Source organism: Triturus cristatus, chromosome 9 (assembly GCF_964204655.1).
Source record: "Triturus cristatus chromosome 9, aTriCri1.1, whole genome shotgun sequence".
Classification (NCBI taxonomy): domain Eukaryota; kingdom Metazoa; phylum Chordata; class Amphibia; order Caudata; family Salamandridae; genus Triturus; species Triturus cristatus.
This window is the reverse complement of record NC_140592.1, coordinates 932,179,555-932,251,643: the sequence shown is the minus strand read 5'-3', so window position 1 is coordinate 932,251,643 and position 72,089 is coordinate 932,179,555.

The window sequence follows — 72,089 nt, the reverse complement described above, 5'->3', positions numbered from 1 at the left end:
CTATTCCAAAATGTACTTTTAATACCCACCACCATCTTGCTTGGTATGCAGGACTTATAGACAGAAAGAACGGGGGGCCTAATATTCGTAGCCATGGCTGCCTACAGTCTGTGCATTGCGTCCGCCTGGTTGGACCCTAATCCCCCATTGTTTACGCACTGGTTGGCCCGGTTTTACTCAAGGGCAGTCAAGCAAAAAAAAAGGGTTAGTCATTTGGGAGCCTCTTTCTCGTACTGTCAAATCCTGAAGGAAGCGAGGATAGCGCTTAAGTATCGCATTTTATTAAAATCAGGACATTTTCTTCACCTGAATCTGTGCTATATATTCTGCTGTGGTGCTTTTTTCTTAATTATGTACTGTCGCACTGGTCACTTTTCTTCATGTTTTAGCTATATTGATTAATATTTTTTGCCCAACTGTTCGCTGTAGTACTTTATATCTTATACGGATATCTTGGACTATGATGCTCGTGCTCTAACATGAAGCATTATTATAGGTTTTTAAAGAACTGGAACTCGCTGGATATTCTCAGCCCTGGGGGGAGGGGGGTTATGCTGTTATACTTTGTATTATTGACTCCTTTGTTATGTATTCCTTGTTCACTGCATAAAAAATAAAAATATAAAAAAAATAAAAAATAGAAATTGCTCCAACTTTACAGATTTATACTATAACCCTCATGTCCCTTGCAAGGATTGTCGGTCTAATTTCCTCATCAATCCAGGAAAGTTTTCGGGGCCCTCTATTCACAATTTAGCACTCCAGAGATAAAAAAATGTGTCACCTCCACAAAGGGCTAGCTTATTCTGACATCTTATATCACAAGTCACAATTTTAACTCCAGTGGTGGATAGACCATTTAGATGCCTGGAACAGCAGGACTAGCTTCGCTTCGGTGCTGGATCTTGTATTAGAATCCGATACAAACCTGGCAGGGTGGAGCGCTCTATGTGGTCAGATCTAAACCGGAGGTTTATGGTCATGACAGCAGTCAAAATTGCAGGCTCCTTTGCAATCAAAAGTTTTGAAAAAAGCAAAGTCCAAGGTTTCATTCGTCTCTGGATGGACAATCTCTCAGCAGTAAGATCCATCAACCATGTCGCCGGCACAAAATCCACACCACTTGCGGAGCAGACAAGAATCTTTTGGGAATACTGCCTGCTTCACAAGTTATCAGCTCAGTCGGTCTCAACACTCTTGGAAACTGGCACATTCTTGTTATCTTCAATGTGTTCTTTCACAAATGGGAACCTTTCCAAATAGACCTCTTTTTGTCCCAGCTCAACTCTCATCTACCTCAGTTTTTCAGTTGGCTTCCAGATCCGCTAGCCTTCGCAATGGAAACTTTTCTACAAAATTGGTCTCAGGCAACCAACTATGTCTTTACTCCCTTTCTCATGGTCAATAGAGTACTAGCCCATGTCCGACAGCAGAACATGATTTTATCAATCGTAGTCAATGTTTGGCAATTACAAGTGTGGCATCCTCCCCATCTAGAACTTGCAGCCGACTACCCCATTCTGTTACCATCCTTTCCCGATCTCCTACTAGATCTGGAGGATCATGGTCACAACCTAATTCTGGACAACATTCTTACCATCTCTGCCGGGAATCTATCAGGCCTTCCCAACGTTATTCAATGATATTGGGAGAAGCTTCTGACTATATCAAAAAATCCTGGGCCCAAGGCACTACCTAACCATACAAATCATCCTGGTCCATTTGGTCAAGCTGGTGTGTGGGAACATCTATTATTCCCTTTTCAGCTGACATCCACCTTATAGTACATTTCCTACCTTCTCAAGCTAGTGGAAAGGAAAACGTATTGTACAGTAAACATTTCTGCAATCTCCATGAACCATTCTCATATCAATGAGAAGCCCATCAGAGAACAACCTCTCATCTCTCGTCTATTGAAGGGAGTAAAATTTTGCAATCCTCCAGTTCCAAAATGGAGTCAATTATGGGATGTGAATGTGATTTTATAACTGTTTACTTCTTGGACAGAAAATGTTTCTCTTCCTCTTAAAATACTTTGGGCCCGATTCACAGAACTAACTTAGGACAAAATCCTAAACTTACTACCATTTTGGTATTCACAGAAGGCACTTACTCATTTTGGTATTCACAGAAGGCACTTACTCATTTCGGTATTCACAGAAATTAGAAGTCCTAACTTTAGGACTCCTAAGGCCTTCTGTGAATACCGAAAGTCTTAAAGTTAGGATTTTTCTCAGTTTAGGAGTAGTAAAGTTAGGACTCCTAACTTTAGGACTCCTAAATGCCTTCTGTGAATACCAAAAGTCTTAAAGTTAGGATTTTTCTAAGTTTAGGAGTAGAAAAGTTAGGACTCCTAACTTTAGGATTCCTAATCTGAGAGAAATCCTAACTTTAAGACTTTCGGTATTCACAGAAGGCATTTAGGAGTCCTAAAGTTAGGAGTCCTAACTTTACTACTCCTATACTGAGAAAAATCCTATCTTTAAGACTTTCGGTATTAACAGAAGGCATTTAGGAGTCCTAAAGTTAGGACTCCTAACTTCTGTGAATACCGAAATGAGTAAGTGCCTTCTGTGAATACCAAAATGAGTAAGTGCCTTCTGTGAATACCAAAATGGTAGTAAGTTTAGGATTTTGTCTTAAGTTAGTTCTGTGAATTGGGCCCTTTCTGCCAAGTTAACAATGTTATTGTGTTTAATTTCCATCAAAATCTGTCTTATGTAAAAGCATTAAATATTTCTTCTCATCATTTTACTCCCACGGGTATTCTCTTCAACATTCGATTTTTTCTTAACCAACCCAAGTTGTGTGTGGGAAATTGTCTCAAAACGTATGCACTAAAGAATATTTATCCAGAATGTCCTTTGAAACTCAACTCCTTATTTCCTTCAGAAAGCCACACAAACCAGTTTCTTCCCTGACTCTTTCCAATTGGGTTAAACAGGTCGGGCAGATTTACAAGACCCTTGCGCCAACTTTACGCCGCCGTTGCATCACTTCTGTGACACAGTGGCATCGTAAACAATGCGCTACGATGCAACATATTTACAGCGTGACGCATCTAGGGAGATGAGTAACGTTGTAAAGCCCTGCGCCAGGTATTATGTATGCAGGGTAGGCGTTCTGTCGCAAGGAAGCCTCGTAAAAGTGACGTAGTGAAATCTACAAGATTTCACAGTCACTTTTAGGACGCCACTGCGTCAAAACCTTGCGCCTGCTTGAAGCAGGCGTAAGGAGTGATGCAGCATGATACGAATAGGCATTCCTGACCATTGCTGGAGTTGCATCGTGCTTACGACACAACTCCATCAATGCGTTGCCTTTCAGACAAAAGATGCGTCACGCATCTGTCTATCCTTGCGCCTCGGTGCGCCACATTATAAATTATAAATGCGGCGCATCCATGGAGCTAATAAGCAGAGATGCGCCAGTTCTTGTAAATCTGCCCCGTCATGTCCCTTGCTGGGATTTATACCAACATTTTTGTGCTCACACTTCCTGGGCAGCCAGGGATTCTAAACCATTCTGAGTGGGGTCTCACTTGCAGGCCAATCTGAGATCCGCTGATTGGTCTAATGATAATACTTTTCACACTTTCTACTGTAAACCTGTTAATACTGCCTTTTCTGTAGTAAATAATATGCTTTCAACAAGCATAATATGAGCCTCCATCTTGCCATCAAATGTAGATTTTCCTAGTAAACTATGAAGGAAAGTCTTAATTTTATTAAAGACACGGAGGCAAGCATTATCCCTCCGCAACACTGTATTAATCATGTGTTCTTTCTCGGCCTGACAGTATCTACGCCTCCAACATCTGCATCCCCATAAAAGGTGTCCAGGCTCCCTCCACTCAATATCCTTGGATCCTACAGATGCAAAGTCCCCAACCCTACTCCACACTTCTTCCATGTTAATTTTTCTTCCTTTTGGACCCAGTTTTCTGGACTTTGTGCAAGATTTATTTACATTTGTTTTAGCATATGCATTGTGTTTCTTATTTTTCCTATGTTCAATACCTACTTATAAATCCTCACACAAGAAAAGAGGACTGTTTGCAATCAAGATAGATATTTTAGGGGGTCACTACTCCCTGATTGGTCAATTGTAATACTACTGAGCCTCCCTTTGGCTTATTGTTCGTAAGCCTGATGGGATTTGTAGTCTTTTTAATGTTCTTGACTGCTGCTGTTAAATAAAGCAAGATTAGAGACGTATAATTCTTGCATATGTGTCTTCACTAAAATTAAGACTTTCCTAAATAATTTACTAGGAAAATCTACATTACAGTTACACGTCATTACAGGCATTATGGTCCCATAAGGGAAAATCTATGCCTGCATATCTGAAAAGACACCCCAGAGGGGTCTCTGGAACTACAGCACAGACATGAAAGGGGATCTGGAGGCTATTTCCTGATTTTAATTTCTTTGTATCTTGGTTATAAGAAAAATGACATAATATCAAACTAACATGATAAAAAGAATAAACAATATAAATTCACCAGCAGGCACAGCAGACCCTCTCTTCTTCCCTTAAGCACCCTATACTTTGGGTCTCTCAAATCATGTTGTTAGCAAAGACCAATTATTGGAAAGAGTCATGGTGGGGTTTGTGAGCATGTCAGGGTTTTAACAGCTGAATCGCAATCACAAGCGGCATTGTGGGTTGCACCGATTATATGGTTTTACAGCTCGGAGGCAGCTGCTGTATTTTCAAAGAAAGTTATATCACATTTTTAATGATCTTTCCAAGAACGTATTAAAATACCAGCTATTCAGAAAATGGAGGACATTCAAAAAAACATGGCTATAGTTGAACTGGGTCAGCCAAGCCTAGATTCTTTGAAAACCTACCCGTCCACAAGGTAATTGAGCTACACGAAGAAAAGGTGATTTTCTCAACAGTGCACACTTTCATGAAGGGGGACGCTAGAATCCGAACAGTTGCCCACTAGTTTGAAAGACAACAATTTAACACGTAGATCAAACCAATGTATTCATTTTTAATACAGCATTTTAAAAGCATTAATTTCTGTAAATTTTTGATATGTTAAAATTTTTCATGTTTCGCGACAAATTTATATTAGGTGAGTTATAGAACATCAATCAATTATCACTTTTATCCATCTGTCTCATCCTCCAACTGAAATCCTTAGTAAGACATTACCCGGTAAAAGCTTCCTCATCTTTGGGCACATCAGTAAACTGAGGGGCATAGCACTGCATGATAGGGAAAGTTCAGGAATGCACCATACTTAACATTGTATGGCGCAGTCCTGCCTCTTCCCAGTAATGGCGCACAATGTGCTGCCTGGCGCCAACACAGGCACCCTTGTACCATCCTGCACAAAAACAATTCCCTGAGTCATTTTCCTCTTTCTATGTGTGCTGCAAAAAGCAGCACAGATAGAAAGAGAAAAAAACTAGTAGGAATAAACATAATTCTCCATGTTACACCTTATCCGGGGAGGTGTAGAAGTTTTGTTGCATTGCCAGGTCTAACACTTATGGTGAATCTGGGAAAGCATCAAAATCCACGGGTTTTGCATAGGAACACCCACATACCACCTATAGAATGCCTCGCTAGGGCAGAGTAATGCAAAGCAGCGATTTGCACGGCGTTGCATTACTCTGGATTTATCAAGCCACTCAGGGCCACACAAGGTAGCCCTTCGTGGCTTGCTTAATCGCATCTCAAGGTTTGCGTAGCTGTTTTACCCCCTTGCTTGGTACTCAAGCATCGCAACCATTGATAAATATGGCCCTTGTTCTGTAACAGAATTTGCTGATGATTACTCAGGGTGTCATAGCTCTGCGTTAAACTGCCAGGTAATTTGTCCCTTTCAGATCACTCTTACCTAACTTCAAAAACAAAGAAAAATAAAACCACATTGTTAGAAATAGGCATCTCTAGTTGGCCAAGGTAGGTACTTTTGTCCAAATAGGGACTCTTCTTTCTAGTCAGGGTAAGAGGTATACACTTTTAAAATAACCCCTGACTCACCCTGGAAAGGCAGGACACACCTAACCCCGCCAAGTGACGGTCTGAATAGAATGCACGTCCCCAGTCCCAAAGTCAGAAAGTCAATACACAAACCTAGCAGAGGCACACTGGATCGCTAAGCAAGAAAATAACTACTTTCTAAAACTGGAGTTTTCAAACACAGGATGTAAAAATCATCCTCACTAAAAGATACATCTTTATATTCTGAGTTCAGGCGTACTAAACTTCACCTTCCGATCTTGTAAAGTTATATTTAGAATATGTTATATATGAACTTCCATTCTATCCTATGGGACACATAGCCTTTCAATAGTGATAAATGAACTTGGCAGTATTTCACTATCAGGACATGCCACTGTTAGAAATGGGGGTGTCTAGTTGGCAGAGACAGGTACCTTTGTCCAAATAGGGACCCTTGCTTCTAGTCACAGGGTAAGGGGGATACACTCCTAAAATAACCCCGCTTACCCTCTTGGTAGCTTGGCACGAGCAGTCAGGCTTATCTTAGAGGCAGTGTATAAAGCATTTGCACATAACCAACGGTAATACAGTGAAGACACTACAAAAGGACACCACACCATATTTTTATATTTCCAAAAATGAAAAAAATCCACCATACATTTCTCAGAAATTCTCAGTAATCGAAATAGACTAGAAATACAGTTCCTTGAAGTCAATAGCTCCGTCTGGGGCTATCACGGTCTCGTGAACAACAAATCCAAACAGTTCTGGCTGACCGCGGCATCGCAGGCCAGCTACGTGTCGGGAAAACCCGCAAAACAGTACCTTTAGAAATTTTTGATGCGACTACTCGATGAGCCCAGAAGGGCTGGTGTCGGTTCCGAAGGTTGATGCAGGAGTCATCTTGCCCTTGAGTCACATGCGTTGCAGATCGAACTCCTCGCAGCTGAAGTCAGCAGCGCCGGTGTGGAAGGCGTGGGGACTGCGGTGCGAAGTGCAGCGGTGCGGCATGCGGTGCCCTCAGGTCACGGTGAATAAACGGGAATAAACCGCTGCTGTTGTGGGCCAGGTTCCATGTTCTATCGCCCCAAGCAGGGAAGCCCATCGAGGTATGGATTGGTCTAACCTTGCTTTAGGCTGGAAGGGGGTTGTGTTGGAAATGGCCATTTTTGGAGGGTTATCCCCAAACTTTTTGCTTCTTCCTCCTATTTTTTCCTGACTTGCTGTTGCTAAGGGGTGACTCACATGTAAGAAAAGGGAAGGTTAGGGCTTGGCAAGTGGGTGCACTTGCCAGGTCAACATAGAAGTACTAGACTGCACACAGACACTGCAATGGCAGGCCTGAGACTCTGTTGCCAAGCTGCTTGTGTCGGTGGCAGAATCAGTGTTGCAAGCCCACTAGCAGCATTTGGTTTACAGGCCCTGGGCACACAGAGTGCACTGTACTAGGGACTTAACAGTAAATGACATAAATCAATAATGGAAACACTAATCCATCATAACAATTTACAGAGGGAGCACTTGCACTTTGGCACTGAACAGCAGTGGCAAAGTACCCAAAGCATCTAGACCAGTAAAACGAAGTCCAACACACAGCAAAAACACAGGAGGAAAAGGCAAAAACAGAGGGGAAACCCGCGCTAAGGCTGCCAGGTCTAACATACATCATGAGCTTGATCCCCAAAGAGGCTATTTCCAACACTGTACCAAAATGCTCACCAATAAAATTGTAACACAAGCAACTATGCAGTTCCTTCATGACATACAGGAGCATCTCAAGACCTCCATTGTGAATCCATCAGGTATTTTTGTCCACCTCCGACAACCATTAGCACTAAGAGAACATGAAAAACTTAAGAACTCACTCAGATCACTCAAGCACACAGTGCGTAACAAACAGATGATTAAGAAAAAATGGCAAGACTAGAACATGATGCCATTTGTTATTGTGTGCATCTAATGTGTGAGCAGTCATCTAATACTGGCTATGCTTTGGAAGCTGTAGTTTATACATCACTCAAACACAAACACTGGGGGTAATAAATCAGTCTAGAGCCATACTAACTTCATCAAATCTAATCTTACCACAGTTAACCCCAAATAATACAAGTCATTCTCAAAATTACAGCAAAAAGACATTTCCTCTGCAAAGAAAATGAATTAATTTTGCAGGTAAACATTTTCATAAATTATTTTCTTTCTTTTTTTCTTTCTGACACCATGGTTATTTTCTTTTAATAGCTCCCTCTAATTTTTCGTGTGATTTCATTCAATTGTGTACTGTATGGTCTCCAAAACACTTTGTTAAGTGCCTAGATGAAAGTGCTATCGAAAGTCTGCCTAGATTGAACAGAGAATGAATATCTACAATTCACCAACAAACTTGTTCATCAACAAAACATAATAGCAAAGCTCCCTCCAAAACTTCTGATCACAGTGACTCAAAAACAACAAGCATTGGCAAACCCAATAGGTCTCGCAATGGCTTTTTAAAAAAAAATTCCTGATCCAAGAGGACTAACGTGGGGAGAAGCAACACTAAGGGTGCAGGTGGGGAATGAAGCATGACAGGGGGAAAGCAACAGAGAGGGCGGGAGCAGGAGGAACACAGAAGGCATAGGTAGGGGAAGCAATATCGGGGGTGGGCCTCTCTATAGGTCTCCACTACTTAATTTGTAATTTATGCACATTTTCCATTGCAATCAATCTTTGAAAAAGTCTTGCATGCCAAAAGGTTAGCATTCCCTGGGAGCAGGCAGAGTGTCTTGTTTCAGAAGGCACTGCTCTGACTGGTGATACCCTTTGAAGTCAATGGGATTGTGTGGATTACTGCATAGTGCAGATCCCCAGGCCCGTGCTGGCGCCCTAGTAGCTATCTCATCAACATACTCGGAAATAAATCCACCGGGAGCAGTGGAAGGTTTGCAATATATAATCTATTTTCAAACGTCCTCTCCTAAGTGCTGAAAAAGTTGGCAGTTTCCACTTTTAGGGCTGAAAAATAAAGCGATATCAGCAGGGATGGTGTACCACAATCCTTGCTAACTTCAGACTCAGCATGTTATGTACACAATGTCACATAATTGTACTATCTGTACTAAGACAAGGACACCAAAGATCATGTTCAAAACCTTTTGTATTGTGCATAAAGAAAAGGGTTGCTTCCAGTCACATTTATTGGCCCAAAAATAACATAGACCTTATTCGTATTTCGGAGGAGTGCCTTGCTTTGGTTGTACCCCAAATATGGCCCCTTGGCTGCCTTTCAATATTTCCTTCCACGTCTCCAATGAGGGTCTGCAAAGAAGACCCCAAAGACCAAGCTTCCCCTCACAATCTACAATGAGCGAGGTCCTTGGAAGGATAAATTAGACCAAATGGGCCCCGGTCAAATCGAAAAGAAACAGTGGGGTGGGGTTGGGTTGCTCAAGAAGCAAAAGGCACATAGACATATTTCAATTCACTATAGAGTACGAATAAGGCAATATATCCCTAAACTGTGGACTTTGAAACTGACAGGCAGAGTCCTGGCTGTCCCACTTGGCTAAACTGTGTGATTTTGAGACACACTCGTTAAAGCCCTGCTGCTCCGTTCCCTTGTGAGTAAAAAGTGGGAACATAAAAACAGACATGCTCAGATATTCATGATTAAACTGTGTGTAAGTCCTTTCACAGATGCTGATTTCAGTAATATGTACGTCAAACGTTCTGCCTACTACACCGCTCTCTTTGAGACAGAGAGCAAACCACAAGTACAAGAGATTTTGATCACCAGCTGCTAGCTTCATTTCAGCACGGGTATGCCCTGATTTATCTTAGGCAAGCTGTAAACCCGCACAAGAGCTCTTTCTGCTTGCAGCTATGGCTAGCTAGAGTGTTAAGTTTGTCACTAGGCCTTTTGCACATTTGGAAGGCAAATGTTTACCCTGGTTCAGATGTGACTAATGAAAATAGAAAAAAGGCCAAAGGCCAGCCACATGCCTGCCACTTGGACACTGAGAAGAGGGTGAAGGGTGGGGTGGGGCTAGGGGTTTTGTGGGGAGAAGAGCAATCGCCACAAAGCAGAGTGAGAAATCAGGCCGTAAATCAATCTCATTAAATACGCGTCTGTTAGTAGCTAGTTTATTTGAGTTTTTTTCTACCACATGTTTATGGTATCCACTCTCTCACTGGGCCTCTGCGACTAAACAAGCCAGTATTTATTTGATTTACTTCAGTCCAGAGCCTGGTAGGTTGCAAAAACAAAACCGTGGGCTCTTCAAGTTTAAAACATGTCACACAGACGCCTATGGCCAGCAAACTTTGTGGAGGATGTGGGGTAACATCCAGAACTACCAACTTGGAACTGGGGAACCGGGTTCAAGTCTCTGTGTTGGTTCTCCTCGGGCCTCCAAAAAAAATCTATTTAAATACATGACAATCGTTAACAAAATAAACAATGGCGAAAAGGAAACAAAATGACGAATGCCGATACAAGTACGTTTATTAGCAGTACGGCAAATAAACTCCTGTCATGTGAAAGCAAACAGGATAAAAAAAACGCCATTTCGAAAACATGCAGAGAAACCAAATAACAAAATAGTGTGCTTAAACAAACTTACATGCACAAAAAGGCAAGCCTACAAGTTATAGGGGCTGTAAGGGCTGTATATAGGGGTTATAGGGGCATGCTCCATGGGACGGGTTGATACACAAAAAGGAGGGACATATAACCCACACTGACCACAGAGGAGAAAGCCTCAAATTAAAAGCGATGAGTGGGCTGTAAGCCCACAGACTAGATACAGCATGTCTCAAAGAGACAGCGCATGCGCTGCCGAGGCGAGACCTAGAAAAAAAACTAGCCACTGATCTCCTCTCTCACTGTGATCCCTGTAACTACCACTAAGAAAGCAATGAAAAGGTAAAACCTGCTGCTCGACCAGCAATATGATACCCACCAAATCTATTGAAGCATGAGCAAACATCTTGGTCCCAAAGTGTTGCATCTATAAACCACTTCTGCACAGAAGTAACTACTCTTATCACTCTCAAACTACCAATTATCATACATTTACTTGGAATGCTATTCCCTACCTCACCATCACCAACCTACTCTGTTCTGCCACCATATGTTTGGAGTTTATCAAGGTTGTAATCACCATCCAATGCATGTTCTCAGGTATGCAGTGCTGTATTCACAAGCCATTGTCATGGTGGAGTACATATGAAGTTAATCATAGGAATTTCTACCTATTTGTATTCATTTACATTCTCAATATTTTGGTCCTCAAAATTTTGCCCATGAAATTTTGGTGGCACGATGTGCCCTAAACAAATTTGTCCCCAGGTTCTTAAAATGTATTAAACCCTTCAATGTGTTGGTAACTTCTAATAAAGTTGGCATTTGCAGACGCAGGGTGAGGAAAGTTGGCATATGTTTGGGACCTAAATGAATAACTGCTGTTTTGTCCGAATTCAGTTTAAGCCCAATATTTCCTAGCTAGTTGCCAATCTTACACAGACTATATGCAATGCCTTTAAATTTATCTTCTGGGCCACTGACATGAAAATAAATTTGCTTTTAATCGGTAAATGAAATTCATCCACTCAGATTAATACGTTCTAGCCTTGACCTGATTTAGGCATTAATTAGAAAATTCGACAGTGCCAGGCCATGAGGGACCCCACATTTAGTGGTTGATGTTGCTGAAGTAAAGTTACAAGCTTAAGTCCCAACGCTCCACATGCTAAAAAGAGGCAACCAATCCTAAGCATGATCTGAGGCCACATTACTGATCAGGGAGGGTGCAGTGGCCACTGTGTCGAAGGCCGACGAGAGATTTTGGGAACAAAAGACCACCTTGATCAAATCCCTTTTGAATGTAGACAATATATTCACAATAGCTGTCTCTGTTCCATGCTTCCAACCTATACACTGACTGGTGAGTATGTTGGATTTGGTGATGCTCCGTATGACCTTGTAACTGACTAACTGACTTCTGAAAGCTTTTTCATAATCTAACCTTTCACCAGCTGCTGCTGATGTTTATTTAATGTTTTATGCAATACTTTAATGGAACAGGTTCAATCTGTTCCTGCATTTAAATCCACTGTTTAAGCGTAATTTGAAATAATTTCACAAAAATCAATCAAAAAATTTCTATAGTCATGACAGAAGTTGCTTGCAGCTTGGAGGGCTGTAGAGAACTTTTCTGTCAGGCAGTGAGGTAAAGTAAAATGTCACTTGCATCCCTTCCATCATTTGGATATTGGCCCCCATAAAGTTAACTTGTCAGACAACCCACATATATACAAGTATTACGTTTACATGTCACCTCATTAACCACTTCAACCTGTCCTAAGTGCTGTGAATAACAGGTGTGCCTTCACTCATATGTTGTGGTACTGATTTTACCAACCGTGGAAGTATGGGAGGTTGACTTAACTTTGCCAGGATGCAGATCATGCCAGAGGTCTGCAGTCACTGTTTAACTACCTGACCCATCTTACCATAGACAAATGAGTTTCAGATAAAGGGTCTGTGGCCCCTGTACCACAGGGGTGTATGTGACAATCCTCTGTGTAGAAGCAGTTCCCTTCAAGCACACTGCCACAAATTCAGCTATTCAGATCCTTTGAAGATAATGCCGTCATTTCCATAAAAAAAAAGTTGTTAGCCCGGGGCGGTGGGGGGTGGGGGAGGTCCCATTGGTAAGGGGAAGGCTATCCCTACCCTGCCCCTCTATGTTTTTTCTCTGTTCTTGTACAGGCCAGGGGAGATCTTCTGCAGCATGAAATATACATAGATTTTGAAACTAAATTACCCTGAAACAACTGAATGGATTTACACCAAATCAAAAAAAGCATGTTCCTATGTAAACGTGGCCCTGGGTATAATTACTCAATGGCGACCGCCACTGGCTAATATATATATATGAACCAAAGGCCAGACCCAGAGAGGAAAATAATGGAAGAACAAGGACAAGAACTAACGGCAATGAACCTTTCTAATAGACATTTAACTGAAAGTGAGGAACAGGTTCTTAAACTTGGCTTGACATTTTGCCCAGACCCTCCCATTGACTATGTGCAAGACACGTATAGATATGTATTTGTTTGTGCGTAAGTTAAAACTGTTCAAAATCCATAAGAATAGGCAACTAGGGGGTAGAGTACAGGGAGACAATCTTACTAACATTACACCCTCCATCGGTGATATTGAAATCCTTCGAACACTTGATAGCCTTATGAATGAACAGCAAGCGCACACGACACAAACCATAGCTTTAACGGATCCCAATATTATCACTACGGTAGAAAATCTAGGATTTGATCCCATGACACCAGCTATCACACCCTTTAGAGCTAAATCCAAATATCGACCCCAGCTCCCTCGAGATAATATTGATGTCTTTTACGAGTTGGTGAATCAGGATATTCTACAACTCTTAAAAAAGCCCATTAGGAGATCGAATGTTACTAGAGCACAAAGAGAAGCCTTAAAGGACCTCCAAAATGATGATACCATTATTATTAAACCGTCTGATAAAGGCAGAAATATTGTGCTTTGGGAAAAGAAGCGCTATATCCAAGAGGCTATGAGGCAACTGACCAATACTACCTGCTACACCAAGGTAGACCAATCTTATATTTTGAAGCTGCAGACCAGACTCTTTGATCACCTCAAAGAATGGTCCGATGAAAACCTACTTAACTGGGATGAAGTTAAATTTCTCAGAAATGAAACACCGACTGTACCAACCTTCTATCTCCTCCCCAAGGTACACAAAGATCCAATATAGCCACCAGGAAGGCCGATAGTGTCCTCCAAGAATAGTCTGCTGGAGAATGTCTCACGTTATGTGGATTATTTTCTAGCAGACTATATTAAGGACCTCACATCATACATCAGAGACACCAAAGATATTCTCAAAAACAATTGAGAATATACACTGGGAAAAGCACTTCTGGTTGGTATGTTTAGACGTCGAAAGTCTATATACCAGCATCAGACACAATGATGGGTTAAAAGCATGCAAACATTTCCTAAAATCTAGAAGCATACACCTAGTAGCTCACACCAAAATGCTGCTACAGATGATTGAACTATGTCTCGTGGAGAACATCTTTATATTTAATGGAGTTCTCTATAAACAAATACAGGGAACTTCGATGGGCACCTGCTTTGCTCCCAGCTATGCCAATCTTTTGGTAGGGTGGTGGGAGAAACAGGTGCTCTGGAGTAAAACCCTAGAGTACTGGACCAATAAGGTCAACATTTGACTCCGGTATATAGACGATGTGTTTTTTGTCTGGGAAGGTACTGAAAAAGATCTCCTCAACTTTGTCAAAGAACTTAATAACGACTCAGTGAATCTCAAATTCTCTATGCAATACAGTCAAGAGAGTGTAGATTTCCTCGATATTAGAGTCACAATTAACAGGGACAAACTTGAAACTGACGTATTTAGGAAAAAACAGCTGGCAACTCAGTGTTACACGCTGCTAGTTGCCATCCACCGAACTTTAGGTGGAGTATGCCCTTTGGTGAATTTCTCCGTGCCAAGATAAATTGTAGCTCGGAAGTAACATATGAGAAAAACAAAACTGAAATGAGTAAAAGATTTCGAGCTAGGGGATATCCTAGTAAGATGCTGAGAATTGGAGAGGAAAGCTGACACAGTAAGGAGGGAGGAAGCACTCTATAAAGCACCCAAGACTAACTCAACTAAATCTGATTCTACCATCAGACTTATCACCACCTACAACGCACAATCCAATCAGTTCAGTCAAATAGTCAGGAAAAGATGGGACATACTATTTCAAGACAAAACACTTAAAGAAAAACTAGGCCCCCATCCTAACATATAGGAAAGGCAAATCTATAAATGATCAAATACTAAGGAGCTATATGGAAAACAAGCAACTGACCTGGCTGGCAAAGAGGGGAGGATTCCACAAATGTGGAAAATGTAAAGCCTGTAGTCACAGTGACAATATAAGGGAGGTGACATTACAAAGAACTAACAGAAAATGGTGCATACGCAAAAACATACAGTGCAATACAGAATTTGTGGTTTATGTTATCACTTGTCCATGTGACAAGTGGTACATAGGCTCAACTACCTTCCCTGTAAAGAAAAGGATACTCGAACATTGGCGAGCCATCACCAACAAAGACTTTACCTACAGTACTGCGAGACACTTCAACCAGCACCATGATGGTGACTGGACAAAGGCCAAATACTTTGGATTGGATACTATTCCAAAAAATCCTAGAGGTGGCAATAGAATTTATGGCCTTGCGCAGATCAGAATCCAAGTTCATTCTTCAAGCTGGTAGTGTCGCCCCTATTGGGATGAGTATTGATGAAGAAATGCATGTGCATCTCTGATTTTATCTATCTGTAAACCTCCTGATACCTGATGGGAACTTCTGTTCCGAAATGTTTTTTAATATTTTCACTTTTTCTTTTGGACTTACTCATGTTTCTGTGGTTAATTCTTTCTTTGATGTATTTTATTATGAAACAATTACGTTATAGGAGGGAATGTGTATGATCAACCTGCCTATACCATTGATCTACTATGTTTAGATTGTTAAGTGTGAAAATTTCAACTAATTATATTTCTATCTCTGTTTGCCCCTCTATAGATTGGACCTGATGGAGTGAGTGTGTCACCGACTACCGATAAAACTACGCGCACGGAGTTAGGTGTTTGCACTTACAAACACGCTCTCCTCTAATAGACAAACCTTTGGGGCATCAGATAGTGGGATTTGTTAGAAATTAAGTGTTCGATGTAGAACCAGATATGAATATCTTTTGTCAAATTGATGTTGTTATACTTTTTCACTTCTTTCACACTTTATAAACCCGAGATTCAGTTAGGGTACTAGACCCGAGATAATATTTTCAAGCTACATATATAGTTAGGCACAAAGAGTTAATTTGAGCTACGGCAGCTGCGTGTTGCACATTCTGTTTCCATATACATCTCGTATGTCAATACAATGCATCATGTTATAGATTAGGGTACTAAACCTAGATTCTGTGTCAATAATGTTTAAACATGATTATATGATGAAATCTGAGCAAGTCCATATTTGCTATTTGCGCAACTATTATAAATTCTAATAGTAAAGCACTATGATAATAACTCAGCCTCTGGATGGTGGTGAAATCCAGAGTCTTCTTTATTTTTGTCATTTTAAAAAAAGCATTTAATCCTCTGTACCGGAACTGTGGTCATGTAACCAAGAGCTGGCTATACGCTAAGTTTGGTGAATAAATATAATCATACCTCACATCCTGGAGTGCCCACTGTCTTTTTGTTCGTTTGACTGAGGCTTGGAGAATATATATTTCAAAACAATACCCTTTCAGGCTTAGAGTGCTGAATAAATAATGCAAAATAGGGAGCAGAGAACTCTGGGTAGTATCCAAATTTAGGTGGAGAGCCTTCTGCAACACCAGCGACTCTCTGAACATGCTCACCTCAAATGTCTTTTATAGCAACATTTTTAAGCATAGGATTAGAACAGTGCCATCCATGCCAAGCTAGAAAGGGACAGAGCCTTTTGCCTTTTATACAGAGCTCTAACGAGAGCGAAACACCTTTCCAGACAAACAGTACATCGTTGATAAACAAACTATAAGCATAAAAATATTTTCTATGAATTTCAAATAGTTACAAGGAAGAGTCAATTCAGTGCACTATATCTTAAATGTGGGATAGGTACCTGTTATAATATGATTAGGCAGTCTCAGCTAGACTGAGACTGCTGTGACATATTAAGCATTCCAGATGACATATGTAAAGTTCTAAGGGGGAGTTATGATTTGAGCCTGGCCGTGTCGGTTGGGTGACTGCAGCTTCTCAAGTATAAAGCTCTTCCAAGCTACAAAGAAGAAAGGGGCGTATTATCAAGACAGGCGATAAAATTATCGCCGCTTTGGCGGCAGAAAACTGCCGCTAAAATGCCGATAATGGGCTTGATAATATGCTCTATGGAATTCCAATTGAAGCCCATGTTAGATGTGAAGGACATCTAACCTGAGCTTCAATTGGAATTCCATAGAGCATATTATCAAACCCATTATCGCCGTTTTAGCAGCAGTTTTCTGCTGCTAAAGCGGCGATAATTTTATCGCCTGTCTTGATAATATGCTCTCTTATGTCTCTTCGTTTAATTTATCACATTTGTGGCGACTAGCTGAGCCAGGCAGCGGGAGAAGGCAGCAGATCACCCTGACAAACCTATGCAGTGCTGCGCAGTAGAGGGATAGGGGTCGCGGCAGCCCTAGACTGTAATGGCTGCACAATGTCCACAACGGTGCGAACGCAGCAGCGGCAGTGAAATTGGGAGGTACTTTTTATGGTAAACCACTCCCTGGAGGTATGTGACTTTGTGGGCCATAACACGAGAATTTGTCTTTTAAGGGATAGGTGCAGCAACTGCTAAGTTTCCCGCAAGTGTACTAATTGGGTGCCTGTTTGTGTCATATGCTTAGCGGAGTTTGCCAACATTATAGTCAGAATCGGCATTGCTTAAGTTCACACAGTGCTCATTCAGGCGTGTGCAAAGCTCTTACTGAAGGTGCGAGGCGAATGGGAATTTCTGTGAACCTAGGTCCTTCGTACATGAAGTGCACTTCATCGAGTGGGCGGTGAGGTGCTACCACGGAGGAAAGAGGGAGGAGCGAATTAGTTGGGGCCTATCTGCTGCGTGTTTGCTATAACAGTGAAGCCGCCCACCTTTAAATTTGCTCTTAAAGGGGATGTACAGTTTTCTACCACTGCGTATTGTTGTAACTATTGATGGTGACACACAAACCTCGTTGGAGCAGAAGGAGTTTGCGTGCAGCGTATAAATGGATACAGCGCTGACACGCACATCTTGAAATTACATTAGCATGGGAAGAGTTTGCACTGAATGCGTGAACTGATACAGCGGTGACACACACACCTTGAATTGCTTATATATTGTGAAAATGTTCTGGTGGTGCTGGGTTATTTTGATTATTTAATATACAGGCACCATTCAATGCGTGTATACTATTACAGCGGTGACACGCACACCTGGAAGATGTTTATGTAATTCAGGAAATGTTATGGTGTTGCAGGCTGATTGTATTATTTAATTTACAGGCACAATTCAATAGTGTATAATTCTCATAAGTAGTTTCAGCAAGTCTATCCTTCAGTAATTTGTATAATATCATACAACTATTGACGGGATACTTGGTGGGCTTGCTGTGGCAATTGGTTGTTTCCATAATGAATCTTGCTAACACCATCCCAGCCCCATCACTGTTTCTTATGTCAGCTGGGGAACCATCGATAGAATGGGAGGAGTGGATTGGTTGCTTTGAAAACTATTTGGTGGCATTAGATGGCATAAGATTCCCAACGTTAAGGAAAAAAGCTTTGTTGTTGGGTGCGCTGGGAAAAGAAGGGCGACATATTTTTAAATACCTGCCATGACCTGGTGAGTAAGTTGATGATGTGTATAAGGATGCCATTGTGAGGTTGCGCTCTTTTATTGGTACCTTCATGGGTTTGCAAGAGAATGAAAAGTTTGCAGCTGTTTTGGTGGACGCTGGCTCAATATAGTTTGAGGTTGTGTTCATGAAAACCGTCACTATGAAATCGAACACTGAAGTATTTAGGAGAGAAGTCCTTCTACCTATTCTCCTTACAGACAATGGGACGCAACTTACCTCTAAGGAAATGGAAGAATTCTTCGCTAAGTGAGTTTGAGACATGCATATACATCACTATATAACCCAGAGGGAAATGGTTTGTGGGAGAGGATGAATAAAATGGTGAAGAGCACAATGCAATTGACGATTGCTTCAAACATACCTATTCAGAGAGCAATCAGAGAGATGTTTTAGGCTTATCGTACAACGGTACACCTTGGGATGGATAAGAGTCTGTTTGAGTTAATGAGAGGGAGACAGGCAGGCACCAAACTGGTCCCCCCACGTGGTTGCACAGCAATGTTACAAGGGATGCCACTAAAACCTTGGGTGAAGGTAGTAGGACGATCCAGGAGGGTGATTTGGTTACAGTTAAGCTGGGTGGAGTAATTAAGGGTCTCAGCAAATTCAGGGGTCCCTATAAAGTTAAGTGGATATTGGGTAAAATTACATAATGGTCAAACATGGAACCTTAGGAGAGAGGCCCTTTATCAGAAACAAAGAACATATGGGAAGCACCCGACGGAGGAGGTGGAGTCATCTTGGTCACTCATAAGGGATGGTGGTGTCGAAAATAGCAGTCACTGTGCTCTCACTATCTTCTTGGACCAAGGTTGAGGTGAAGCAAGTGATGTATGCAGAGGAAAAGGGATGTCAAGATAAGAAGAATTCTGGATTACTTAAAGGACTACACGTATTGTTCTGGAAAGTAAGGAGATGTGTTATAATATGATTAGGCAGTCTCAGCTAGACTGAGACTGCTGTGACACATTAAGCATTCCAGATGCCACATGTAAATTTCCAAGGTGGAGCGGTTGAGAGTTATGACTTACTCCTGGACGTGTCCGTTGGGTGACTGTCCTGCTTCTCAAGAATAAAGCTTTTCTAAGCTACAAAGAAGAACGTCTCTTCGTTTAATTTATCACAGTCCCATAAAACCACTCTGAGGAAGATAAGACCTGTTTTGCCCTAGCATCGATTGCAAACGAATAGTAAGCAACAGGTTTCCCTTTGTTACCGTGATTTTGTACCAACTTCCTCAAAGCAAAGCCCTCCCTCTCATGCCAGTGCAACCTGAAAGGTTTATTATAAATAGGTAACCCCAAAGTATGTGCAAAGGACAATGCTTGTTTCAAATTTACCAAGGCTTGCTCTTCCTCATTGGACCAAGGCAACAGTTCAGGTGTACCTTTCTTACCACAATTTTGCAATGGCATGACAATATTGGCATGCACTATAATCCACTGGAGACAATATCTCAACCTCAAAAGAGTGTGCACCTGTAAGACAATAATGGGTCTGGGTAACTTACAGATTGCTTCTATGCGGTCCATGGACAGGTGTGACTCCCACACTGATATGTGGTAAATTAAATAGTGAACAAAGAGTAAGCAGAATTGTTTAGACATGTTGTATTCCATTTTAGCCAGGTTACTGAGCAGATATATGGAATCATCATTACATTGGTTCAACGAGTCAGAAGCAAGTAACAAGTCCCTCAACATATCAAACTACTGTAGATCCTTCTAGGAAGTTGAAGCTGTACTGATCTTTCTTGAGAGCCTGTGAAAAGATGGACTGTGTCTTGTACACCTTTGTGGGAACTGAGACCATGTGAGATGGCCTAAAGAAAATGAGAAAAATAAGAAATGTTGGATTTCAGGAAGTATGGGATACAAAAGAAAGCAGAACACAAATTGATATCAAAATATGTATGGGGACAGGCTGAGGTTTTTAAATAGAATTCACGTAGATTCTTACAGATTCAGTGTGTCCGCCATCATTAACATGTTAAGACCACAAAGTAGAAGGAACATGATCCAGGGACATCTTAAGGATTTTGGGGGCCCTGGGCCAAACATATTTTGGGGGCCCCTGTTCAGAACAGCTTTGAATTTATGATCCAATTTGAGCGCCTGTTTTCCACGCAGTTTCTGCTTCCTCAGCTGCATTAATGATCCAGTTTGCATCATAGGCATTAGTCTATATATTCCCGATGTAAACGGACGCAAGCAGCTGACAGCGGTAGGATTTAGTGTTTCCTGCCCTGCTATATTAATACTTTTTAAATTGTATATGTGTGGCTGAATTACTCTGTGCTTTTTAACAATTTCTCCTACCTACGCACACTTACACTTTTCTTGATTCTGCTTGCCTACAAATCCTTAGCTGCTTTGATATGCATCTTGCTTTTCCTCCAGTCCTGGTCCGCAGCAGCTGATACTCCGATTGTGCGGAGGGCTGGGGCTACTATCGGGCTCCTCACTTCTGGCAAAGCAGGTTCCACTTCCTCAGCTGCGTTAGCGATCCAGTTTGCATCATATGCATTAGCCAAAATATTCCCGATGCAAACGAACAAACGCAGCGAGCGCGCCAAAGGCAAGCCTGTCTGTGCTGTGAGGCGTCCCGGAGGCGTCCGGCGCCATCCATGCTGCCCATTTCCCCTCCGGTGAGTTTCTTCCACTATATTACAATAGAAAAAAACTGCTTAGCCTGAGGCGGCTACCATTATGTCAGTGTACAGCGGCTGATCCGAGCTTGGAGGTAGACTTTCGATGCAATAAGTGCAACTGGTCTCTACTCCAGCCCAGGAATCTCACACCCAAGATACTCCCACGCAACAATAAGTGTAAAAACAATAAGAAAATAGAGGACTTATAGGCCACCCTTTTAAATTGTCACTCTATGCGAAAGCATGAACCACACATTTCTGGCCTACTTTTAGACGAACAGCCTAATTTTTTACTTCTCACTGAGACCTGACTGTCTGAAGCCTCCAACCCTACTATCACCTTGGCCATCCCTACGGGTTATAAAATCCTTAGGAGAGATTGGGAAGGGGGGTGGTGTCGCCATAATTTACTATCAAAAACTAGACTGCTCTCCCATCCCGATGGAAAACATCGAGAGCGCAGAGTCCTTAGGCTTCCGCCGTACTTAATCACCCCATCATAGCACTGCTGGTTTTCTGATTTACAGACCTCCCAGTGCAATTGGAAATTTTATTACTACGCTTAATACAGCCACCACCTCCCTGGCCTTAAAATACAACAACTGACTTATTCTGGGAGATTTCAATATACATATGGACAATGGAAAAGACCCTCAAACAATTTCCTTGTTGGACACGCTGCAGGCCTGCAACACGTTTCCATCTATTTCTTCGGCCAGCCATACTCTAGACCAAATCTTTCACAACTTTGACATATCAGTAAGATTACCTCTTCCCATTATCTGGTCTGACCACCTCCTATTAAAATTCATCATTCCCAACTCTGCCACAGCCCTCGGGCTAACGCAGGGCAGAGGGACTCTAATTACAGGCCGTTCCATAAAATATCCATCCCGATTTTTAGCAGAAGACCTCGGTCATTCCTCACCGGAGCTGGCTGGCTGCCCCGACTCGGACACCCTCTCAATAGATTCATGGCTCCGAACCAACATTGATGCAGTGGTACCAATTGTTTCCCGCTCCACAAAGAGTTCGGCCCCACTAGCTCCATGGTTTAATGATTCCCTCAGATCTAGCAAAAGAAATTGTAGAAAAATGGAACGGAAATGGCGTAAATCCTATCCACCTGAGGACAGGAAGGTGTATAAAGACAACTTAAAAGCTCATTACATTCTCCTGAAGGCAGCCAAGAAAAACGTCTTTCAAACCAAGATAGAAATTGCCCAAAATAAGAGTAAGGAAATCTTTAGTATAGTTAAATCCTTAACCGTCCCGAAAGCTGGCACAAAGGAAGGGCCATGCACGGAAGAATGGTCTAAGCAAATAGCTCAATTCGTCCTCAAAAAGATCTCCGTTATCCAACAGCTCAGAGGAAGAACTGGCCTTCTACCTTGGTTCTAATAGCAAATTTCACCTCTTGGATCCTCCATCTTTACTAGCTTTGCCTGAGTTTCAGCTTGAAGAGTCACTGACCCTTCTCCAAAGCACTAAGTCTGTCTTTCCTACCGACCCATTTCCAGCGAATATCCTGAACCTATTAGCTCCCACCATAAACCCCACGGTAAACCAGCTCTTTAATGCTTCCCTCGCGTCAGGCAACATTCCGAAATTATGGAAGAATGCTAAGCTTCTTCCACTGATAAAAAAGGCTAAGGCCAAACCTACGAACCCTACCAACTACAGGGCAATCTCCCTTCTTCCGGCCCTCTCCAAAGTATTAGAGAAGCATGTAAACCAGGCTCTCCAAAAATACATTGAAGATGGGAAGCTCCTTCATGAGTCCCCATCCGGTTTTTAGGGCTAACTACAGTACGGAGACCGCTCTGCTGGAAGTGACTGAATTTTTCAAGGGTAAGCTGGACCAGGAAGGCAAGGCTGTTCTGATACTGCTCGATCTGTCGGTGGCCTTCGATACGGTCCCAGATGAGAGGCTCCTGGAGAGACTTGCTAACATTGGCCTGGGGGGGGGGGACTGCCTTAATATGGATGTCATCCTTCTTGGCAAATAGGTCTCAGGACATGGTAATCCAGAAACACCTGACTGGAGCTCTTGGTGGCCATAAGATCTGCCGTCGCTGCCCGCGGAAAAGGAGAAAATAAAAAACTTAGGAAATGTCATAGACAAGACACTCTCAATGTGCTTTCAAATCTAAAATCTAACTGGCGTTTGCTTTGGCATACTCTGGATGCTAAAAAAATTCCTGCCACTGTTACCGCTTGAGAGCAGAAAGATTGTGCTGCAGGCTCTGGTGACATCAAAGCTTGACTATGTCAACAGCTTGTATCTCAGTCTTCCCAAATTCCTTATCCAGCGCCTACAAGTGGTACAAAATGCGGCGGCCAGAGCCTTCCTGAGACCTAAACCCAGATCTAGTATGACCCCCTATTCTTAAGTCTCTACACTGGCTCCACATAAAAGAATGGATCGACTTCAAAGCGATGACCATCTTCTTTAAAACTTTCCCTGGCTCAGGAGCCGGCTACCTAAATAAGCGCCTTAATCGCTACACAACATGTAGACCCCTAAGATCTTCCAATGCCAACCTGGCCATCGTGTCTAAAATATGCCGTTCCCGCACTGGAGGCAGATCCCTCGGCATTCTAGGCGCAAAATTGTGGAATAGCCTACCTGAGTCTCTGAGACTAACCACAGAACTACTCTTTCAGGAAAAACCTGGCTTTTTAATAACTGATGGGTCTTTTACGCACATTTTCTTCCCGCTGTCAAGCGCCAGGACACTCTAGTCTGAGTAGCTGCACGATTTATTAAATACACTATTTCATTTCATTAGGGCCCTGACAGTGCAAAGGAACACTTGTTCAAATTCTAAGGGCCTTATTTATGAGGCCTTGCTTCACTTTTATGCTGCGGGTGCGTCACTTTTTGCGACGTACCGGCAGCGTAAAAAATGTGCCATGTTGCCCCCTATGTACAAAGTGGCGCATCTAGACAGATGCATCACTTTGTAAACCCCTGCACCACATTGTACCTGTGCCAGGTATAATGTATGCAGGGTGGGTGTTGCCCCGCAAAAAGCTTTGTAGAAGTGACGCATTGAAATCTATGAGAACTCAGTGCGCCACTTCTAGGACGCCATTGCGTCAATGTCTTACACTTGCCTCACAGCAGGTGTAAGACTGATGCAGGCAAGCCCCATGTGAAAGGACACATTGCTGGAGTTGCGTCTATTTTCAGACATACCCCAGCAATGCATCACTTTTGCGCCTACAGATATGTCAGAAATAATGACGTATCTGTAACTCCTTGCACATGATGCATCATACAGTAAATATGACGCATCCATCATGCGATGCATCTCTTCTCATAAATAAGGCCCTAAATGTGTTTACATCTAATGTTCAGGGATAGTTATGTGTGTTTTCAATATTGTAACACAGCAGCAGCTCACCAATATTACTGCATATAATTTCTTTGATGCCCTCCCATTTCTTATATATTAGGCATTGTTTTGATCTAAAAGAAACTTTTTTTATGTATATTGCATGAAACCAGCACAACATTTCTCTGCAAAATGGCTGTACTAGACTCTCACACATCAGGTACATAAAAAAGAAATTAAAGGAAAACAGTATTTAAAACAATGTGTTTAAGCAATATTCAAGGTCATTGGGGCAAAACTCTCGAGAACGGAGCTGACTGTCAGGGGGCCCCCTGAAAGGCTGGGGCCCTGGGCCAGAGCCCACTTTGCCCCTGCATTAAAACGTCTCTGACATGATCAAGCAAAGCAGACACTGAGGGAGTTGAACGTTTCACAGTAACATTGGTTTCACATAAATCAGTACTTTGAAAAAGGAACACTAGGATAGCGTTATTGTTCTCCAGAGAAACATTCCAATAGACTCAGTTGTTGGTACAATACAGTGTATTTCAATTAACACAAATTGATCACAAGGAGATTTCATCCCTGGGAGATTTGTAAGAGAGGTAAGCTTAAGAGAAAGGAATCTCGGTAATTGGTAGGACCAAAATTGATAGATACAAGATCAGCAATGTAGTGAGGAACATGCGTTATAACTGTAAAGTGCATCAATCATTTCACCCGAGGAGATAGAGAGGAAAATTGTGTTTCCAGTGCTGCAATTGTCTGCAGTTGAAACTTAAGCAATCACTAGGAAGAGCAGAAAGCCAGCTTCGCCACCACTGCCCCAGGGTGGACCTCCAACCTCCCTGTACACCGCCTTGTGGGCCATGCCTCCAAAGTCATTTTTCCTAACCATTCCTCTCCAGGCCCTTCTTCTGCCATTTTGTTGGAAAGATTGCACTATAAAGACATTAGCTCAGATTCAGCAGGTTCCATCTCTATTATACAACAACACAGTGATTTGCAACAAAAAACTATTCAAAAAGACTTTTACTTTCCCATCCAATCCAGATGGTGCGTAGCTACTTCAGCTTCTTGAGTGGTTTCTATATATTTATCAATCCTGGAATAACAATAAAAAACATATTTCAAATCATCAAGGTAAGCATCACTGGTTTCATATTGGCTCTGTTTGCAATTATTACTCTTAGTCCAATCGGTTTTCACAGGACATACATCCATAACTTCATTACACTTGCAAGAGTAAGACAACATCCTTCGTCCTGCAGTCATTATTGGAGTATCTCAAGTAATAGACTGCGAGTACTACCACTCTGATGCTTTGCTTCAGGGTGGTGAAGTACTCAACAAGATCACATTGGGGTGGCAAGTGGTGTGTTGTTTTGTCAGCCTCTAGTCTTGTCCTCGCAACTTTCACACTGTTGCTTGACGCAGTCACCATGATCGTTGCACTCAACTTCTGCTGGATTTGCCTGTGCCTCTCTTGCTGGCCCTTATCCTGGTGCTGCTCTGTTCCAATGTGAGTCTTGTGGTACACCCAGCATATCCTGCTTGTATGGGGGAGCTCCACCCCAGTCCCTCTTTGCTATATTACCCCACTCCCACCGCCAGAGAATACTCATCCTACCTTTGTGGTGCTTCAGGTTGTTGTGTGGAGTCTAGTCCAGCCCCTGTCTCCGCATCTGATCGAGCATAGGCACTTCTCTGCACCACAAACCAGGACTGTTGAAAACCTGAACAAAGGGAGTACACAGGTGTCTAAATCTTAGGTCACGAGAAAGGAAGAAGAAGACGACCGTCATATAGTTACAGGAATGTAAACGTTTTCAGCTGAGCAAGCTGAACTTAATTTCCCATCTTGTAAGCCCAGATGTGAAAGGGAGGCTATAAATGGCATAGACAAGCACTCCCCTCAGGAAGGGTTAGCACGATTGGGACAAAATGGCTGAAACAGTTACAGTTACGCTATGGCTTTCATTTCACAGATGGCTCAAGAATCTATGAACAACTACGAACACTTTGTGGGAACTTCCACTCTTCACAGGACAACAGCCCAGTGTTTTTGTATCGTGTGTGCTCAAAACTATCAGATTCAACAAGTGACTTTACACACCAGCTCCTGCTAGAAGCAAAGAAAATTTACTGACTGCAATTCCACCCAAGTGATATATCCTTTGACATGCTCTGTCAAGAGATATATATCTGTAGTCTAGCAGAAAAGTCAAGATTGGAACGCAAAAACATGCAGGTAAAATAAAACAGGGAAAAAGGAGATTTACAGCCAAGCAGAATCCACTTTCACTTTTTCATTCTTGATATATTATCTCTATTCTATTCTATGGGGCACTTGTAGAGCGAATAGCTACCCGTTGGCATCCTAGCGCTAAAAGTGAAGCACACAATCAATAGGGGAATCAGAGAGGCCCATCCTGGAAAAGCAAAATCTTTCATGCTTTTCAAAAAGGAAGTTGATTTTTAATTTAACAAAGAGAGAGCTGGAGGCTATTCCATAGTTTGGCTGCATTATATGCAAAAGAGCGTCCTCCATATTTAGCCCTCTTGATGACAGGTACCTTGGCCAGATGGGCATTGGAGGCACACAAGGATCTCCTGGGAGTATAGGAAGACAACAGTGAATGAGTTATAGGGGCCCTTTCTCTAGTCGATTCGTGTGACAGCGACAAAATCTGGGGGAGGGACAGTAAGACGTAATTGCCAGGGCTGGAACACTGCTGCTGCTGCACTTTTGATTACAAGGGGCCGATTTTGCAGTACTTCTGCAAAACTGGCACCCAGCAAAAAAAACGGCCCCCACCAGTACAAAAGCGGCCCTCACCCTTCCGTGGAAACGCCCGGTGCAGACCTGACCTTGAATGAGAAACCAGCAGATGAAATATAATGTTTAATTCACTGGGAATGTGTGCATACCGTAGAAGAACTGGCTGTCAAGATATTCATAGCATGCAAGATTGACTTTACTGCAGTGCTTCCAAGGATATTCAGAATAGTAAATAATCTCAATAAAGTGCAGGCACAATAAAAATATTTTACTCCAGCCTTGATGTGTTTTCTAACAAAGCTCTCAAGGAAATAAAAAGGTAAAACAAGTCAGCAGAAACTGTGCAGTTGTGTAGTTCCAGTGTGAGAAATATAAACACGTAATGAACAGCAAAGAAATAAAGTTACTTACCTATAACAACATATGTCTAGGATTAGTTTATTTGCTAGAACCATGTGGTTAGTCAGGGTACGAATCCTTGGAAGTGTTGCCATCTTGACTATGGGGAACAATTCAAAAGCCTTTCACTTTATGAAAGACTCAATGCTGGAGAACTACCTATTGTATTAGTAGCTCGCGATTTATGGCATGTCTTTTTTATGGATGTATGATGATACAACGCATACCATCACAACGCGGTGTGTTACATCACGGTTTTAACAACGCAAGTCGTTACATCGACTTGCTCTGTGGAGGGCACTGGACTTTGGAATAGTGTGAATTACTATTCCAACTCCAGTGTACGTACAGTAGGGAAGCTGTTGGAATAGTAATTCACACTATTCCTTAGTCTAGAGCGCCCTCCAGTGCAAGTTGACGTAACGACTTTCGTTGTTAAAACCACGATGTAACCATACCGCGTTGCAATGGTTTCGTGGTAAAGGATGTTTCCCCTTTTTTATGATACATTCTTTATCAGGCTTAGATGCAAAGCATTTGACAAAGCTGTTACAGTTGACAATGTTTAGGGGAGGGATGATTAAATGCGCACAAGATCCGAACCAGTAAGATGAAAGGCAAGTAGTTTCCAAGTCACTTGGAATAGGGGAAAGAGCTAGGCTCTAGACATCAATATAATCTCCCTGGTTCAGGTGCACAGTGACAGGGCCTGGTGCCTGGTGGCATGTGTAAAGGGGGGGTAACGTGGCCCCCACCCCGGGCTACATTCTGCCCCTGGGACCCCATCTCTCAGGGCCTGCCACATGCTCTAAGAAAAGGGACCACACAAACCCCTCTCAGAGCCTGTACAGGCATCGGGGACACCCTCCCCCGGGGCCAAGAGATGAACAAAAAGGGAAGGGGACCGCGTGGCCCCCCTCCCTGAGCCATTAGTGGCCCCGGGGACCCCATTGCCTGGAGCCAGCTGAAATGCTATGTCCCGGGAAGCCCACCTCCGGGACAACACGGTTTCCCTGCCTGCACTGGCCCGGACAGGGGACCCTGTGTTGCTCTCGCTTGGTGGGAGCATTTTTAAATCTCCTGCCAAGCGGGAGAAAACATCAAGTCCACTATCAGCTGGTGAGAGCTCTAAAAATGGTCCCGCCTGCTGGTAGAGGACTGCGATCTGTTTCACTGCCAGCAGTGATGCAGCCCTTCAGTCAACTCCCTGCTGTGCATGACTTCTACGTATTGCAATTAAACATTACTTTACGTTTAAAAAAACTAGATATAAGAAATACACTGAAAAAAACAAAGGTTAAAGTAATGTTATAGTTAGGTGAAATGTTCCGTAACAACATAAAGTTTTAAACTCTAAACACCACAGAAATTTACCAGTTATAGTTATCTCAAGTAACTATTACTCGTGCCCTTGCCATGCAGTGCTAATTAACACACATATTACATCACTCATGACATCTTCTAATTATTGATGAGAAAACTGTGTATGGCAGGGGCATGAGTTATAATTTCATTAGGCCATGAGTTATAGTTACATGAGATAACTATAACTATAACTGGTGAATTTCTGTCGTTTTTAGAGTTTAAAATGTTATGTTGTTACTGAACACTTAACCTAACTGTCGTTTTTTTCAGTATATTATCTACTGGCGGTCGCCAGTAGATAGTTATAGTTAGGATCGAGTTCCCATAGGAAATCTGAAAATTCTATTTTGAATAACTTTGGCGCCGGTTGACTTATCTTTGTGAAAATTTCAAAACTACTGGGGCGCTCCGCTCATCTCCTACCCTGAAAGTCTCGGGGTGATTCCTCAAGCGGGGGCTGAGAAAAAAGGGGGGTCCCAAAACGCGTTTTCCCCATGCATTTTCCCATAGGACCTTTAGTCGAAGGTACAGCCCGAACGGCTGAACAGAATTACTTGAAATTTGGCAAAGAGGTAGTCCTCAGGTCAGGGATGTGCCTTTTGCATATATGGTGTCAATCTGTTCAGTAGTTCCTGAGAAAATTGCAGTTAAAAGTACATAAATATCTATATGCGCGCACGGTGCCGTGCGCATGCGTAATTCTGATCGGTGGTTAGATGTCAGTCAACATTCGAATCGGTCGAAATCAGGAAGTGTCAGACGCCATTTTGTGTGTGGCAGTGAAAAAGAAAGGTGGAGAACGTGAAAAGGGGGCAGGGTAGAGAGTTCCTGACCCTCTAGCCTTTGTCAGGGGGTCCCTGGAGGACCCCGAAGGGTGAAAAAAACATTTTATTTTTTTTCAAAAAATCGCGGGGTGCGTGCACGGTGCGCGCACCCCCCAGCCGCCATTTTGAGTTTTAGAGGCAGAAGAGAGCTAAAAACACAATTGGAGAACGTGAAAAGGGGGCAGGGTAGAGAGTCCCTGACCCCCTAGGCCTTCTCAGGGGGACCATGAAAGACCCCTAAGGTCCCAAAAAAAAAAAAAATTATAAATATTGCGCGGTGCATGCGCAGTGCGCGCACGGTGGCAAAAAATTCATAAAAAAATACAATCAAAAATCAAGTTTGAGTGTTTCTTTCTCAACTAACTACTTTTAAAGGTGAGTTATGAATTTGAGAGGGGATGTATGTGGTGTATTTTGATATAAATAATAGAAATGTGTTTCTTCTTTTAAAGTTGTGTTTTACATTTTATGTTTTGGAAGATATTTAACTGTCTTGAACTTGTAAGATATTATGGAGTATGTCTTCACCATAAGTTAAGGTGTACTGGTATCACCCAGGAATACTGTTTTGTGCCTAGAATCACACATGATTCTGTGTGCACACAGGAATTGTTGTCAGAGATTTACTTCGGGTTGCTCTTGTTCTGTAAGACTTGCACTCGTAGGAAAGGGGCAGCTTGTTTTCTTGAACTGTGATGGTTAGCATTCAGCACAAATCACTATCTCACAGATGAGAGAGAAATGCTAACACATTTGAAAACAACAGGGTAGATTTTCCTTCCAGTCCTGCAATGGGTGAGGCAGTTCTTACATGTTCAAAACTCCAATTAACCCTTACCACAGGTTATCTTACATACATCTCTGCAGTCTTCATGCAGTTGTGTAAGCGTCCATGCAGATCTCTCTTGCACCTGACAATGCACAGTCTCCAGAAACACACTCTTAGCACACAGGCAGCTGTTTCTCCTGCACTCCCATGCTTACTATTCAGCACTGTGTGGTATTTCAGATAGCAGTGTGTAACGCTAACACATTCAACATCACCAAGGCTCACTTCCTTTGCTCTAGTCTAATCACTCACCCAGGTTCCACATGCTCATGGTCTCAAGTAGCTGTTAGGACATGTGCTCTTTTCTGCCTCTCTAAACTATAAGGAAAATGTGTCAGGCTGTTACAGTAATTATCACTTGCTCTACCACAGTAGTAAATGTGCTTTGAAATTGCCAATCAAATATCGTTTTCTGCCTAGAATCACACCATGAGTCTGTGAGCACACAGGGATTGTTGTCAGATATTTAATTTGTGTTGCTCTTGTTCTGTAAGACTTGCACTCGTAGGAAAGGGGCAGCTTGTTTTCTTGAACTGTGATGGTTAGCAATCAGCACAAATCACTATCTCACAGATGAGAGGTAAATGGTGACACATTTGAAAACAACAGGGTAGATTTTCCTTCCACTCCTGCAATGGGTGAGGTAGTTCCTACATGTTCAAAACTCCAATTAACCCTTACCACAGGTGATCTTACATACATCTCTGCAGTCTTCATGCAGTTGTGCAAGCGTCCATGCAGAACTCTCTTGCACCTGACAATACACAGTCTCCAGAAACACACTCTTAGCACACAGGCAGCTGTTTCTCCCGCACTCCCATGCTTACTATTCAGCACTGTGTGGTATTTCAGATAGCAGTGTGTAACACTAACACATTCAACATCACCAAGGCTCATTTCCTTTGCTCTAGTCTAATCACTCACCCAGTTTCCACATGCTCATGGTCTCAAGTAGCTGTTAGGACATGTGCTCTTTTCTGCCTCTCTAAAGTGTAAGGAAAATGTGTCAGGCTGTTACAGTAATTATCACTTGCTCTACCACAGTAGTAAATGTGCTTTGAAATTGCCAATCAAATATTGTTTTCTGCCTAGAATCACACCATGAGTCTGTGTGCACACAGGAATTGTTGTCAGAGATTTAATTCGTGTTGCTCTTTTTTTGTAAGACTTGCACTCGTAGGAAAGGGGCAGTTTGTGTTCTTGAACTGTGATGGTTAGCATACAGCACACATCACCATCTCACAGATGAGAGGCAAATGCTAACACATTTGAAAACAACAGGGTAGATTTTCCTTCCACTCCTGCAATGGGTGAGGTAGTTCCTACATGTTCATAAGCCCAATTAACCCTTACCACAGGTGATCTTACATACATCTCTGCAGTCTTCATGCGGTTGTGCAAGCGTCCATGCAGATCTCGCTTGCACCTGACAATACACAGTCTCCAGAAACACACTCTTAGCACACAGCCAGCTGCTTCTCCTGCACTCCCATGCTTACTATTCAGCACTGTGTGGTATTTCAGATAGCAGTGTGTAACGCTAACACATTCAACATCACCAAGGCTCATTTCCTTTGCTCTAGTCTAATCACTCACCCAGGTTCCACATGCTCATGGTCTCAAGTAGCTGTTAGGACATGTGCTCTTTTCTGCCTCTCTAAACTATAAGGAAAATGTGTCAGGCTGTTACAGTAATTATGACTTGCTCTACCACAGTAGTAAATGTGCTTTGAAATTGCCAATCCAATATCATGTTCTGCCTAGAATCACACCATGAGTCTGTCTACACACAGGAATTGTTGTCAGAGATTTAATTTGTGTTGCTCTTGTTCTGTAAGACTTGCACTCGTAGGAAAGGGGCAGCTCATATAATAGGATTTGAAAAGCTCAAAAAAAATATAGAATTATATTTAAATTACATAAAGGTTTTTTTTTTTAGTTTCCTTTAGGTATTGCTGAACAACACAGAAATAAATTAAACATGCCTATAAAATCAAGAAAGAGAAAAGAACAGCAAAAACATCTATATTTGAAGACAACTGGACAACAGAAATTAGTTGAAGAACCTCATGTTGGAAAAAAGAAAAAGTCTTCTGGTAAGCAGACTAAGGATTTTTTTTAAAATATCCTCAAACATAGAAAAAATGTAGATAGTATATCCACTGCAAATAGTGTTTTAAGAAGAAAACAACAAGACAATAGAAAGAAATTACTAAATGCTAATGTACAATCAGAAGCAAGAAAGAATGACTTAAAAAGAAAAACTGAATTTCAAAACATTCGTAAAAAAATGTTTCGGAGAAGAGTGGTGTTCAATTTGCTAAAGGATGTGAAAAAATATAGGAAGAAAGCAATATTTTATAAGAAAAAGAAACATATTGAATCAATTGTTGCAAAGGCTTTGGAATTAAAAAGAATACAATTAATTTTAATTTTGAACAGTATCCGTACATTAGATAAAATAGTCAATGTAATGAAGTCAAAAAGCAAAAGGAAAATTGTTTTGATTTGGGTGAAGATCAGCGTATTTGTAAATACTGTTATAACAAGTTAGACGAAAATAAAATGCCAGCTAGAGCTGTACATAATAATTTAGAATTGGTTGATATTCCTGCAGAACTTAGTGATTTAAATACGTATGAGTCTATACTCATTCAATGTGTCCATCCGTTTCAGACTATAGTTCGTTTGGAGCCCAAAACAGGTAAATTACCTCCTTCTGATTTACAAGGAGGTTTAAAAGGAAGAGTTGTCTATTTGCCAATAGAAAAAAAATATTGAAACAATTGATGCAGATAGTTTGGAAAGTGAACCATTAGTTATTCTGGTTAATGGTGTACCTACAAAGAATAAGAAAATTTGGCAGGAGCTAGTAGATGTACGAAAAGTACAAAGAGCAAATTTATATTTGAAAAGAAATAATAAGTACTATGAATCAATTTATATGGAGGAAGATGAAGAAGTTTTACTAGCAGACACAGGAATACCAACTGGGCAAATTGAAAAAGTGGATAAGTCAAAAGAAGAAGAAATTTATGAACATTTCAGCATTCTAAAGAAGTTATGGGAAACACTATTGATCTGTTTCAGATGAAAAAGGCAAAAGGAACTCCCGTGAGTGTATGGGAGGAGAGCTTGGAAGCTCGTTGTTTTCCCCAGCTGTTTCCTACTGGAAAAGGTGGACGATATGATGAACGTCCAGTACAGATTCCTGCTTCTGAGTATCCGACTACAAGATTATATGCAGAAGATCCAAGATTTCATCAAAGTATTCCTTATTTGTTCCATCTTTTATTTGAAAGTGACTTGTCTGCACTATCTTATGCAGTAAATCACATTTTAAAAACTGGAGTACATCTACATAATGTGTCTGCAAAGGATTTTATGAACAAAGTGCAACAGCGAGATGATCATTTGGAATCTCAATTGATTAAACTGATGGCTTGTCAGCGTGGAACTAATGAATATTGGTACCGACGCCATGGAGACTTGAAATGTATGTTACGGAATTTAGGAACTCCTACATGGTTTCTTACCCTAAGCTGTGCGGAGTATGCTTGGGATGATTTACTGGATTTTCTTCGAGAGGCAAATTCAAATATTGAAAACATCCAATAAAAGACAGCAGGAGAATTGTGCTCATTGGATCCGGTTAATGTTTGCAGAAGTTTCGTGGTAAAGGATGTTTCCCCTTTTTTATGATACATTCTTTATCAGGCTTAGATGCAAAGCATTTGACAAAGCTGTTACATTTGACAATGTTTAGGGGAGGGATGATTAAATGCGCACAAGATCCGAACCAGTAAGATGAAAGGCAAGTAGTTTCCAAGTCACTTGGAATAGGGGAAAGAGCTAGGCTCTAGACATCAATATAATCTCCCTGGTTCAGGTGCACAGTGACAGGGCCTGGTGCCTGGTGGCATGTGTAAAGGGGGGGTAACGTGGCCCCCACCCCGGGCTACATTCTGCCCCTGGGACCCCATCTCTCAGGGCCTGCCACATGCTCTAAGAAAAGGGACCACACAAACCCCTCTCAGAGCCTGTACAGGCATCGGGGACACCCTCCCCCGGGGCCAGGAGATGAACAAAAAGGGAAGGGGGCCGCGTGGCCCCCCTCCCTGAGCCATTAGTGGCCCCGGGGACCCCATTGCCTGGAGCCAGCTGAAATGCTATGTCCCGGGAAGCCCACCTCCGGGACAACATGGTTTCCCTGCCTGCACTGGCCCGGACAGGGGACCCTGTGTTGCTCTCGCTTGGTGGGAGCATTTTTAAATCTCCTGCCAAGCGGGAGAAAACATCAAGTCCACTATCAGCTGGTGAGAGCTCTAAAAATGGTCCCGCCTGCTGGTAGAGGACTGCGATCTGTTTCACTGCCAGCAGTGATGCAGCCCTTCAGTCAACTCCCTGCTGTGCATGACTTCTACGTATTGCAATTAAACATTACTTTACGTTTAAAAAAACTAGATATAAGAAATACACTGAAAAAAACAAAGGTTAAAGTAATGTTATAGTTAGGTGAAATGTTCCGTAACAACATAAAGTTTTAAACTCTAAACACCACAGAAATTTATCAGTTATAGTTATCTCAAGTAACTATTACTCGTGCCCTTGCCATGCAGTGCTAATTAACACACATATTACATCACTCATGACATCTTCTATCACATCATTGATAATATCACTGCAACAGATGCAGTGAAATTATTGATGAGAAAACTGTGCATGGCAGGGGCATGAGTTATAATTTCATTAGGCCATGAGTTATAGTTACATGAGATAACTATAACTATAACTGGTGAATTTCTGTCGTTTTTAGAGTTTAAAATGTTATGTTGTTACTGAACACTTAACCTAACTGTCGTTTTTTTCAGTATATTATCTACTGGCAGTCGCCAGTAGATAGTTATAGTTAGGATCGAGTTCCCATAGGAAATCTGAAAATTCTATTTCGAATAACTTTGGCGCCGGTTGACTTATCTTTGTGAAAATTTCAAAACTACTGGGGCGCTCCGCTCATCTCCTACCCTGAAAGTCTCGGGGTGATTCCTCAAGCGGGGGCTGAGAAAAAAGGGGGGTCCCAAAACGCGATTTCCCCATGCATTTTCCCATAGGACCTTTAGTCGAAGGTACAGCCCGAACGGCTGAACAGAATTACTTGAAATTTGGCAAAGAGGTAGTCCTCAGGTCAGGGATGTGCCTTTTGCATATATGGTGTCAATCTGTTCAGTAGTTCCTGAGAAAATTGCAGTTAAAAGTACATAAATATCTATATGCGCGCACGGTGCCGTGCGCATGCGTAATTCTGATCGGTGGTTAGATGTCAGTCAACATTCGAATCGGTCGAAATCAGGAAGTGTCAGACGCCATTTTGTGTGTGGTAGTGAAAAAGAAAGGTGGAGAACGTGAAAAGGGGGCAGGGTAGAGAGTTCCTGACCCTCTAGCCTTTGTCAGGGGGTCCCTGAAGGACCCCGAAGGGTGAAAAAAACATTTTATTTTTTTTCAAAAAATCGCGGGGTGCGTGCACGGTGCGCGCACCCCCCAGCCGCCATTTTGAGTTTTAGAGGCAGAAGAGAGCTAAAAGCACAATTGGAGAACGTGAAAAGGGGGCAGGGTAGAGAGTCCCTGACCCCCTAGGCCTTCTCAGGGGGACCATGAAAGACCCCTAAGGTCCCAAAAAAAAAAATATTTTATGAATATTGCGCGGTGCGCGCGCGGTGCGCGCACGGTTCGCGCACGGCGGCAAAAAATTCATAAAAAAATACAATCAAAAATCAAGTTTGAGTGTTTAGATGTTGGTTGGTTCTAAAAAGAGCCATTGTGTTCATTGAGTGTTTTTTGTACCTACAAGTAAGTACCGATGCAGAGTCTAAAGTTCAAGAGGCAGAGTCTAAAGTTCAAGAGGAAGACTCTGTTCCCTTCATCTGTGAAATGAACACCGTCTCCTCTATAAATGCCTTGCATGTTGTAACGCAAGTTGTTGTGGTATATAGAACCCATACCATAGTCTCTGAGGAAAGCAGAAACAGACTTATTGACGTGCTTTTTTGCTCTCTCAAACTGCGGACAATATTGGTTGGACCAGTTCCACTTTTGCCTTTGGCATGTATTAGAATATACAAAGGTAGTTTGTGGAAAAAGTGACATAAATTGCACAAAGGTGTCCTTAACAAGCATTTCCAGACATACCCCAGTTAAAGTGCCTAGGTCATTTCCACCACAGTGCACAATTATAAGGTCAGGCTGTGGGAGATGTAGAAAGGATTTCAGCAAAGGCATTAATTGGTGCCACTTTAACCCTCTCTGACCAATCCATTTAATGTCTACATTTGGCAAAGCAAGGTCTTTCACAATACCTCTTTTTCTGCATACTTTTCACTCCAGTAGACATAGCTATGACCTACAATCCACACTGTGAACATCTTTCAAGGAGATCTGGATGCACTCAGAAGGTGTCTTTCAGTAGAATGGCAATATGAAAAGAAAGATAGTTGTAAAATTGAGGCTTACATACTTTTTTTTAATAAAAAGAGCTCATTGGTTGTTTCAGACCATTCAACACTATAAACTAGGCTGTATGTTTAAATTTTTAAAAGCATGTTTTGTATAGGTTCAGAAAAATGTGTTCCCACAGAAGATTACTTTGGATATGCTGTTAGGTTTGAAAAGTCAAGCACTCTTGCTCTTTGGATTAGAAACATTGTGTGCTGAACTTCTGACCTCTCTGCTCACACCAGTGTTCCATGATCTGTTGCTATGGTAGCAGGCAGAAGTTATGTTGGGTGTAGGAATCATTTGGAAAGGGTTGAAATTTGCAACCAATAGAAATGTGTGTTTCCATTTAAAAAAATGTGGGAAGCAATGTGATTTGAAGTTAACATGTATATGTGTGAAAAAAGAGAGGGAAATTTTGCCATTTAGTGGTTTTGGTGAGAGGAGTACAGCTCAGAGATTCTGGTTCTGATAATCTGCTGTGTGAGTGGCACATTTCTTTCTCAACTAACTACTTTTAAAGGTGAGTTATGAATTTGAGAGGGGATGTATGTGGTGTATTTTGATATAAATAATAGAAATGTGTTTCTTCTTTTAAAGTTGTGTTTTACATTTTATGTTTTGGAAGATATTTAACTGTCTTGAACTTGTAAGATATTATGGAGTATGGCTTCACCATAAGTTAAGGTGTACTGGTATCACCCAGGAATACTGTTTTGTGCCTAGAATCACACATGATTCTGTGTGCACACAGGAATTGTTGTCAGAGATTTAATTCGTGTTGCTCTTGTTCTGTAAGACTTGCACTCGTAGGAAAGGGGCAGATTGTTTTCTTGAACTGTGATGGTTAGCATTCAGCACAAATCACTATCTCACAGATGAGAGAGAAATGCTAACACATTTGAAAACAACAGGGTAGATTTTCCTTCCAGTCCTGCAATGGGTGAGGCAGTTCCTACATGTTCAAAACTCCAATTAACCCTTACCACAGGTGATCTTACATACATCTCTGCAGTCTTCATGCAGTTGTGTAAGCGTCCATGCAGATCTCTCTTGCACCTGACAATGCACAGTCTCCAGAAACACACTCTTAGCACACAGGCAGCTGTTTCTCCTGCACTCCCATGCTTACTATTCAGCACTGTGTGGTATTTCAGATAGCAGTGTGTAACGCTAACACATTCAACATCACCAAGGCTAATTTCCTTTGCTCTAGTCTAATCACTCACCCAGGTTCCACATGCTCATGGTCTCAAGTAGCTGTTAGGACATGTGCTCTTTTCTGCCTCTCTGAACTATAAGGAAAATGTGTCAGGCTGTTACAGTAATTATCACTTGCTCTACCACAGTAGTAAATGTACTTTGAAATTGCCAATCAAATATCATTTTCTGCCTAGAATCACACCATGAGTCTGTGAGCACACAGGGATTGTTGTCAGATATTTAATTCGTGTTGCTCTTGTTCTGTAAGACTTGCACTCGTAGGAAAGGGGCAGCTTGTTTCCTTGAACTGTGATGGTTAGCAATCAGCACAAATCACTATCTCACAGATGAGAGGTAAATGGTGACACATTTGAAAACAACAGGGTAGATTTTCCTTCCACTCCTGCAATGGGTGAGGTAGTTCCTACATGTTCAAAACTCCAATTAACCCTTACCACAGGTGATCTTACATACATCTCTGCAGTCTTCATGCAGTTGTGCAAGCGTCCATGCAGAACTCTCTTGCACCTGACAATACACAGTCTCCAGAAACACACTCTTAGCACACAGGCAGCTGTTTCTCCCGCACTCCCATGCTTACTATTCAGCACTGTGTGGTATTTCAGATAGCAGTGTGTAACACTAACACATTCAACATCACCAAGGCTCATTTCCTTTGCTCTAGTCTAATCACTCACCCAGTTTCCACATGCTCATGGTCTCAAGTAGCTGTTAGGACATGTGCTCTTTTCTGCCTCTCTAAAGTGTAAGGAAAATGTGTCAGGCTGTTACAGTAATTATCACTTGCTCTACCACAGTAGTAAATGTGCTTTGAAATTGCCAATCAAATATTGTTTTCTGCCTAGAATCACACCATGAGTCTGTGTGCACACAGGAATTGTTGTCAGAGATTTAATTTGTGTTGCTCTTTTTCTGTAAGACTTGCACTTGTAGGAAAGGGGCAGCTTGTTTTCTTGAACTGTGATGGTTAGCATACAGCACACATCACCATCTCACAGATGAGAGGCAAATGCTAACACATTTGAAAACAACAGGGTAGATTTTCCTTCCACTCCTGCAATGGGTGAGGTAGTTCCTACATGTTCATAAGCCCAATTAACCCTTACCACAGGTGATCTTACATACATCTCTGCAGTCTTCATGCGGTTGTGCAAGCGTCCATGCAGATCTCGCTTGCACCTGACAATACACAGTCTCCAGAAACACACTCTTAGCACACAGCCAGCTGCTTCTCCTGCACTCCCATGCTTACTATTCAGCACTGTGTGGTATTTCAGATAGCAGTGTGTAACGCTAACACATTCAACATCACCAAGGCTCCTTTCCTTTGCTCTAGTCTAATCACTCACCCAGGTTCCACATGCTCATGGTCTCAAGTAGCTGTTAGGACATGTGCTCTTTTCTGCCTCTCTAAACTATAAGGAAAATGTGTCAGGCTGTTACAGTAATTATGACTTGCTCTACCACAGTAGTAAATGTGCTTTGAAATTGCCAATCCAATATCATTTTCTGCCTAGAATCACACGATGAGTCTGTCTGCACACAGGAATTGTTGTCAGAGATTTAATTCGTGTTGCTCTTGTTCTGTAAGACTTGCACTCGTAGGAAAGGGGCAGCTCACATAATAGGATTTGAAAAGCTCAAAAAAATATAGTAATATATTTAAATTACATAAAGGCTGTTTTTTTTTAGTTTCCTTTAGGTATTGCTGAACAACACAGAAATAAATTAAACATGCCTATAAAATCAAGAAAGAGAAAAGAACAGCAAAAACATCTATATTTGAAGACAACTGGACAACAGAAATTAGTTGAAGAACCTCATGTTGGAAAAAAGAAAAAGTCTTCTGGTAAGCAGACTAAGGATTTTTTTTTAAATATCCTCAAACATAGAAAAAATGTAGATAGTATATCCACTGCAAATAGTGTTTCAAGAAGAAAACAACAAGACAATAGAAAGAAATTACTAAATGCTAATGTACAATGAGAAGCAAGAAAGAATGACTTAAAAAGAAAAACAGAATTTCAAAACATTCGTTAAAAAAATGTTTCGGAGAAGAGTGGTTTTCAATTTGCTAAAGGATGTGAAAAAATATAGGAAGAAAGCAATATTTTATAAGAAAAAGAAACATATTGAATCAATTTGTTGCAAAGGCTTTGGAATTGAAAAGAAAACAATTCATTTTAATTTTGAACAGTATCCGTACATTAGATAAAATAGTCAATGTAATGAAGTCAAAAAGCAAAAGGAAAAGAGTAGTGAAAAAAATTAACTTTTGTAATGTGTTCTTAGGAGAATGGAAGCATAGTTCAAGTACTGAACCATTTTTTAATCAAGAGAGTTATCTTCAAAGTAATAGTTTGCTGCATGCAGTTGACACCAGTGGTCGAAAGTTATGAAGTTAAAGATGGTTGTGTAATGGAAAAGGAGAAAATGGTTCCAAGAAATGAGGAAGAAGTGTTAGCTGATGAGGTTATGGGGAAACGTCCTAAAGCCCCAGTGTACACTTGGAATTGTAGTAGTATTTGTACTGTACGACAAGAATCTATTGATAAATTACGTGACTTTCTAAGAGAATATAGTAAAAAAAGTGTTAAACTGAAGATTAAGGTGCTTCAAAGACTAGATCCATGCAGAGTGAGAAAGAATGCTGGTTTGCAAGGACATTCTCTGGCTTGTCTTTCTAGGAAAGTTTGTCAAAGTGTTTTTCACCATTTTAGGATGCTGGCAGTACATCATACTGAAATGAGAAAGTTTGTGAGAAGATTGTATTTTGCTAAAAGTCCAGCACTAAATTTAAATGAGTTGAATAGTGCTCTGTTGCGTGGATCTGTATCAGATGTACAGAAGGTTACTGATGATATTCAGTTTTGTTACTTTGGTCCAGAACAAGAAAGTGCAGGAAATGACACAGTTATTGAAGAAAATGTGGAAGAGAATGTAGAACCCACTGTTAGTAAAAATTTTGAAGATCAAATGACAAAATTTACTATCATCTCTAATGAAAGACCAAACATTACTTGTATTTGTTGCCGGAGAAGCCATTATAAAACTCAAACAAGGAATGTTGATCTCTATAAAAAAAAGTGAAAAAGAAAATAATTATGAGTGGAAGGATTTTGCTACATATTTGTTTCTGGAAAATTGTTTTGATTTGGGTGAAGATCAGCGTATTTGTAAATACTGTTATAACAAGTTAGACGAAAATAAAATGCCAGCTAGAGCTGTACATAATAATTTAGAATTGGTTGATATTCCTGCAGAACTTAGTGATTTAAATACGTATGAGTCTATACTCATTCAATGTGTCCATCCATTTCAGACTATAGTTCGTATGGAGCCCAAAACAGGTAAATTACCTCCTTCTGATTTACAAAGAGTTTTAAAAGGAAGAGTTGTCTATTTGCCAATAGAAAAAAAATGTTGAAACAATTGATGCAGATAGTTTGGAAACTGAACCATTAGTTATTCTGGTTAATGGTGTACCTACAAAGAATAAGAAAATTTGGCAGGAGCTAGTAGATGTACGAAAAGTACAAAGAGCAAATTTATATTTGAAAAGAAATAATAAGTACTATGAATCAATTTATATGGAGGAAGATGAAGAAGTTTTACTAGCAGACACAGGAATAACAACTGGGCAAATTGAAAAAGTGGATAAGTCAAAAGAAGAAGAAATTTATGAACATTTCAGCATTCTAAAGAAGTTATGGGAAACACTATTGATCTGTTTCAGATGAAAAAGGCAAAAGGAACTCCCGTGAGTGTATGGGAGGAGAGCTTGGAAGCTCGCTGTTTTCCCCAGCTGTTTCCTACAGGAAAAGGTGGACGATATGATGAACGTCCAGTACAGATTCCTGCTTCTGAGTATCCGACTACAAGATTATATGCAGAAGATCCAAGATTTTGTCAAAGTATTCCTTATTTGTTTCATCTTTTATTTGAAAGTGACTTGTCTGCACTATCTTATGCAGTAAATCACATTTTAAAAACTGGAGTACATCTACATAATGTGCCTGCAAAGGATTTTATGAACAAAGTGCAACAGCGAGATGATCATTTGGAATCTCAATTGATTAAACTGATGGCTTGTCAGCGTGGAACTAATGAATATTGGTACCGATGCCATGGAGACTTGAAATGTATGTTACGGAATTTAGGAACTCCTACATGGTTCCTTACCCTAAGCTGTGCGGAGTACGCTTGGGATGATTTACTAAATTTTCTTCGAGAGGCAAATTCAAATAATGAAAACATCCAATACAAGACAGCAGGAGAATTGTGCTCATTGGATCCGGTTAATGTTTGCAGAAATTTCAATCATAGATTTGAGGCTATGATGTCCTTCATCTGCAATAAAAAAAATCCACCTCTTGGAGAAGTTGTGGATTTCTTCTGGAGAAAAGAGTACCAAGCAAGAGGTGCTCCTCATATTCATATGCTGTTGTGGATCAAGGATGCCCCAAAATTTGGAACAGATTCTGATGATGCAGTTTTATCTTTCATTGAAGAATATGCAACATGTGCTATACCTAAAAGCACAGAAGAAAAAAACTTAAAAGAGCAAGTTTTACGTTTCCAAAGTCATCGGGGTGGAAAATACTGTCGACGAAAGTACAAGAGTAAAGATAAATTCTACACAAAATGTCGATTTGGATTTCCACGACCTGTTCTTTCAAAAGGAAGAGTAAACAGTTTTATGTCAGCTGTGCGACATACCATTACAAGAAAATCTCCGAAAAATACCTACAACCTAAGAAGAAAAGAAGAGTCAAAATATATAAATGACTACAACCCAGTCATTTTATCCATGTGGAATGCTAACATGGATATTCAGTATGTAGCTGACAATTCTATTGCTGTTGCTCGGTATGTCACATCTTAAATCTCTAAATCTGAGAAAACGGAATTGAAAGAAATGTGGGAAGAGATTTCTCACAAGAAGACTGTCAGTAAAAAGCTATACAGTTTCAGTTTAAAGATGTTATCGCATCGAGAAATTGGGTCATACGAATGCTCAGAAAGGTTATCATCTGCAAGTCTGTACTCCAAATCCAGAAGCATAATTTGGGTAAGTTTAGGCCTTGCAGGAATGCGAAATCGGGTACTGAAATCTATTCGAGAAATTGAATATTTAGCAGAGAATGAACCAGAAAGTACAGACATTTTGAAAACAAATATGTTGGACACATATTACCCAAACAGAAGTCATCATCTTGAGAACATGAGTCTCTATGAAGTGCTGCAGAACTACATTTTTACACGGAATGCCACAAAAGACATCAACAATGGAAAATATAAAGTCATTGGTGAGGAAGGATGTTTGGTGAAACAAACAAAAGGAAGTTTGATTAATCACAGGAAGCTGAGTTGCGACACTACTGACAAAAAGGAATTTTACTACTTAGCACTTTTACAGCTGTTTAAACCATGGCGTTCAGAGGATGAATTACTTGGAGATTTTCAGAGCTATGAAGATTCCTTTAATGCATGTAAAGATAGCATAGAATGCAGTACTTTCACAAATTATGTACAAATGTTAAATGAAGAAATTGAACAAGAAGCTACAATTGCAGCTGAAGTAGCTAGAGACAGTTCTCAAGACAGTCAAAGTTCTGGGACGCTCAGTCAAGATCCCCTAGGACAACCAATCATAGAAAATGAAGCTGCAATAGCCATGACTGAAGTGGAAACAGCTATGAATCAAGCTCAGGAAGATTTAATAGACTTACCAAATTTGGAACAACAACTGAATGATGAACAACAACAAATTTATGAAGAAGTCACAAAACAAATTGATCATGGATTACTACATGAAAATAAAGAGTGCTCATGCACATCATTTGAACCAATCAGAATGTATGTGAGTGGACAAACTGGAACTAGAAAAAGTTTCTTAATTAAAGTAATTAGAAGCTACCTACAGAAAAAAAATGATTCAACTTTGTCTTGTGTTGTTACTGCTCCAACTGGGTTAGCAGCATATAACATAAAAGGAATTACCTTACATCGTTTGCTAATGTTACCAGTAAAGCATGAGAACAAAATAGAATACCACAAGCTAACAGGAGAAGCATGTTTTGAAGTTTCAAGAGTGTTGAAGAAAATGAAAGTTCTCATTATTGATGAGGTAAGCATGGTATCAAACTTAATGCTTGCCTTTGTGCATTTAAGAATGCAGCAAATTCTAAAGACAGACTATGACGTGTTATTTGGAGGAAAACATGTTATAGTTTTGGGGATCTACTGCAGCTCACTCCAGTTAAAGGACAACCAGTATTTAATACTCTTGCACATGAAGACACGAAAAAGTCATTAGGAAGTATAGGTAATGTGAATATTTGGTCATACTTTGAGTACAAAGAACTCATTACCAATATGCGGCAAGCAAATGATGATGATTATGCAAGTATTCTCAAAGATATCAGAATTGGACTACTCACAGAACATGGCAGAAAAAATGTACAGAGTCGATTGCTATGTAATTTGTTTCCAACAGAACAAATAGTTCCAGAGAAAATATACAAGGAAATTGCAGAAAAAAATACTGTAATCTGCTTAATGCCAACACTACATGAATGCTCTATATTCAATTTATTTATTTATTTATTTATTTATTTATTTATGGGATTTTTAATGCGCAACTAATACCCTAGGGTGTCTAGGCGCAATGAGATTCTCTAGGATACACAAAATTGAGGACAGGAACTTATTGATTAAATAGCCAAGTTTTCAGAGCCTTACGGAAGGCAATGAGTGTTGGTGCTGTTTTAATATACAAGGGGAGTGTGTTCCACAGTATGGGGGTCGCTACCAGGAAGCGTCTATCTCCCCATGTGGCCGTTCTTGTTCGGGGAACATGCAATAGGTGGCTTGCTGCTGATCTTAGACTCTTTCCAGGTATGTACACCTGAAAAGCTTCCTTTAAGAACTTTGGTCCAGTCTGATGAATGGCCTTGTAGGCGATGCAGAGAGCCTTGAATTTAATTCTGCTCTCCACTCTTAGCCAATGTAGATGGCGTATGGCTGCTGAAGTAGAGTGTCGCCAAGGAATATTAAGCAGAATTCGTGCTGCCACATTTTGCACGGACTGCAATTTGTTCAGGATGTATTTGTGAGTGCTAAGGAAGAGGGCGTTTCCATAGTCCAGCTTCGAAAACACTAAGGTGGTAATCAGTGTTTTCCCTGCCGAAGCGGGTAGGTATGGCATGAGTTTTTTTATTTTCTTCAGCACGAAGAATGCAGCAGAGACCACCTTGTTGACATGATAACCAAAAGATAGCCTGTTATCAAAAATCACTCCCAAATTCCTAACCTTGACAGCTGGAATCGGGGGGGAGCCCATCTGACTGGGCCACCAAGTTGGAGACCATTCGGGGGAGATCTTACCGAAAGTCATAACTTCGGTTTTCTCTGCATTAAGTTTCAGGCAGTTACTGTGCATCCATGATTGTACATCCAGTAACCCCTCCTGAAACTTAGCTGCTACCACTGGACCGTTCTTATGCACCGCCAGCACAAGCTGGGTGTCATCCGCGTAGGTAGTTAATCGCATCCCATGTGATTTAATAACCCTCGCCAAGTCCGCAACATAGATATTAAAAAGCGTGGGACTTAGCGAGGATCCTTGAGGGACTCCACAGGGCAGTTCAGAAGTGGGCGAGTAGTAGTTGCCCAGATTGACTGCCTGTTTGCGATTAACAAGGAAGGAGGCTATAAGGTCTTTAGCCAGATGACTAATTCCAAGGGCTGCGACACGGTCGACCAAGATGACGTGGTCGACCGTGTCAAAAGCAGCTGACAGGTCCAATAAGATGAGCACTGCAGCACCTCCCGAATCCATGATCTCTCGAATTTCATCCGAGGCCTTTATCAATGCTGTCTCAGTTCCGTGTCCCTTCCGGAACCCGAACTGAGTGTCATCTAAGAGCTTATGTTGTTCAATAAACTCAGAGAGCTGTTTATTCATTATTGCCTCCACTATTTTGGCAGGAAATGGAAGGCAGGCAATTGGCCTGTAGTTGGAAGTGATGGTAGGGTCTAAAGATGGCTTCTTAATCAGGGGTTTAACAATAGCCTTCTTCCAGGTCTGTGGATAGACACCTGTCCTAAAGATGGAGTTGCATATGTTGGTCAGCGGCTGGGTAACCACATTGTGTAGTTTGTTCATTATGGTCGGAGGACATGGGTCCAACGGAGAGCCTGATTTAATTTTGCCAACAAGTGCGTTGACCTGTTCTTCGGTAGCTGACTGAAACTGGGTAAAGGAAGGGTGCTTCAGTGCTGGTTGAATAGTTAAATCAGTGGTTCTTCCTACCGGCTCTTTAGAAAAAGTGGAGTAAATATCCATTACTTTAGTAGTAAAAAATGTGGCTAGGGCGGTACAGAATTCCTGCGAGTTCTCTATTGTGGAGCCAGCTGGAGGACTAGACAGAGAGTTCACCACCTGAAATAACATCCTAGCTGAGTTCTGGGCGTGCTCAATACGACCAGTGAAGAAAAGATTCTTTTGTGTGGTGATAGCTTTCTTATATATAGCCAGAGCACTTTTGTATTCTTGCTTAGCCAATGGACTATAGTGCTTTCTCCAGCGCCTTTCTAAATTTCTACAGAACTGACGCTGAAGTCGCAGCTCTTCTGTATACCACTGGGCAGATGGAGTGGTTCTATTGGGGCGATAAGTTTTTTCAGGAGCAACTTCGTTCGCTGCTTTTAAGATCCATTCCTGAAATTTAATGGACATAGTTTCAATATTGTCTCCGCTTTCTGGAGCAGATGACAGCAAGAGATTTGAGAGATGTGGTATGTCTGCGTTTTTCCACATCCGCGCCCCCACTGGTGCCCTATCTTTGGTCTGAGGGGGTTTGAGTGGTAGCATCCGGATCCTAAAAATAATGGCTTGGTGGTCAGACCAGATCAAAGGTAGTGTTGCTACCAACTCAATGCCATGGTCATTCGTAAACAGGCCATCCAGCGTGTGTCCGGCTTCATGCGTGGGGCCCTTCACCAGCTGCTGCAGTCCTATTGCCTGCATATCAGTAATAAGTTGGAGTGTATCTTTGTTTTCCAAGTTTTCCAAAGGAAAATTAAAATCCCCAAGAATTGTATAAGTCGGGGATTCTATTGCTGATTCCATAATTTCAATGAGTGCAGCTAGAAATTTGGTTCGAGCTCCAGGTGGCCTGTACACCAGGGTTCCTTTAAATGCCTGTTTGTGTGTAAGATTAATAGTAAATGCGAGAGCTTCGCAATTGGTACTTAGAATGGGCTCAAATTTAGCGCGATAAGTGTCCCTATGAATAATGGCTAAGCCTCCGCCTCGCCCCGAAGCTCTATCTTGTCTAGCTACACTGTAACCTTCAGGAGTAGCTTGAACAAAGTCAGGGCCAGATGCATCATCTCCCCATGATTCTGTGATGAATAAGATGTCCAGTTCATGATTAATAATGCTCTCCCTAATGTCCAGACTATGTTTGGGGAGAGAGCGTGAATTAATGAGTGCAGCTCTAGTATACTGTGTCGCTAAGCGAGGAGCGCTGGCAGTTATAAAGGGGTGGTCTATAGTATTTGTCACAGACAGGGGAGGTGGCAGAGTATAAGAGCAACCTGCACATGATATGGGTGTGGATAATGAGTGTTTTAATAACGGAAGTACTTGACAAGACATACCCAGTCCTGTGTTCCATTCCTGCAGCTGTGTGGAAGTATAGCGTAGGGTGGAAGCTGTATGTAGGATACCAGCAGGACCAGGGGGAGTGGCCCTGGGCCCGGATCTGGCTCGGACGGGCGCAGACGGGCTTGTCTTAGGCGCGTCTTCGGCGCGCGCCCGCTGCGCTCGTCCGCTGCGCATCCTAGTCGAGCGAGGACTAAATAGCTCTCTCCCGAAAGTGGAGAAGAGCTAGACCGCGTCCCGACCCTGCCCCAAGATGGCGGCTGGTGCTCGTGGTCAAGTGCCCTATTCCCTTCGCTCTGGCAGGTCAGGTAGGCACCAAAATACTGTGCAAATCACGCTAGGGTTAGTGCAATATTAAAAGCATTGTTATCACAATTAAAAAGACGTTTTTTTAAAAAATTTGTTCGTTTTTCCAGAATTCATTCAGCTTCTCTCTAAAATTCGTTTCTAACACCCTACAGGGTAACTGTGCAATTTCTAGTCTAAAATAACAGCGCTAGTGGGAGTAATCCGTTCCAGTTTCAAGAAATGTGTAAATGAGAATCAACAGAGCAGAGGGCTCGCTCGCTCTAAATAGCTCTCTCCCGGAAGTGGAGAAGAGCTAGACCGCGTCCCGACCCTGCCCCAAGATGGCGGCTGGTGCTCGTGGTCAAGTGCCCTATTCCCTTCGCTCTGGCAGGTCAGGTAGGCACCAAAATACTGTGCAAATCACGCTAGGGTTAGTGCAATATTAAAAGCATTGTTATCACAATTAAAAAGACGTTTTTTTTTTAAATTTGTTCGTTTTTCCAGAATTCATTCAGCTTCTCTCTAAAATTCGTTTCTAACACCCTACAGGGTAACTGTGCAATTTCTAGTCTAAAATAACAGCGCTAGTGGGAGTAATCCGTTCCAGTTTCAAGAAATGTGTAAATGAGAATCAACAGAGCAGAGGGCTCGCTCGCTCTAAATAGCTCTCTCCCGGAAGTGGAGAAGAGCTAGACCGCGTCCCGACCCTGCCCCAAGATGGCGGCTGGTGCTCGTGGTCAAGTGCCCTATTCCCTTCGCTCTGGCAGGTCAGGTAAGCACCAAAATACTGTGCAAATCACGCTAGGGTTAGTGCAATATTAAAAGCATTGTTATCACAATTAAAAAGACGTTTTTTTAAAAAATTTGTTCGTTTTTCCAGAATTCATTCAGCTTCTCTCTAAAATTCGTTTCTAACACCCTACAGGGTAACTGTGCAATTTCTAGTCTAAAATAACAGCGCTAGTGGGAGTAATCCGTTCCAGTTTCAAGAAATGTGTAAATGAGAAGAACTTTTGAAATTGGAAAATGAAGAGATTATGAAAATGGAAGCCGGGGATAAAATACAGCATGAAGGAATAACTATTATATTGACAGGCAAATTGAAAACTAAATTGGATTCTCTAGAGAAAAACATACCGAAAACAGCTGGTTTAGAAAAGAATCTTTATGTATGTATGAACTGTCGAGTAATTTTAAGACGTAATTTGAATGTAGAAAAAGGTTTAGTGAATGGAGCTATGGGTAAAGTTGTGGGTTTTGTTAATTACCAGAAAAAAGATGGAATTGAATTTTTAAAAATAAAATTTGATCAGATTGAAGAGGTTAAAGACATTAGTCGTTGTTCAGTTTGTTTTTTGCTTGTGAAAGACTTATATGTACGTAGGAAGCAGTTTCCGTTTTCTCTAGCATATGCTGTAACTATTCACAAATCTCAAGGATTAACTGTAGATAGTGCTTTTGTAAACATTACATCTAATGTGTTTAAAGAAGGTATGGTATATGTTGCTTTGTCACGAGTGAAAAAATTATCTGGTTTATTCATGATAGACTTTGATGACTCAAAAGTTAGTGCTGATGCAAATTGTGTAAAAGAGTATAATAGATTAAGAAGAAGCTATGCTCCTCATTTAGGTCAGTATCCTGTGTTTGAAAAACGTGTTGTGTGTCGGAAAAGGAGAATTGAGAATATCTGTAATGAGGATGTACAGAAGAGAAAACAAAAGGAGAGTGATGTGATTGCAAGCAAAAAGAAAAGGGACAATGTTGAAGAGGTTGTTGGTTGTCATTTTGAAAATAGCTCTGGTGTCAACTGCTACGCTAATGTAGTGCTGAATGTTGTATTTTATCTTGAAAGTTTGCAAGAGCAGATAATACTAAATCATGAAAAAAGATTTTGTTCTCTGCTGAGTTTCCTTTATGAGAAGTTGAGTAATGATAAAACTAACATAGAAATTGCTTCTGATGTTAGAAATCTTTTAGATGTATGTTCTGGATGTACACAGTTTACACAAAATGTCCAGCAAGATGCACAGGAATTCTTAATGTATATGCTTATGGTACTGGAAGATGAAGGGGTAGAAATAGAAAATATGTTTGGTCTCTCTTATAAATGGGAACATTGTTGTGAAAACTGTATGAACACATGCAGCACTAATGTTGATTCTGAAAGGTTCATACATTTAACATTACCAGAGAGTAAATCAGTGACTTTTAGTAAAATAGTTAAAGATGCAAATCACAACATGGAATGTTCTCAATGTAAATCAGAAATGTTATCAACGTTATTTTTAAAGAAATATGGACAGTATATAATTTTAATGATGCAACGTTGTAGAGCTGGTGGAACAAAATTGGACACTTTAATAAAGAAGTTTGTAGGAAATCAATTATCAATATCAGGAAAGACTTTTGTTGCAGTTGCAATAATTTTCCATGATGGACCTTCTATAACTTCTGGTCATTACACAGTTTATCTAAAATGTGAAAGAGGCTGGACACTGTGTAATGATTCTCAATTGATTTTCAAGCAACGTTTGCCTGCAGACTTACGAAATTCCTACTTAATTTTTCTAAAACCAAAATTTTAGATACAAATTGCAGCATCCGAAGAAACCATTATTTCGATTTTATAGGATTAGCATTGGATATTTCACCTAAAAAGGATTTAAAAATTACCATTTGGCCTCATGGAAAGGTAAATGTTTCTATTGTGGACTTCTTTGACAGATATTATTTTGGTGTATGTGCTTAAGCAACAAGATTTACAGACGTTATTTATTGCAAATAGTTATTGTTCTTAGAAGATATTTTTAATATATATGTTACATTTCTATCAAGGTATGTTTTACTGACGATAGATTCAGGGCTTTTTTAAACAATCTTTCAGATTGTTTATTTTTTTGCCCGCTGTTAAGTGATGAATGCAATTGATATCACTATTTTCAGTGAAATTCAATATATTCTGAAAACAGCAAAAAAAAGGGCAAAATATTACTTTGTTAAATATGAAAATATGTGTACTGTATTCTAAAATGTATTGTTAAATATTACTACTTTTTTTCTTTTTTTTCAGATCTAGAAAGAAAATTTAGGAAATTGAATCCATTTTTCTTGTAATTAAAAAAACCCATTTATTTCTAATTAAGTTATTTTGTTGGTCAGGTAAGTTTAAAATATCTGTATTTCTCACCCCTTCACTTTCATGCTCCCTTTTCTTCACTTCTCCTCACTCTCCTTTTCTCATTCCCCTTCCCTCTCTCTTCTTCCTTTACTGCTCTTTCGTAACTCCCTCACTCCTTCTCTACTACTCCCCTAGGTTTACTGCCTCCATCACTATTTTTTCAGCCATGTTTCTCTCCCTGTCTCCATATGTCTCAGTCATTCTAACTGCCTTACTCCTTCTCAGTTCGTTGCTCTCTGTCTCTGTTTCTGTCTCTCTCCCTTTGTCTGTCTTACCCTTAATTTCCTTAACATCTCTGTTTCTACCACTCCTCCACTCTCCATCACTCATTTTCCATCTATGTTAATTTTTTAACCTTCTCCGTCATTCTCCTTCCCTCACCTTCCCTAACTGTCACTATCCTTTACTCATAGTCACTCCTATTCTCCTACTTCACTTCCTCCTGTCTGTATCTCACACCCCTTCATCTTTTCGCATTCTTTCCTTCACTCTCCCTCACTCTCCTTTGCTCATTGAAATCCTGACTCCCTTTCTCCCACTCCAGTTTCCTAAATCCCTCCATCCCCTCACTCCCTGTCACTTTCCCTTACCCCCTTTTCTAATCCTCATATCCCTTATCTCACCATCACTCCACTTCTCTTACTTTCAATCCCTTTACCCTGCTGTACTTCATCCGCTTCATCTGTTACTCCCTTTTCCTATCTCCGTCCCTTACTCCCCTTTTCTCACTCCCCCTCCATCACTCTCCATTACTCACTGCCATTCCCTTACTCATTCACTCTTCTTACCTGTATCCTCTACCCTTAGTCCTTTTGTTGCAGTCAGTCTTTCACTTCCCTCTCATGACTGATCATACTTTCCTTTTCTCACTCATTCTGTCTGTCCTTTCCTCCTCTTCACTCAGTCATTTAAATCATTCATGTATACACTACACATTCATTCAATAAAATTACAACACAGTATATTAGGAATATAGCTCTTCTTGGAGAAGTGAAGTGAGTTCTGAAAAGAACTGTTTTTTTTGTCTTTTTTGTTTTGTATTTTTTTTTAGTTTTTTAACAATTTTGTACTTTTTAAAAAAAACTTTTTAGAGCACCAAAAAAAAAATGGAAATGAAAAACTGTTCAACAGGAACAAAAAAAAAATGAAAAAGATTATGGGCTGGAGCATGTGTGCTGCTGTATTCTGTTTTCAATCAAGTTTATACTGCTCTCACCGTAGCAAAGAACAGCATTGCACACATTGCAATGTATGTGCACCTTCTGGAATAGGGGGCGGATGTCCAGTGGCCTGGTACACGGTGAATCTGCGGCCGCAGATGATGTGCTCGGCTGATCAGGTGGAGGGTTGTCCCTTAGGGCTCTAGTTGTTTCACGAGCATAACCTTGCAAATGCACTGAAAAAACCATAGGTTTCACACACGTTATAGTTAGGAATTAGCATTTAAAAAACCTTGCAAATTCACTGAAAAAACCATATGTTTCACACATGTTATAGTTACCTGGACATTTCACTCGTAAAAAACCATTGAAATTCCCCCGTTATAGTTAGTTCAGCTAACTATAACTCGCGCGACCGCAATCCACTGCTGATGATGTCACATATTACATCACTCATGACATGGTCAGTGACATCACTCATGACATCACTGATGACATCTCAAATGACATCACTGATGACATCATCCTTGTGTAAGAGTGGCAGACCTCCTCTTATCCGAATATAAACTTTGATACACACATTGAAAAATACAAACTAAAGTTTTGAAAACTATAGAGATACCAATACCAGTTAGAACAACCTATGCAGTAATTCCAAAATCTACATACACATCCACTCATTCATCAACACTTTTATATAGTCACTCATACATGTACTCAGTCATCATATGTACTCATACACCTATACATCCTGTTACACACCTACACTCATACATAGAGTTACTCACACATGCAAATAAACATCCATTTACTTGCATATACAGCTATACACACACCACTACACTTACTTACTTCTACAGAAACGTACACATACTTACTCTCTTAAACAATCACTTATAGAAACACATACTTATTTATACAGGAACTCTTCCAATCTCTCACACTCATATATCCTCACTTATATACATCAATACTCACATATACTAGTTCAAAACATATGGACTTACTCATAAAGACACTACTGAGACAGTCATTCACTCTCTTACTCACCCATACGCACACTCATCCACCCATACTGTCCTGCTCACATACTGTCTTCAAAACACATACAAACAGTGAGTCACTCATTCATGCATCCATACGCTAAGTAACATCCCCCACTGAACCATACAGACACTCATACTGATACTCTAAAAACGAACTAATAACCCATATACACACTCATGTAGCTACTCACCAACCCATGCAGCCACTTATACACAAAGTGGGACACTGATACAGATATTTAAATATTTAAACATTACTCACTAATACTTGTATTCACTAAGATACTGGTAATAAGCAGTTATGCAATTAATTTTACAAAAAAACCCATCAATTTAGACACTTATTTACCCATTTATTCTTCCATTAACCTTTAGATATACATATATAAAAAATATTTATTTTTCAGAAAGACACATATTCACTGGATTATGTCATCAGTGATGTCATCAGTGATGTCATTTGAGATGTCATCAGTGATGTCATGAGTGATGTCACTGACCATGTCATGAGTGATGTAATATGTGACGTCATCAGCAGTGGATTGCGGTCGCGCGAGTTATAGTTAGCGGAACTAACTATAACGGGGGAATTTCAATGCTTTTGTACGAGTGAAATGTCCAGCTAACTATAACATGTGTAAAACCTATGGTTTTTTCAGTGAATTTGCAAGGTTTTTTAAATGCTAATTCCTAACTATAACGTGTCTGAAACCTATGGTTTTTTCAGTGAATATATATATATATATATATATATATATATATATTTTTTGTTTTTTTTTTCACTGAAAAAAACCATAGGTTTTACAGATGTTATAGTTAGGAATTAGCATTTAGAAAACCTTAGAAATTTACTGAAAAAACCATAGGTTTCAGGGACGTTATAGTTGTTTGGACATTTGACTCATATAAAACTAGAGAAATTCGCCTGTTTTAGTTAGTTGAGCTAACTATAACTCGCGCGCCCACAATGCACTGGTGATGACGTCACATATTACATCACTCATGACATGGTCAGTGACATCACTAACTATAACGTCTGTAAAACCTATGTTTTTTTCAATGAATTTCAAAGGTTTTTTAAATGTTAATTTCATATTTTAATATTTATGAAACCTATATTTTTTCTATTTTTTTGTAATTTTTGCAACTCTATTATCCTTTTTTATTGATTTGAAAAATTATGTACTTTTTTATATCTTCCAAAAAAAGTATGTATATATATATTTTTTTTTTAGAAAACTAGACTCCCGTACAGGTAGTGTACCAAGCTCCATCACCACATGAATCCTATCCGTGATATTGCGAAACTCGTTAAGGATGTGCTTTTCATATCCGACGGCTTCGTAGCACCGTGTCCCGCCTAACATCATATACGTATAAGGTCGCTCCAGCTCCTAGTTTAGTAGGCGATGGCTGCGCGGTACCATAATGCGCGTTACGTGATCTACGTATAGGGTCGCGCCGGCTGCGCATTCCGTATGCGACGAGTGCACGCTGTCAGGCCCTGTGTTACGTCATTGACGTATGGTATCGCGCCGGGTTCGCCATTCCCTCATTTATGATTTTATGTCTCAAAACTATATGTAAATAAGTTTAAAGTGTATATGAGAGCAAGCGATAATCTAAAATATTTTCCACATTTATACATTTCTAACTGTAATAAACTTAAATTATGGTAAATATATTTTCTCAAAATCGCTTCGGGTGCGGCCTCCTTGCACGCTCGGTGCGCCCTTGCCATGTGACCTTAAAAAAAGAGCTTTTGATTGGTTCATAACATTTCCCATTGTAACAGTTGGAGGAGCCCACCCATTTTAGTCATTCTCTCTACACCATTTGATGAAAGACACCTCTTCTGCTTACAGAGTTTTAAAAAAAACATTTTTGCTGTGTACACATATCTTATAGTACACACAACATGCAACGATCATCTTGATCAATAATCATGCTCTGTACAGTCGCCTTCCACGTGTGATAGCCATGCATCTGAAACGTTACATCAAAAAACAAATGTGTTACATGATGCCCCTGGTGTGAGTGTGCGCGCATTTTTGTGCTGCCTTGCGGCCTGGGTATTGGTGGCCCGAAGGGGTATCATCAGCCATGAGTGCACATCCTAGATCACATGTGACAAACAGTAAAGAGTAATGTGTAGATTTGTGTTGCAGTATGCTCTGTTGTCAGGCTTTACCAGTATAGTAGTGTGTCAAATGTTAGACTTTCCGATTCACGTTTGACATGCATTGCTTGACTGTAATGAGCGTTATCACTGTGTATGACGTAGCCTCACTGCTGACCCTCCCTCCATCCGAGCACATTTACATGTGTGTGCTTCGCGATAGCAACACTTTCAATAATACCGCACACCATTGACATGTGTGTCTGCGCATATCCACAAGCTTGACAACGACATGTGATGTTGTCCATTCAATGTTTTTGGACAGCATCTCATTAGCGATAGTTGCCGCCCTCCCGGTACATGCTACATTAATGTAAATTGCGGATTGTGTGACGTCAAAACTGCAACAGGGACACACCCATAAGTACACTTCCTGCCCAGGCAGGAACTAAACAACGCCCAGGTCCCCGGAATAATTATTCACATCCCTACGCTGGCCTGGCGTACGCAAGCCCAGCCCACTTTGTGTGCATATAAATAGGATAACGACGACGCCACATGTCCCAGTTCTTCCACACTGCTTCAGGTGATATGGCCGCATCCACCTCACATATCACAATGCGCAATTAAAATAGGGATCCATGAGGTGTACATCATCCTGGCAATCAAAACTTCATCTGAGTTGTGAACCCTGCTGGCTGTCGTGTTTGGACACAAACCAATGACAGCAGGTGAGCAGTGGGGCCTGGGTGCACAAGGGCTGCAATTGTGCGCGGTGTGGCGGAAGGGATGGGTTGCATCAGCCTGGGTGCACAGGTGCAAACAAGCGATGTTGCCGTGCGTAATGATGTGATCTCTGACCTCGTTCAGTCACATCTCTGTCTCATTTTAAGGACCGGCTGGACCGAACTGTAGGCCTGAGCCAGCGGGCAGCGCTGCCCTACAGACACGTGGCGTTGGCTTTTGGGGCACTGTAGTGAGCTGATTAGTGAGTGTACATGCACACAGGCTTGCCCAACTGCATTGCATGCGCACATTATCCTTCTAGCATGCGCTCTGTTCCTTTGTATGTGAACGTTGGAATAATATATTATTATTTACCCTTGTGTATTCTCGTGCACTCCAACTCCTCTTTGAACCACGATTGCCACTAACAGTTGGTAGATCGTACTTCAAGAAGGAAGGATGCAGTCAACTGGTGTTCTCTCTTAAGCTTGAAATAAACCTTCATTTACCTTAAGACATTTCCACCATTATATTATTTCTCCCTTTTCAGACACTGAGTTAGTTGCACAAAAAAGAACGCAGCAGGTGCTCAACCGGTGCTGATGCTCTGGCCTTTCAGACACCTTCCATCATGGTATCAAGACACCGTCCCCGACCGGAGAACTGCTGAGCCACCCTGAGAGCGGTACGCCGGAGTTGGAGCTCGCTCCGGCACATCGTTGGACACACCAGTTGTGGCAAAAGAGCAGTGAAACCTCGGTGCGCAGAAGCTGCAATTGAGCACAGTGCAGGGAAAGGGGCTGGGGTGCAGCAGCCTGGGTGCACAGGTGCAAACAAGCGATGTTGCCGTAGATAAATAATATAATCGCTGGCCTCATTCATATCTCTGTTTCATTTGAAAGACTTGCTGGACCGCACTGTTTCTCGCAGACCCCAGCATTACAGACACACGGGTGACAGGAGGTAAACAGTGAGGGCTGGGTGCAGTAGGCCGACGCTCTCTCTCCTCCTCCCTCTAATCTTTTGACTCTCCCTCCCCTTCTCCCTTCCACCCACTCGCTCTCTGTCCCATTCTCACTTTCTTCCGTTCATTCTGACTACCTTTCTTTTTAGGTGTCACCTACGCACTGCGCATGCACTGCATAGGAGACCTTTAGTCGTCATGCAGCTCTTTTTACAAAGCACATACTCGTGCTTGTGGCGGCATACGGCTTGCGGGAGTGCACAGCCACGCACCACAAGCACGAGTATGTGCTTTGAAAAAGAACAGGATGCGCGATCACGCACCCGCTCATCGCCAGCGCACTTACTTAAGCGCCTCTGAGCACCACTCGTGTGCTTTTTTAAATTTTATTTTAGCGCACACGCACACAACTCCCGGGCTTGTTATTTCATTGTATTTATTTTGACGTTTTTAGAACGCCTAAGTGGTGCCTTACGAGAACTTTAGGGCGCGTGCTGGTATTGCCTCTTTTCTGATGCCAGCTCATGAGCGCGGCTTAAGGCTGCCTCTGGTCTCATGCGGTGAGCCAATGGTGGTGAGTTTTAGGGATAGGAACCTCATACTGTGAGCAGGAGCCAGTGTCACTGGGCAGGGTGCCTTGGGTCAAAGGGCAAGGAGCCTTTAGTCTTGTGCAGAGGGCGCTTGCTTGAAACGTACAGTGCACAGGGCTTTAAGTGGGCCGGGTCCCTCCTGGTCGTAGACCTGCCAGCAATTAACAAGCATTTGCAATGCAATAGGTCTCGCATTTACGCGAGTTTGAGCTATTGACAATGCAAATAACAATGCCTTTTATTTTTGTTTTTGTTTTTAAAACATCAATAAAAGGCATTGTCATTTACAATGCCAATAGCTTAAACTCGCGTTAATGCGAGACCTATTGCATTGCAAATGCTTGTTCTCTTGGACATGGCACACATACTTATGTTTCTTTTTTCTCTTGCAGGTTTTGTACGCTGCTTCCAGAGGAGTCCCACCCACTTCTTTCATGTTTTACTGTTGTTCGAATAAAGTTACGTTTCCATTAATTTGTGTTGTTTTAATAAAAGTTATTTTTTTTACCAATATATAAGTGAGTTTATGGGTCTTCTTTTTCTGACAACACTTGTCTGTAGTTTATTGTGAAAATCGGCGGTTGATAGTAGGTTATGAGGGAAAACATTTTTCATTTTGCGGTGCACCTACCAAATATAAACCAACAGACTATTACATAAATGAAGCCTGGGTAATTCTACAACGGCAAGGGTTCTATGAGTGTATCACTTTATAACACCATGAGTACTGCCCGTGTGATTTCAGAACCAATAAGGCACTGCCTAGGGCCACCGAGGCTTCAAGGACTGGCAAGGCCCACCCTGCATATTTAAGTAAAGCCCCGGAGGTTGCCGATCCCCGGTCTTGGGTTGGCCTCGAAGCCCTCCAAACAATTCGTAAACAATACCCGCGGAGGTGTCGATCCCCTAGTCTGCGAAACGTCTCTGCGCCCTCCCGCGCCTAATTTACATATGAGATTAAGGTCCCCATTGCTGCGGAGACCCCGCAATATAATAATAGGATTGGCCCCGGAACATTACCCACCAGTGGACTCATTTAAAGGAATGGGTGAGACTCCGCTTTTTTTTTTTTTTCTCCATTTTTACCATCCGGATCCGCTTTATTGAAGCAATATGAGGTTTTCCTCCTCTCGCTTCAACGAGGCAAACACGAATTTACTATCACAGGGTAGAAGCAATGCTCCCGCCCTGTAATAGCAAACATAAATGTCCCGCGGATGCACACCCTGGGACATTTTATGACCTGCGCCTGGGAGGTGGCGCTCCATAGGGCCATGATGCATTGGTTAATGAATAACTACAGAATTATTATAAACGCATACTAACACTACTTGCACAAGTGTAGAACAGCAACCAGAGTGTAGTGAAGAGGCAGAGGAAGCCCAAAATCAAAAAATATAAATCCTACCAGAGGTAGGATCACACAGTTCGATCAGCCGATGACCCTGGGATGAGTCGAAACAGCTTCACCAAGAAAACGTTTCTTCAGCAGAACGCAAGCAAGCTCAAAATCTTGGTGAGTGCTCCCTTCTTTTTACCTTCTCCCGCTCGTCGCCAAATTTATGCAGTGACGAGGAAGACAGTAGTGGATCCGATAAGTAGATTTATTGCAGGAAAAGAAGACAGCATAAAAAGCCACCAACAGGACCAGACAGCAAGGTAACCGTCTTCTCCAGCACCGTGTACAAACTCCTCAAGATTCCCCTCATGAAAGCCCTACATTCTAACATTACATACTTACATTATAGTAGCATTACATACTAACATTCTACTATGAATACATTGGAATACTACACAGAGCACATGACTTTACAGCAATGAGCTCATGGTTTCATCCACGAGTCTTGAGACCGGTAGGGGTGAGTAGTTCGCTTCCCACTCCCTGTATTGTATAAACGCACACTAACACTACTTCCACAGGTATGTTACAGCACCCAAAGCACATCACTTTACAGCAATGAGCTCACGGTTTAATCCCCGAGTCTTCAGACCAGTAGGGGTGAGTAGTTTGCTTCCCACTCCCTATATAGTATAAACGCATACTAACACTACTTACACAGTTATACTACAGCGGCCAGTATGCTACAGCGCCCACAGCCCATCACTTTACAACAATCAGCTTGGTTTGATCCCAGAGTCTTCACACCAGTAGGCGTGAGGTCTTCGCTTCCCACTTCCAGTATAGTATAAACGCACGGTAGAGGTCAGTAGTTTGCTTCCCACTCCCTGTATGGTATAAACGCCTACTAACACTACTTCCACAGGTATGCTACAAACACCAAAGCACATCACTTTACAGCAATGACCTCACGGTTTAGCCTCTCGGTTTCATACCTGAGTGTAGCAGCATCTCATCTTAGCACCATGTCACTCTGAGCAACACCGCACTTTAAGTCCAGTAGGATTGACTACTTCGCTTCGCACTCCCCCACAGAGGTTACAGTGCTCCTATCCTCCTGTTTCCTACTCTTTTCGCCCTTTTTCCCCCTTACTCATTTCAACGGAATCACAAAATGACTGCCAACACTTCCTAGTTGCAACCGTTCGCACCGCTCGTAGTCAATAAGCAGCAAGCTTGTGCTCGTAACTCCTCAGCCAATCAGATGGCAGAATTCCCAAATATCGATATCTGTAAATTTAGATATTTCTCCAAAACTACTGAACGGATTTACACCAAATAAACAAAAGTGTGCTTTCTAGACCAATACCCTTCTCCCTGCCAAATTTATGTCATTCTGTTCACCCGTTCGACCTGTAGCCTTGTCTAAAGTTTCCTATGGAAATTAAAATGGAGAAAACACGTTTAGGAGCCCCCTTTTTTCTCGGCCCCGCCTTGATGAATCACCCCCAAACTTTCCACATAGGAGCTAATATAAACAAAGAAGTAGTTTGGAAAATTTAATAAAGATTCATCAAACGACGCCAAAGTTATAGGCAAAACAAAAAATGCTCTTCCTATGGAAATGTGGTCCTAACTATAACTACCCACTGGCGAACGCCAGTAGGTAATATATGTAATATATATATATATATATATATATATATATATATATATATATATATATATATATATATATTATATTATATGAATTCACTTAAAAAACCATAGGTTTCACACATGTTATAGTTAGGTGGATATTTCACTCGTAAAAAACCAATGAAATTCCCCAGTTATAGTTAGTTGAGATAACTATAACTCGCGCGCCCGCAATGCACTGCTGATGACGTCACATATTACATCACTCATGACATGGTCAGTGGCATCACTCATGACATCACTGATGACATCATCCTTGTGATAGAGTGGCGGTCGCGCGAGTTATAGTTATCTCAACTAACTATAACGGGGGAATTTCATTGTTTTTTTACGAGTGAAATATCCACCTAACTATAACATGTGTGAAACCTATGGTTTTTTAATTGAATTTGCAAGGTTTTTTAAATGCTAATTCCTAACTATAACGTGTGTGAAACCTATGGTTTTTTCAGTGAATTTGTACGTTTTTTTTAAATGCTAAGTTATGTATGTATTATCATTTTTATTTATATATATTTTTTTCCAATAAACTACGTATTAAATCTTTTTTTTTTTTAATGGTATTTCACCATGCGCGCACCGTGCGCGCACCTACGCGATTTAAAAAAAAAAACATTTTTAATGTTTTTTTCTGCCTTCGGGGTCCTTCAGGGACCCCCTGACCAAGGCTAGGGGGTCAGGAACTCTCTACCCTGCTCTGTTTTCACATTCGCCACCTTCCTTTTCCACTCTCGCACTGAAAACAAACAAAATGGCGGCCGACACTTCCTGATTTCGACCGATTCGAACGTTGAGTGACATGTAACAACCAATCAGAATTACGCTTGCGCACGTTAGGGTGCGCGCACAGTGCGCGCACGGTGCGCGCACGGTGCGCGGCTATAGATATGTATGTGCTGTTAACTGCAATTTTCTCAGGAACTACTGAACAGATTGACTCCATATATGCAAAAGGCACATCCCTGACCTGAGGACTACCTCTCTGCCAAATTTCAAGTAATTCTGTTCAGCCGTTCGGGCTGTACCTTCGACTAAAGGTTCTATGGGAAAATGCATGGGGAAAACGTGTTTTGGGACCCCCTTTTTTCTCGGCCCCCGCTTGATGAATCCCTCCGAGACTTTCAGGGTAGGAGCTGAGCGGAGCGCCCCATTAGTTTTGAAAATTTCGCGAAGATTCGTCAACCGGCGCCAAAGTTATTCAAAATAGAATTTTGAGATTTCCTATGGAAACACGGTCCTAACTATAACTATCTACTGGCGACCGCCAGTAGATAATATATATATGTAGGTAGTTATAGTTAGATCCTAGTTTCCATAGGAAAAGCATTTGTTGATTTGCTAATTACTTTGGCGTCGTTTGACGAATCTTCGCGAAATTCTCCAAAACAATAGTCTATCCAGGTCAGCTCCTATACTGAAAGTTTGAGGGTGAGACGTCAAGCGGGGGCTGAGAAAAAACGGGGTCCCAAAAAGTGTTTTCTCCATGTTAATTTCCATAGGAAATTTTAGCCAAGGTACAGCCCAAACTGCTGAACGGAATTACACTAAATTTTGCAGAAAGTTAGCGCTTGGTTAAGAAAATGACTTTTTTTTTTTAATGGTGTAAATCCGTTCAGTAGTTGCTGAGAGATTCAAAAAACAATGGTCAAAAAATCAATTTCCCATAGGAAAATTTAGCCAAGGCTACAGCCCGAACTGCTGAACGGAATTACACCAAATTTAGCAAAAAGGTACTGCTTGGCTCAGAAAGCGTCAATTTTAAAAATGGTGTAAATCCGTTTAGCAGTTGCTGAGAAATTGCCAAAAAACAAATATCAATATCTAGAGGCGCGGTAGATCCCGCGCTTCATTTAATTGAGGCCCCCGGGTGGGCCAGGTCCCGGGGGCATTTGTAAAAAATATATGCAGTCCCCACAGCCCCGGGGACTGCCACCCCCTGGGGCTTGGTTAAGATGATGTGAGGGATGGCACTTGGCCCTCCAGCAGCCCCGGGGACCGCCACCCCGGGGCTTCTTTTTAAATGTGTGGGGGGCCTCCAAGGCCCCCCAAGCCCCAGGGACCGCCACCCCAGGGCTTTTATTAAGTATTTTTTAGGGGGCACATGGCCCCCCCGCAGCCCCGGAGACCGCCACCCCCCTGGGCTAGTTTCTATAATTAAAACAATCCTGTGTGTGGGGGCTCAAGCCCCCCACACGCCCCGGGGACCGCAACCCCCCGGGGCACTGAAATGGAAATGCAGGGGTCCGTTACGGATCCCCGAGCCCCGGGGACCACCACCTCCCCAGGACTATAATGACATAGGGAGGGGGGCAGCACGGCCCCCCTCCTGGAGCCTGTGATGGCCCTGGGGACCATCACCCCCAGGGCCGGCTTCTTCCGTGTCCCGGGGTGCCCACCCCCGGGACACTGCTGTTTCCTATGGCAGGACGGGAGCCGTGCGGCTCCCGTCCTGCTATAGCAAACACTGCTTTGGATTTTGGAAGCGAGAGCTGGTTTCCTGCTCTCGCTTCCAAAATCCAAACCAGATTGCTTTCCACACAGGGAGCTGCATGTTAGCAGCTCCCCGTGTGGAAAAGCATTGCCGGCTCCCGCAGGATGCGTGGAGCCGGTGGGACCATGGGGGAATTGGGGCTCCCCCCACGGTCCCCAACAGATAGGGCCGGCCCCGGTGGATGGGGTCCCTGGGGCCACAAGTGGCCCAGGAGGGGGCCACTCGGCACCTCTCCCCCCCAAAAAATAAAGGCCAGCCCGGGGCCAATAGAGGCCTCAGAAGGGGGCCTCGTAGACCCCCTCCTTAAATAAAAAGCAAAAATGTGGCCATGCCTCGGGGGATGGGGTCCCCAGGGCCAGAATTGGCCACGGGACAGGGGCCCACATGGCCCCCTTCCCATTTAGATGTTTTTGGGGTTTTTTTTAGAAAGGGGTCAGGCCCCCAGGGCCCAAAAAAACAAAAAACAAAAAAGAAGGGGAGCCACACAGCGCCCCTTCTAAAAAAAATTAAAAAAAAGACCGGCATCATGCAGGAGGGCCCTCCCCCTCCCAGCAACTCTCTGCATTCGCGGCCTGTGGCGCGTTTTAAGATGGGGACTTAATTCACCTTCAATACTGGGGGTTCCTGGGGGCCAACTAGCCCACCAGGTACCTCCAGTATGCACCACAGGGCTGTCTTGCAGAGAGATCCCTTTTTAAACCTCTATGCAGCGCAGCTCTGTGGCGCTTACTGGAGCTACCTAGTGGGCTAGTTGGACCCCAGGGACCATCTGGACTCAAGGGGATTTAATCCCCCAATTTACAACACACCAGGGGGCACGTTTGCACAGTGGTGCAGGGAGGGGGCATGGCCTGATTTGACAAGTGTGCAAACGCGCCCTGTGGTGGTTTTTGAGGTGGAGGATTAAGTCCCCTTCAATCCTAAGGGTCCTTGGGGGCCAACTAGCCCACCAGGTACCTCCAGTATGCGCCAGGGAGCTGCGTTGCAAAGAGGTGTTTAGAGGCCACGCCCCTTTTTACACCTCTCTGCAACGCAGCTCTGTGGCACTTACTGGAGGTACCTGGTACGCTTGTTGGCCCCAGGGACCATCAGGACTCAAGGTGAATTAATCACTCAACTTAAAACGCACCAGGGGGCGCGCTTGCACAGTGGTGCAGGGAGGGGGTGGGGCCTGACATAGCAAGTGTGCAAACACACCCCCTTTCACATTGTAAATTGGGGGATTAAGTCCCCCAATTTACAATGCTCCAGGGTGCGAATTTGCACAGTGGTGCAGGGAGGGGGCGTGGCCTGATGTAAAAAGTGTGCAAACGCATCCTGTGGCGCGTTTTAAGTTAGGGGATTAAGTCCCCTTGAATCCTGATGGTCCCTGTGGGCCAACTAGCCCACCAGGTACCTCCAGTAAGCGCCATGGAGCTGCGTTGCAGAGAGGTGGTCCAAGGCCACGCCCCATTTTTACACCACTCTGAAACGCAGCTCTGTGGCAGTTACTGAAGGTAGCCGGTGGGCTAGTTGGCCCCTAGGGACCCTCAGGACTCAAGAGGACTTAATCCCCCAATTTACAACGCACCAGGGGGTGCGTTTGCACAGTGGTGCAGGAGTGGCGTGGCCTGATGTGACAAGTTTGTAAACACGCCCTGTGGTGCATTCGTTTTAAGTTGGGGAATTAAGTCCCCTTGAATCCTGTGGGTCCCTGGGGGCCAACTACCCACAAGGTACATCCAGTAAGCGTCACAGAGTTGCGTTGCAGAGAGGTGTAAAAAGGGGCGTGGCCTCGGACCACCTCTCTGCAACACAGCTCTGTGGCGCTTACTGGAGGTACCTGGTGGGCTAGTTGGCCGCCAGGGACCCTCAGGATTCAAGGAGAATTAATTTGCCAACTTAAAACCCACCAGGGGGCATGTTTGCATAGTGGTGAAGGGAGGGGGCGGGGCCTGAGGTAACATGTGTGTACTTATGCAATCACTCCGCCAAAACCCAAGCACTTATAAATTCACCATGCACTCTCTTTGCGGCACTTTAATCATCCAGTCACTACGCATGCACTAATGCAATGACCCACGCACTAACTCATGCACTGCTACAATACCCTGAGCTGTACCCATGCAGTCCAGTCATCGCCCTGTCACTACCCATGCACTCCTCCAATCACCCAGCGAGTACCATGTACTTATCCAATCACTCCGCCAAAACCCAAGCACTTATAAATTCACCATGCACTGTCCTTGCAGTACTCTAATCATCCACTCAGTACCCATGTTCTCATGCAATGACCCAGGCACTAACTCATGGCACATACAGAGGAGGTCATGCTAATTACAGGGGTACCCCAACACATAGTGTTCCCTAGGGTATGTAGGTGTTTTCACTGTATTCTAAGTGTCTTTTACCATAGCACTGGCTCCGGTCCTGGTTAGTCAGAGTCAGTTACCACCAGTACCAGTCAGTAACATGAAAATGTTGGGGGCACAGGAGGACTTTCTGCTCCTCTATTGGTTCTTTCTGCACATCTCTTGCTTCTTCCTGCACTTTTCTTCGTCTTTATGGACTTCTCTTGACTCTTTCAGCATTTGTCTTGCTTCTATCTGCGCTGTTCTTCCTCTTTCTTCACATGTCCTACCTTTGTAGGCATAGTTAGAAATTAGCATTTAAAAAAACATTTAAATTCACTGAAAAAACCATAGGTTTCAGGCATTTTGTAGTTAGAAATTAGCATTTAAAAAAACATTGAAATTCACTGAAAAACCACAGGTTTTCAGGCACGTTATAGTTAGAAATTAGCATTTAAAAAACCTTAGAAATTCACTGAAAAAACCATAGGTTTCAGGGATTTTATAGTTAGGTGGACATTTCACAAAACCACAGAAATTCCCCTGTTATAGTTAGTTCAGCTAACTATAACTCGCGCCCCCGCAAAGCACTGCTGAGGACGTCACATATTACATCATTCATGACATGGTCAGTGACATCACTGATGACATCACTGATAACATCTCAAATTACATCACTGATGACATCATCCATGTGATAATCTGATGCACGTCCTCACACCCTAATATAACCTTTGATACACCCACTCCAAAATACAGAATACTATTTTTGAAACCATAGACCCACCAATACCACTTACTACATATCGACTCACTGGTTCTTCAGACTACACACACTTCTACTCATTCACCCATACTGATGAATACAGGCCCCAGCTAGGCCCGCAGGACACAAGGGTTCGCTCTCCTGTAGTGGAATCTATAAGGAAGTTGGCACGGAAACTGCAAAGTACAAAGACAGCATTTATTAACCCTTAAGGGTGGTCCTACAATCCACACAACACTCTTCAGTATTGCATAGAGTAGCACACAGAACTTGCGTACATGGTCCCCTTTTATACACAATAGAGGGGCTCATAAGTGGGTGGATACAACATGAGGCCAAAGAACATTACCATTTATGGTCATTTTCGATACTGAATCAATATGTGGGCGGAGCTAACACACTCCTTGAGCCCGCGAAAACATGGTCAAGCAAGGCTAACTGATAACAGATGTGGTCAAGTCTGGGCATGCGCCAGATGGACAAAGGAGCTATTTATAGACTGTTACTAGGCAGATTACAAGAGCAACTAACACAGAGGTTGGACTCTTCTCGTGGGGAACACGTGGAAGCATGACAATACAAAAATGGAGTCTGAACTTCGGTCAACATAACAGAGAAAACATGATCTAAAGGAAGGGATTTAATGTCTTTAGTAAATGCTTAATCACATCGTTGTTTCAATTTACAACAGACGACCCTTTCAGCATTTACTGAAGACATCCGGTTTGTTAGGATAATCATCATATACGTCAATTGTCATCATCTCTTCTACTTCCTTTGCTAAACGTTTCTGATAAGTGACATTGGCAATAGCTTTCTTATCAGGGATACAGAATGATACGCATAAGGAGCAGAGCAAAGGACCACATTGAATACAGATACAGCAAGAGAACAGAACTGCTATAATTATGCAGAGACCAGTCAAAACCTTCCAACCCCAAGCAGTGATCAATGCCCAAAACCATCCAGAAAAGGACCAAGTGCCGTTTTCTGTATGGATTTCAGCTGCAATTTTATGTAGTTTGTTGATGGCATTATAAACTGATGGCGTATGATCAGGGATAAACACACAACAGCTACTCCCAATAATTTTACATGCTCCTCCTCTATCAGCTAGCATAACGTCTAGTACCATACGATTCTGCAATGCAACAATTCTAGTAATTTGCAATTCCTCCGTAAGATTCCCAAGAGCAGCAGCAGTCTGGTTTGTCACAGCCTCTACCACTCTTGTTAATCTTCGGATCTTCCTACTGTTCAGAGCAGCTCCAACAAAGAAAAACAGTCCTAAGTTAAAATCAATATACTGTTGCAGACTGGTATCAGTCTGATCTACATCATCAATTGATAAAGTACGTTTATACCTATTTACAGTCACATTATTCAATAATTTCAGATCCTTATGATAAGATGCGGGTGCTAGGAATACAGGAGGTAATAGAAATGATACATAGCATACCCCAGACCACCCAGCCGGCAGACGGTAATAACCTTTATTTCCGCACACAAAGTATGTATTATGGGACGCTAGAAAGGTACTATTATTCAATCCATCAATGTTCAGGACAGTGATGCAATCACTGACACCAACAGGAATAAAACCCACACTCTGGACACACAGGTCCGCTTGAGCTTGTGCTACTTGAATCACAAATTTGTCCTTCCCCACAGTGTCTCTTGTGTTCGTGAAGATGTAGGGAATGGATTCATTGTCTGGTCGGTACTCTTCCCACTCCCAAATTGTCCCATTCGCTTGCGGATACCCATTTTTATCCTGATGACATTCTTTATTGAGTCTGAAGAGCAATCGTCCCACTGTCGGTTTCCGAGTGGCAAAAAGCAAAGTGTACCATGCTCTACAAGAGCCATTGTGAGAGAAAGGAAGTGGTATGAATGGCGTACCTCCTTTCTTCTGATGGGCTGGCATCATCCCACATATCCAACAGTTCGTAGCGTTCGTAGCAACGTGGGTATGATGCAGCATCTGGATGAAAGTGTTATTCAAGTAAGACTGTCGATGCTTCAACTCTTGATACGGTAATGTATAAAAGTAGTGCTCCTCAGGCACCGGAGTTGTCAACACAAGTATTTTTCGAGCGGGAGTTACATCCTCCACAAACCATGTGGTTATGCCAACAATAGCTACTGTCAACATGAACCCTGATGCACAAAGGATTTTCTTTTTCTCCATGTCAAAAATAAAAGACCCAATATCTTCCTGAAACTAAAAGTCTGTCAGAACTCTTCCCCTTGGGCAGCGGTCGATTTCTTCACCAGCGGGCCAAGACGGGTGTCGCTACACTAATGCAGGGCTGATCCCCCCCCCTTGCCTCATCGGCTCTCCGTTTCACTAACCCAAGGGCCGTTCTGACAGTATGTCCCGGTACTGGAGAACTCACTTCCTTGGTCGAAGATGATATCGCCTTCCTCCAGGAGTCGCGTGGTCCGGAAAGAGCTCCTCAGTGACGTTTGGCTCCGCAGCACGGCCTGTCTCTGCAGCCAGGATTTCTCGTTGATCGGTCAGCACGGCAGGTTCCACCAATCCGGGCGGCACCTTCCTACAGTGCAGGGAATGGATCCAATTCTTTCTGTTGGAGACTCGCACAGCCGTCCTCGTTGCGAGGAGGACCTGCTCAGGACCCACCCATCTCGGTTCCAAGCTGTTTGTTCTGTCAAAGATTTTCACCATCACGTGGTCACCAGGTCGGAGACCATGTCCTTCACCGGTAGACCGATCAGGGAGCGCCTCTCGGACCTGTTGATGAATAGAAACCAAGTTATCCGTTAACTGCGCCAGATAATCATTCATCATCACACAAGCTACATCATACACAGCCTTGGGTTTTGGTGGACCCCAAATATTCATTGGGCGCCCAAAAACAATCTCGTACGGTGTAAGGCCAGTTCGAGAGTGTGGTACCGATCTAATTGACAATAACGCCAGCGGTAGAGCATCTGGCCAAGTCAAAGACGTCGAAGCTTGAATTTTAGCGATCTTGAGCTTCAGTGTACCATTATACTTCTCGACTAGTCCTGCAGACTGAGGGTGGAATACCGCGTGAAACTTCTGGGTGATGCCCAGGCCCTTCAAGACGTACTTTATAACATCCGCTACAAAGTGAGGCCCATTATCACTCCACAGAAGTCTACAAACGCCATATCGGGGGAAGAACTCTTTCAGCAGCAACTTCGCAGTAGTCATTGCAGTATTGTCTTTCGTAGGGTACGCTTCAACCCATTTGCTGAAAGCGCAGACCACTACTAGAACATACTTCAGATTGTTACAGCGCTCAAGCTGGATGTAATCCATCTGCAAAACCTCGAAGGGTGCAGTAGGTGTCACAAATCCTCCTGCTGGAGTTCGAGTACCCTTTCCTGGGTTATACCTCAGGCAGATCATACAGGTCTGCACCACCCTCTTTGCTGTGCTAGCAATCTCTGGATGCTCCCAGACTTGGGTAAGCAATTTCACAATTGCGGAAGCTCCAACATGTGCTAGCCCATGTGCCATCTGAACCATAGGTTGTACAAAGGCCGTGGGTAATTTCCATCTATCCATCTGCTTATTTCTCCAGCAGCCCTCGTCATCCAGTTCTCCCTCGCTGGCCCATTGTTCCCGCTCTTTGTCAGAAGCGGTCCTCTGTATTTCTCGCACTTCCTCCTTCGCATCATGCCATCTTTCCACCTGTGACTTTACTACATACATGGCAGTAGTACCGGGCTGCATCGCAGTCTCCCGTGCTACTCGATCTGCTAACGCATTCCCTTCTCCAACTTTATCAACTACTTTCCTATGGGCGCTACACTTAACGATGGCAATTTTCTTTGGGTATGTCAATGCAGTTAAAAGATTGTGAACTAACTCTCCATGCATTATCTGTACTCCATGTGACGTTAAAAACCCTCTCTCCTTCCAGAGTAGGCCGAAGTCATGCGCTACTCCAAAGGCATAGCGGCTATCTGTATAAACATTCACACATAATCCTGTACTGAGCTCACATGCTCGTGTTAATGCTATCAGTTCCGCTGCTTGAGCTGATTTCTGTGGTATGCGTGCTGTCTCCACTATCGTTTGTAATGTGGTAATTGCATACGCTGCTGAAGTCGTACCATCTGGTAGCTTCAGGCATGATCCGTCCACCCACAGTTCTCCATCTACATCTGGAAAGGGCGTATCCTGGAGATCAATACGACCCTTTGTTTGTTCCTCAGTCACGAGAATACAATCATGTGCTTTCCGCGCCTCAGGCTGGGTTTCGGGGTATGGCAACAATGTTGCCGGGTTTAACGTTACGCACCTTTTCAACGTAATATGAGGAGCCAAAAGCGTCAACTCATATCCCGTTAAGCGGGCACTGGTCAGATGCTGCGTCTTCGTCTGATTAAGCAGGGCATCGACAGCATGGGGGACTAATACCAACAGCTTATGAGATAACACAATTCCCTCACTTTGGCGTATTGACACAGCTGTCGCCGCAACCGAGCGAAAACACCCTGGTAATGCTCGGGCGACAGGATCAAGTACAGCCGAAAAATATGCACAAGGGCGCTGCTTATCGCCGTGCATCTGTACTAAAACTGATAATGCACATCCATCTTTCTCATGCACATACAACGAAAAGGGTTTTGCATAATCAGGGGTCCCTAACACTGGTGCTGAACAAAGGGCCTGTTGTAGTTGCTGAAAAGCAGTATCACACTCATCTGACCAAGGGATTGGGATAGGCGTGTCCTTTGTCAAGAGGGCTAACAATGGCTTAGCTATATGTGAAAACCCCAATATCCATTGTCTACAAAAAGAAACAAGACCCAAAAATGCACGCACATCCTTCTGCGTGGACGGTCTCGGTGTGTCCAAAATTACTTGGATACGATCCGGTGTGAGTGCACGCCCCTCCTTAGACAAAAGGTGACCCAAATAAGTCACCTTTGGTCTACAGAATTGCAATTTCTTTCTAGATACCTTATGATTGTGGGATGCTAAAAAGGAAAGTAAGGATAACGTACTTTGTTCACACAACTCCAGGGTGTCAGCCGCCAGCAAGATGTCATCGACATATTGAATGAGGGCGACCCCCTCGAGCAGAACAAAGGAATCCAATTGTCTTTTCAAAGCCTGACTGTAAATGCTAGGGCTTTCTGTGTAGCCCTGGGGGATCCTACAAAAACGATAAGATCTATTATTTAATGTAAACCCAAAAAGATATCGGCTATCAGGGTGAATGGGAATGGAAAAGAAGGCATTCTTCAAATCGATCACTGAGAACATAGTCGCCGTAGGCGGGACCAAAGTAAGCAACGTTGTGATATCGGAAACCACTGGGTACTGAGGTATCACGATCTTGTTTACTTCTCTC